The sequence below is a fragment of the Homo sapiens genome, chromosome 1, assembly GCF_000001405.40.
Source record: "Homo sapiens chromosome 1, GRCh38.p14 Primary Assembly".
Classification (NCBI taxonomy): Eukaryota; Metazoa; Chordata; class Mammalia; order Primates; family Hominidae; genus Homo; species Homo sapiens.
The window spans coordinates 247707814-247779902 of NC_000001.11; the positions used below are offsets into that span (position 1 = coordinate 247707814).

Here is a 72089-nt window from a genome sequence, read left to right on the forward strand (position 1 = left end):
CTGTCTCTCAAAAGGAGAGTAGTTATCTGCAGAAGATGGCAGGGCCTTGCTCCAAAATCCTAGAGGCGTCCACTGTGATTCACCTATGGAGGCCTGCCAAAGGCTCCCAAACAGCATCACTATCTGCCACTGACACCTCAAGCACTATTGGATCTGCTGGGTCATACGGCCCAAGTGGCAGAGCAGCTGGCACAGCAGCCTGGACCTGTTGCAGAGCCTTCTCCTGTTCTGGACCCCACTCAAAACTGGCAGCCTTTCAGGTCACTGGATAAATGGGCCACAGTAACCCACCCACATGAGGAATGTGTTGCCTCCAAAGTCCAAATAGGCTCACTAGGCGTTGTGCCTCTTTCTTGGTAGGAAGGGCCAAATGCAGCAAATTATCCTTCACCTTAGAAGGAATATCTCAACAGGCCCCATAACCACTGGAACCCTAGAAATTTTACTGAGGTAGAAGGTCCCTGAATTTTAGTCAGATTTATTTCCCATCCCATCCTTTGGCATGCAAATGTCTCACCAATAAGTCCAATGTGTTTGCTACTTCTTGCTCTTTTGATCCGTCAGCATAATGTCATCAATGTAGCCAATCAGTGTGATATCTTGTGGAAGCAAAAAGTGATCAAGATCTCTCTGAATAAGATTATAACACAAAGCTGGAGAGTTGATATATCCCTGAGGTAGGACAGTAAAGGTATATTTCTGGCCTTGCCAGCTGAAGGCAAATTTCTTCTGGTGTGCCTTATAGATAGGAATGGAGAAAAACGCATTTGCCAAGTCAATGGCTGCATGCCAAGTACCAGGAGATGTGTTAATTTGCTCAAGCAATAAAATTACATCTGGTACAGCAGCTGCAATTGGAGTCACCACTTGGTTAAGCTTAAAATAATCCACTGTCATTCTCCAAGATCCAAATGGGAGAGTTGAATGGGGATGTGGTGGGAATCACCACCCCTGCATCTTTCAAGTTCTTGATAGTGGCACTAATCTCCACAGTCCCTCAAGGGATGCAACATTGTTTTTGATTTACTATTTTTCTAGGTAGAGCAGCTCTAATTGCTTTCTTTTGGCCTTTTTCACCATAATAGCCCTCATCCTACCAGTCAGGGAGCCAATGTGAGGGTTCTGACAGCTGCTAAGTTCTGCTAAGTTCTGGCACTGGGGAAATGACCACAAGGTAAGTCTGGGGACCCACTGGACCCACTGTAAGTCAGACTGAGCTAAAATTCCATTAATTACCTGACCTCCCTAAGCCCCTACTTTAACTGGAGGTCCACAGTGATATTTTGGATCCCCTGGAATCAATGTCAGTTCAGAACCAGTGTCCAGTAGTCCCCACAATGTCTGATCATTTCCCTTTCCCCAATGTACAGTTACCCTGGTAAAAGGCCAGAGGTCTCCTTGAGGAAGGATGGGAGAAAGACTCACTGCATAAATTGTTGGTAATGTAGTGGGGTCCCTCCTCAAGGGGACCGAGCCTCCCCTTCAAGGTAGCTACGCCCACTTTGCCTTTTACAGTTGAGTGCTGCTGCTTGGCCCCTGACTCCTTGGGATCCAATTATTTTCATTGTATTTAAATTTTGTAGTTGAGTAACTGCAGTTCCCACAGTTAGATGTGACATACAGAGAAGAGCAATTACAGAGCTCTTCAAAGATGCAGGTGCTGTCCTCACAAATCTAATTCGCAAGGCATTGGTCAAGCGTATATCTTTTGGACCCTCCCAGCTGGGATGAGTAGGTCTAAAGTGACTAATCCACCCTACCATCCCAATCTCCCTAAGCCTTTGGATCTGTTCCTCTGCATTAAACCAACAGAGATCAGGCATTTCTAGCTCACTCACAGTGGGCCATATTTCAGCTAAACAAACAAATAAACTATTAGAACCTTTTTTAGCTCCCTGATCTGCAACATTAAAAGCAGGGTCCCTACTTAGTGGGCCCAAATCAATAAATTCAGCCTGATCCAACTTTATGTTCCTTCCACCATTATCCTATACCCTTAATATCCATTCCATGCCTGTTCTCCAAATTTCTGTTTATATAAATTACAGAACTCAAACAGTTCTTTTTGAGTGTAGCACACCTCCTCAAGGGTCACACTCTCAACCTCACCTCTAGGGGCCCACTGCGACTTTAGTCTAGTTATAGGTCTGGAAGTAAACAGAGGCATTGGGGGTGGCTCCTGAGGAGAATCAACATTATCTTGCCTGGCAACTGCATCAGGGGAGGCCATCACTATTGCCTCGGTCAGATGTTCAATGGCAGGAAGCATCCAGCACAGGAGAAAGATGTAGGCTGGGAGCCTAGGCCAATCTCTCCTTTTCACGTTTTTCTGCCTGCTTTATATTCCCTGGCAGCTGATTAGATTGTGCCCACCAGATTAAGGTTGGGTCTGCCTTTCCCAGTCCACTGACTCAAATGTTGATCTCTTTTGGCAATACCCTCACAGACACACCCAGGATCAATACTTTGTATCCTTCAATCCAATCAAGTTGACGCTCAGTATTAACCATCATAGGTACCTTAAGAGGTAGACTTTCGACATAGATACAACTTCTGAAAGTTAATATGCATCATTCTCACAATGAGATATCTTCCCCTATTTTCTTCAGACATATAGCTTTCTTGTTCTGTATTATACCACTTTACTTTTGAAACCAGAAGGGGTTTCAAATCATACAAACAAGCAAGGTCTGAAGAGTAGCTTCTTTTCTTTTTTTTTTTTTTGAGACAGAGTTTTCGCTCTTGTCGCCCAGGCTGGAGTGCAATGGCGCGATCTCGGCTCACTGCAACTTCCGCCTCCTGGGTTCAAGCGATTGTTCTGCCTCAGCCTCCCGAGTAACTGGGATTACAGGCGTGCGCCTCCACACCCGACTAATTTTGTATTTTTAGTAGAGACGGGGTTTCTCCATGTTGGTCAGGCTGGTCTCGAACTCCTGACCTCAGGTGATCTGCCCGCCTTGGCCTCCCGAAGTGCTAGGATTACAGGCGTAAGCCACTGCGCCCGGCCTGAAGAATAGCTTCTATTCAGCCCCTTAGGCATTTCTTTGAGAAGCAGACTACTTTGTCTACTTTGTACACATGTGAGTCAATATGAGTAAGACAAACAGAATATCCCTGTAGCCTATGTTAGCCTGCTGGAGCCCCCATTTTCCACAGCCATACAATAATGAGGAAAGGGAGGAGAAGGGACCTATCATGTGTTGATGGTTGAAAAGGAAAGTATTTTGCTTTCTGTGGAATGCAGTACTTTAGAGGAAAATCAGATAGTTATTACAATTATTGTTTCCTATGGTTATGTTTTCCCTGAAACCACTGGATGTTCTATACTTGCTGACTTGCCAATGGAATCTTTAGTATTTTTCCTTTTCTATGATCAATGTTGTTATGCAAGAAACTTCTGTTGCTTTGTTCAAACTCTCCTGCAGTCCCGTTTATCTACTTTTCATCCTCCACTTTTTGGATTGCTTTGTTCACTATCCTTGTGAAACAAATGTGGCACCTTGTAATGATCAAGTTCTAATTCCATATCTGTCTGTTTGACTATACCTTATCAAAAAATACTATGCTGCAATAACTGCACACACTCTAATTTCAGTTACATGTTTTAATTCATTTAACCTTTGCCTATTTCTCTTCCCTCGTGTTCCACAAATGTAGTTCTCAATATTTTATACTAAGACAATTTTGCTAATCTTTAAAAAGAAACAAGAATTTAGAGCTGATATACCAAAGCACTCTTTTTATTGCAGATGTCTCTAATTTATAAACCAAAGTCCAGAGCAAACCTAATTCAATGTATAATTATTTTTTGCTTAAAAATCCCATTTGCTTATGTCAAAAACTCCCATTTTTATCATACATGATAATGTATAGAAAATACAGTATTGCTTGTTTTGTTTGTTTGTTTTTTCTCTGTGTACCAAGAAAGATTTGCCCTATTCCTCCACATTCTTACTTGGAACCTCTGTATAGATGCAGAGACCATTTACAGGACATCTGTTGTGGTAGAGGAGATTTATTTTCCCTTCCATTTCTTCAGCAGAGTCTCTCTTACTTCCTTATTACGAAGCGTATAGATGAAGGGGTTTAAAACTGGAGTCACCACAGTGTTCAGGACGTGGACAGCTTTGATCAGATCCAAGGCATCTTTGATAGAGGTGCGGACGTGAAGGAAAACTGTGGACCCATACCAAATGAGCACCACGGTGAGATGCGAGGAGCACGTGGAGAAGGCTTTGCTCCGGCCACTGGCAGAGGGGATCCTGAGGATGGTGCTGATGATGTACACATAGGAGACAAAGGTGATGAGGCATGAACTCAGGATAACCACAACAGCAATCACAAAGGCCACAAGCTCTACTGCCTGTGTGTTGGTGCAGGCCAGGGCAATCCAGGGTGCAATGTCACAGAAGAAGTGGTTGATGGCACGGGGGCCACAGAAGGACAGGCCACTGATGAGGGCTGTGGGCACTGCAATGGCCACGAAACCACACACCCAGGAGCCCAGGGCCAGCTGCGCTGAGAGCAGGCTACTCATGATGGCTCCGTAGTGTAAAGGATAGCAGATGGCAAGACAGCGGTCATAAGCCATGGCTGCCAGGAGGAAGTACTCTGTGCAGCCTAATGAGAAAACAAAGTACATCTGCAAAAGACAGCTTGTAAATGATATGGTCTGACTTCTCCCCAGTAGGATGGCCAGTGCTTTGGGCACTGCTGCTGTGGTATACCAAATCTCCAGGAAGGAGAGGTTGCTCAGAAAGAAGTACATGGGGGTATGCAACTGATGGGAGGTGCTCACCAACATCAAGATAGCCACATTACCACTAACTGTGAGGATGTACATCACCAGAAAAAGCATAAAGAGAGAGAGCTGAAGAGTTTGAGAACCAGGAAAGCCCAGTAAGAGAAAGTCCTGGGGCAGAGTTTTGTTGCCTGTGTCCATTGTGGTACTGAAACCAGAAAACAGAGTCCCCGCACTGAGCCCTTTAACCCAATCACACAGTCCTAGAAAGATAAAAAGAATGGATTCATGAAAGAGCTCCAATAATTAAATGTAATTATTGGAGATATGATGTAACTTTCATTGAATGCCTGCTCTGTGTTTGGAGGCATAGTTAATATCAGTTATTTTAATGAAACAGTGAGATATGTATTATTATAACCAATTATCAGTTTAGAAAACAAATGTGCAAAAAACGTCAGCAATTCTGGAAAGACTGCACTAATAGCTACATTTCAGCTCCAAGATTCAACTCCAGTCTTTCTGCCTTCATCCCACTCTGAGCCACATTCCAGCTCAGTCCCAGATTACATCTAAACCCAGAAAGCGCTGACTGAATTTACTACATTTTAACTAGACTCTGCATGGCCCCTGGCTGAAACATGTAATTTTGTCTTTGTTTAGAAATTGGCCCAGTAAACCTAAGTTCTAGTCACATACGTATTTAGCAGTTGTAGCTTCTAAATTGATCTAATTCATAAGATTTGTCTTCAAAAATAATGTTCAAAAGTCACCAAAGGTAACTTTAAAATTAGTTTCAAAATGAGTTTTGTCTTCTCTTGATGATTTCATGTTTAAACATTATATGACAGATACTTCTCATCAAAAAAAATATATTTCCATATTGAACAATACACTGAAGCTAACAGTCTAGGAAATCCTGATGCCCACTTGGAAGTGAGTACACTGAAAGCAGGTGAAGGGCAAAAAATCATTGTGAAACCAGTTTTTAAAATTCTCATAGTTTATTTCTAAGCACTAGTTTTGAGAATAGAGTCTGTAAATTCGAAGGTCAATTGGGAAGCTATTACTGTCAAACGTACAGGTGACCAAAACCTATGTTTAGGAGACAGAGTTTTGAAGAAAGACAGTGAAGACTTTGGCGGCTTCATTCTAGGAATTCCCTTATAAATAGAAATGTTCTCTCTCCATCCTCATGTGTCCTACCCTCGCGTTCACCAACGCCGAATGTTGTTTCCCGCATAAACCCAAAGCTACTGCATGTATCCACTGTCGCTAAGGGCATTTAGACTATAAAATGGGTCTACAAAGTAAACGGTGCATACATTGGCTTTACCTCATTGATGGCAGAAGGGGCTTCCAAGCAGTGCTTCTCAAGCTCTAATGGGCACATGAATCACCTAAGGGTATTGCCAAAATGCAAATTTTGATTAATGCACCCTTGACATGCAGCCTATGGTTTTTCATTTCATATGTTTCCAAATGTCACTGGCCAGGACCATACACTGAGAAGCAAGGATCTAGCATCTTTCTCATTTTATAAAAAGGTAATAAATCTGCAGCTTTGCTTGACTGGGTAATGAAGAAGTACAGAGTATGCCACCATAAAATGTGCTCCTCTGGCACTGGATTATTTTGAACTGAAGACAATTGTGAAAGACAAAAAATAGAGAGACACAAGAAAAACTCTCTGGCCGCCCCCTTTCTACCAGGAAGGATTGGATGATTTTTAATCACCAAAGACAACTCTAGGGTCTTATCATCCTAGAGAAGGCAACAGAGGAATATACTCAACAGACCTTGCTTAAATAACCCTTATATTCCACTAATCTCCCCATATATCTACCTTCCCACAATTCATACCCCTGAGAACCCCTTCCTTTGTCTTGTCGCTTCTCTACAAATTTATTGTATTTTTGTTAAAATACTATATAAGACCAAGTTCTAACCAATTCTTTGAATTACTCATCCCTGAATTCTCCCGTGTGTATGTGCAACGCACTTGTCAATAAACTTCTGTTTTTTTGTTGCTTATATGTCTTTGGTGAGTCTAAATTGCAGGATTCCACCCACTGAACCTAAGATGGGAAGAAGGAAAATATTTTTTTCCTCCTTTACACTGGTAAAGGAGCCTAGATTATGAATTCATTACCCTAATACAGAAAAAAATGCCCTAGATACTGATGGGTGACATAGAATAAGAAACACAAAGAAAGGGTGTTCTTTAACAATAAATACTAAATAATATATTTGCAGATTTCTTAAAGCTAATATATTCCAACATATGTGTCATTCACGGCCAACCAGTACATGTAATAACTATTTTTGAATTCAAGTGCCAATGTCAACTGTTAATGTCTTTTGGTATAATCCATTTTTTTTTCTTTAAAGGTCATCAGGGAGCATTGTTAAGAACAGCAAAAAGTAGCTAACATAGTGAATGGTGAATTGCCAGTCACTAGACTGTTAGCTAATGTGATCTTTGTAAATCCTGTTAGCTTGCTTTTATCCTACTTGTTTCACAAATGAGAAAACCAAAACACAAAGAAGCTGAAGAAGTTATTCAAAGTGGAGCCATGACTGTCAATCCAAGACGTCTGATTCTGGAGCCAAAGCACTTTGAACTTGAGGCTTTCAGATATTTTTTATAGGTTCCTACGGCATCTGATTGGCAGATTTTAAAAATATTTTAATTTATGTTCCAATAGAAATCGCTGGGCAAAGCTATTTTGAAAAGCTAGTATGAAATAATTCTATCTTAATTCTTAACTTCTATGAGTAATGTGAATAAGGCAATTATACTCATAATTTTCTATATTCAAAATTCAAAAATCATTTTGATAACTAAAAATTATAAAATAAATATCCAGAACCATATTATGAAATGACATTTTTGTATTTTACTTTTACTTATGCTGCTGAATTTGTCAGATGCCATGACCTAATATTTACGTGAAGCACATGATGATCAACCCCACATGTGAAAACCTGTATATATTGCTCTAGACTCGAGTGTTTCTCGTTTTACTTCTAAGACAGCCTAAATGGAAATCTGTGGATGTGACTTAACAAGAGCTTAAAATAAAAATCAGAGAAAAATATAGTTTGATTTATTAGGTTGAAGTAAATTACCTTTTAATTTTTCAGATTAACTAACAGATTAATCTTTCTTATATAAGTCGATTGAATTTTTAATAATTTTTTTGTTTGAGTATAAGTAATTTTAATTTCTTACATCTGAAAAATAATTTTAAATACATAATATGACAGTTATTTTTTCATAGAAACATGCACTATCTTATTTAAAAACACCTACATTAAAATTGTTTCTTACTCTCAGGAGGTTTTCAGTATTGATTGAATACTATAATGGATCAATCATATACCACAATTTTGTGATTACAAATTTACCCATCTGGCGGACGTGGTGACTGACACCTCTAATCCTAGCACTTTGGGAGGTCAGGGCGGGGGGATCACTTGAGGACAGGAATTTGAGACCAGCCTGGGTGACATGGTGAAACCCCCTCTCTACTAAAAATACAAAAATTAGCCAGGTGTGGTGGTGCATGCCTGTAGTCCCAGCTACTCGGGAGCCTGAGGCAGGAGAATCATCTGAACCCAGGAGGCAGAGGTTGCAGTGAGCCAGGATCGCGCCACTGCACTCCAGCCTGGGCGACAGAGTGAGACCCTGTCTCAAAAAAAAAATTAGAAATTACCCATTGATGAAACACTGGACAGAACTTGTCGAATGCATAATCACCCTTTTCACTTACCCAGTTGAAATTCTTTCTGCCATAAACTCCAAAAGCTTTGTCTCTTGACCTTACTTTTACTCATTTTTTATTCCATGATTTTCTTTATTTAAAAATAATATATTTTGATTGCAATTATTCCCTCTATATCTCTGTTTTTCTTTGATTATCTTGCTGTTTAATAGTGTGCTTCCTTCGGTTGACATCCATTACTCCTTTATTAACTCAAACTTTCATAATCTTTGAAATTAGAGCTCAGTCTTTTTCTGTTTCCTTTTGTTCTTATGCTCTGACCCCATTCTGTCCTAGTTCCATTCCACTTCCCTTTTGTTGTTTTATATTTTCTCCATCTCTCTTCATCATAATTGGCACGACTCTGGAAACCACTTGTTTTTAAGTAATTGCTTATGTACGGATGAATCTTCTGGGAGATGAAGTCTCTCTCAGGTATCTAGGGCTAGTTCAAAAAGACATGATGCCCTTGCACTAAATCTTTCCAAATGGATGACTTCAGAATGTTTTCAGTTATTTAATTTAAACAACTAAATTGTAAAGTTATTGGAACAGGAAAAGGATATCTCTTTGGGCTTTATATATGCTAATCTAAGTATTTTGTCTTGCGGAGAGTTTTTAGCAAATACAGCCATTTAATAAGTTCAACAAGTTTGTGAAAAACTCTTTAAAACAGATCAAACAGAATAAAATTGGACAAATGACCTTAACTAAAAATATAATTAAGTACTATGAAGCATGATATAACTAGAAATTTAAAATTATCTCTGAATTAAAAAAAAAATCTGCCTGGCTGTTCATCAGACTAAAATAGCAAGGGAAGAAAAAGCCAGTTATAAATATATCAGAAGACAATTTTACCCAAGGACATGTTGGAGTTGTAAATTGTCATAATGATTCTCTTCTTTGAGTGATAACTGTTTTCTCACTGAGAAAATTTCTTATTTAAAAATCTTTCACATCAGAAATTTGTTGTTTTCAATCATATGGATAAGAAAAAAATATGGCACCCTTTCTAGGAGTACCTAATTCACGCTGACAGAGACATACAACCTCACATTCTATTCGAGGAGCAGAGCTTCAGATAAAAAGTTTCTGAACACAAAATTTCTCATGTATCTTAATTTTGTAGTTTCCAAGGAAAAAGAACATTTGTGTCCAGATCTGATGTTGACCTTCCATAAGGAGCTTTCTTTGCTTTCCGCCTATTAAATCACTTCTTTTAAATTTCACCTCAACTTCACCCTTCCCCAAATTTAAAATAATTGTCTTTTACATTGTTTAATGAGACGCCCTGTGATCCTTGTGATTTGCAGCCCCCTTTACGTCCATGGGTCAATAAAGCTGACTGCTGGACTATAAGGATGCCTCTAGAAGACTTAGGCTGATTGAGCTCAGGTAAAACTAGAAGAGTGAAAACACATGCCGTGATCCTTCTACAGAAATATTTCCTAAATTCTAGAAAATTCACTTGCAAACTTATAATTGTTCTACACAATTAAATTTTAGTTAAAGGTATATTATCATCTATGTGCTTGTAGGGTAGGGAAAATGGCTTTCCTTCACCCTTCTAAGTTCTTTGACAGGGCTACAAATTAAATTGCCACAAGACAGACTAACAGGAGAAAAATTACATTCAATAATGTTCATATACACAGGAGTCCCACAAAATATGAGATTCAAAGAAGGGCCACATGATTGAGGCTTATATAACACCCTTAGCTGTAGATAAGATTAAGGGGTAGGGATCTCTGGAGCATAGCGTTGACAGGTTATGGGAGCATGAGGGGGAAAAATGTATTGTGCATACACATTGTCTTGTTATGCAGATAAAAAGTATATCAGATAATGAAAGTTGCCCTAGAGCAGCCTTCTTCCTGATACAGATACATTTTCTATTGTAGATTTTCTCTAGAGATGTAGTTTTTTAAAAAATAAAAAAGTAGCCATGTCTGCAGTTTCTCAAAGTAACCTGCTGGAAATTTGCCCAAGAAGTATACTTTGAGGTGACGTATTCTGATCTCTTACAGTCATATTTTGGAGTTGTATCCTAAGCCCCAACACGTTGATAAGCATTTTTTTTTAAGTTATTGAGAAATAAATCACTATGCAAAACAACTTAAGAAATAGAAAAGAAACAATAGAATTTCTCTCCTTTGCTGTTTATATTTAATATTTTTAGTTTGTTTGTTCGTGTGAAACAATCTGAAAATATATTCTACAGTAACACCAGTAATGCTTATGTTTGGGCTCAGAAAATGATACCTCAAAGTATGACACTTTGGCATGCTGAGTACTTTGGAAAAACTGGATAGCTATATACAGAAGAATGAAATTGGACCCTGTCTCACACAATATGCAACAATCAATGCAAAATGAATTAAAATTCCATGACTTTGGTCTGAGCAATGATTTCTTGGATAAGACCCCCAAAACACTGGCAACAAAAGCATTAGACAAATGGGATTGCATCAAACTAAAAGGCTTCTGCATAGCAAAGGAAATAGTTAACAAGAGACAAACTGAATTAGGAGAAAACTTTTGCAAACCATATGTCTGATACAGAGTTAATATCTGAAATAAATAAGACACTAAACTCAATAGCAAGAAAACAAATAATCTAATTTAAAAATGGGCAAAGGACCTGAACAGTTATTTCTTAAAAGAAGGTATATAGTCAACAAATATATGAAAAAGTGCACAGCATCCCTAAAGATCAGGGAAATGCAAATTAAAACCACAGTGAGACATCACCTCACACCTGTTAGAGTGGCTATCATAAAAAAGATAAAAGTTAAGTGTCAGTGAGGATGTGAACTTCAGTATATTTAGGTTTGTAATTCATCTGAATTTTATTTTTTGTATGTGTAGTGTAAGGTGGATTTTAAAAATATTTAATTCTATTTTTTTCTACATTATTTTCCTTTCTAGTCATTCCTTTTCCAGTAATGTATGATTTATCCTCTGTCATATTCTGGTCACCATTCATGAATGGATTGAGTTTTCTTCCTTTGGTCCATTTTCTATCTCTAAACAACCATAATCTTTCAATTACTGTAATATTATAGACATGTTTATATCTGAAAAGCCATTACTCTACTTCTTACTTTTTCATCTTAAAAATTGTTTTAATTTTCATGGCTGTTAAGTTGTGTATATGAATGTTTTAAAAACTTAAGTTCCATTTTGAACTACTTTAAGACTTCAAATGAAAAGTTTATTGGTTACTTATGGAGAATCAACACCTTTATTGAATCTTCTCATCCCTGTACACAGTATATAATCCAACTACTTTCATTTTGTTCATACTCTTAGGTAACTTAAAAAATTATATTCTCCAAAAGTTATTTTTCCCCATTGATGAGTTATTCTCAGATACCATATACTTTTCAATGTTCTTGTGAATATGTAATCCATCTTTAGTTTCTTTTACTGTAGGACTCTCCTTGGTCATTTTGCCCCCAAATTTGACTTTTTGAGCAGTCTCATCAGTCTCTTACAGGATGTCTCATATTATTTGTTTGTTCAGTTGTTTCTCATGTGGTATTATTAAATTTGTATCTTCTGTTTTTCTGAAAACTGGAAGTTAGTTCTGAGGCTTGATTAAACTCCAGGTTAAATATTTTAAGAGAATATTTCAAGGATGATGTAGTCTACATATTGTAACATATCAGGAGGCACATAAGTTATTTTACTATTATTGTTACCAGTTTGATCAATTAGATTATGGAGGCTACCATCATTCTCTTTATTGTAAATATGGAATAGATAGTTTGAGGTTAAAAGCTTGTCATTATGAAGATATCTCATTTTCTTGCAACTCTTTTTCTAGTGGTTTCATCATCCATGGCTGATTCTTGCCTGAATCAATTCCAATATAGATGATTAATATTATGAATTTTTAAATTCTATTATTTCTTAAATATTTACTAGCTGTCAATCTTCTAAAAAATGGTTTTTTATCAATTTTTCCCTGGTAATTAAAACATATTATAGAAAAATAAGGCACTGATATAATTTGGACAGCTGTCATTAAGATGGCTAACTAGAAATGCCCAGCACTCACCTACTCCACAAAGAAGGACTGAGATAGCAAGTAAATAGCCAAATGTTGACGGCACTGTCTAGGAGAGAATGCTGGTATCCAGCAGGGAAGCAAAAGGAACCTTCTGAGGTATGGAAATTCAAAATGGCAGCATAGAGAAGGAAGTAAGGCAGCCAGTTGGATGGGCTAGGAGCCAGGAAGTACTTCCCTTCTCATATGGAAAAAAGGTAAATGAGAGATCCATGTAAGTACACATGTAGGCACCTGCACACACTGTCCAGAGGCTGAAGAGTGGTGTGTCCAGCCTACTGGAACCCACACACCCCACCCAGGAGCCTGAGGGCCAGCCTGTCCAGCCTGCTGTTTCTACAGCCAGCATCCTTGTTACACACTCAAAGGTCTAAAGACTGGCCTACTGAGGGTTTGCTGCCACTACAGCTAGCACTTGCACACACCACCAAAAGGCCTAAGCACCAGTCAACCTTGTGTCCTCATCTTCAGCAAAGGCTAGCCAAAGCATCTGCAAACAACTGCAACCTAAGCCACTAAGGAACGCACAGAAACTACTGACATTGATAACAGTAAAAGAAATCATACAGTGGCTACAGTATGGTGCATATCCAGAACCAAAGCCAAAGCAATCTGCCCAACCAAAATTGAAGCCACATATATAGTAAGAAAAAGTATTTCTTTACAGAAGCTACTCCATAAACCTGGAAGAAGTGACTGTTAAATGCGATGCACAGATATCAACATAGGGATGAAAGAAATACAAAACAGCAAGGAAATATGACACCTACAAAGGAAGACAATAATTCCCCAGTAAAAGACCCCAAAGAAAAGGCATATAAAATGCCTGAAGAAAAATTATTCTCTGAAAGAACCCGAGTGAGATACAAAAGAACACAGATAAATAATACAAAGAAATAAGAAAAAAAATCATGATCCGAATCAGAAATTCGACAAGAAATAGATACCGTAAAAAAGAACAAATAGAAATCCTGGAACTAAAGAATTTAATGAATGGAATAAAAATGTAATTGAGAGCTTCAACAAAATACTAGATGAAGTAGAAGAAAAAAATTTTGAACTTGAAGACAACTCTGTTGAAATAATTCAGGCAGACAAAGAAAAACACAAATACTCCAATTTGATTATTATACATTATATGCCTGAATCAATATATCATATGTACCCTATAAATATATACAATTATTGTGTATCAATAAAACTAATAAAGTATAAGAAAAAGAGGACTATAATTATAAAATATCAGATGCTACTAAAAAAACAAAAGGGAGGACACTGAAAAATCTCAACAGATTTTCCACAATGCACGTAATTTCTTAAATATTTAAACCAAAAATATTTCACCAATATAATTTAACTGAGGGTAGGGTAACAGTCTTTTCTCTTTTACAACTCTGCCTACTCAACTCTGACAATAGGTAGATGTACATGTCAACATAATTGATTCATGTTTAGCATACATTTTTTTCTTTAAAGGGAAAGAACAAATAATTGTGTGATTTTCCCTCTGGTAGAACTTAAAGGAAATTTTATGTGTAAGATATATCATGAAAGTTTAATTTAACCTTATTTATATTTTTAGCATCTTATTTTGGTATGGTAAAAATCAACATAGCTGTCAGAGGATATTTGGGACATGATTAAATAAGATAACATGTGACTCAGAATTATTACCTGGCCATCTAGTTAATTCAATGGTTAATAAAACATTAGTAACATGATTGAAAAAAGAGCATAATAATTGAGAACAATCTTAGGAATATTTGTATTTTTTCTTAGATAAATAAGAACATAACAAAGTCAATATAAAACCCAGAAAGTTATTGTAATAAGACACAGAATCTCTAGGGGGGTTATATAGAAGGTAAAGAAAAAGGTTTCACATTGTAGACACTCGTGGTTAAACCAAAGGAAGTCTATCACAACTGAATGACTTGGGAAATCATTTTAACACATTTCCAAGCTTCTCTTCAGAATCAGATTTAAAACATTATTCTTTATACAGGGAGAGGTGAAGGCCTTTCTGAACTATAGACATGCAGACACATAGAAACACACAGTTCTCAGACCTTCAGAACTCTGCCTGGTCTGTTTCTGGAAATACTATTTACTGGGTGACCACCACTTGCCTAGGAGACCTTGGCTCAGACATGTCTTCTCACCTCTGCTTTAGGTGTCCTGCAGATTGTTTACAGATCTGGGCACACCTCTAAAATGGCCTTAGCTCACTGTGTTATTTTTGCCTAGTATTGTTCTTGCTCAGCTCTAGCTAGATTCTCAGGGGAGTCATGTGAATTTTATCTGGGTAGTATAATGCAAATGCATTATACTGCACTCATTGAATCACCTCAGCATTTTTAATTTGTTCTCAGTGAATAAAATAGAGAAAATGGGTTATTAAGAGACCAAAGATGAAAGCATCATGTTAAACAGAACCAATTCTTTCAGAAAGTTATAATACAAAGGCAGAAATGCTTTGTCATAGAAGAATACCAAATGATTACTATAACACTATGTATTATCCTGATGTAATGCAATTAAGTGACTTAGAAATAGTCAGTTAGGCTCTTGAGTATTTATTTCTTCAGGGAAAAAATAATTTGAGTATATTGCTTTCTTTTCTCAGGTCTTTCCAAAGTTACAAATAAGGAAAGTTTCTTGTGATCTGTAAGGCACTGTATCACTGACAGAACTTGAAAGTGTTAAATGAAGTAAGCCTCCTGACCATATGTTTTCTGCAGCAACCTTATCAGAGCACATTTCATGTCATTGTTCCGCAGGCTGTAGGTTACAGGGTTAAATACTGGAGGCATCACAGTGTAGATCACAGAAAGCAGCCTGTCAATAACAGATGGTGAATTTGAAGGTGGCTTAAGATAAACAAAATAAGCAGTTATGATAAAAACAGTGAAAACAGTGAGATGGGGGAAGCATGTGGAAAAAGCTTTGGACTGACCTTTAGTGGTAGGGATCTTCAGTACAGTGGAGAAGATATAAATGTAAGAGATCACAATACAGATGAAACAAGAAATGCTTAAACATGCACCAACTCCAATACCTGCATAAATTACCATTAGTGTTTCAGAACAGGAAATCCTTAGTAATGAAGGAACATCACAGAAAAACTGTGGAATCACACTGGAGCCACAGAAAGGCATGGAAAATGTGCCAGCTGTGTACGCAGTACCAAAGAGCCCTCCAATGGCCCAGGAAACACTTGCCATTAACACACAGACTCCAGTATTCATGATTACCTCGTAGTTCAGGGGACAGCAGATGGCTACATAGCGGTCATAGGACATGGCAGTGAGGATAAATATCTCTCCTGCTGAGAAGGAAGTCATTAAAAGTAGCTGGAAGGCACATCCTAGAATGGAAATGGAATTGTTGTGGGTTAGGTTGTTGACAATGAATTTTGGGATTGGAACAGACACCAGGAAGACATCCAAAAAGGATAAGTTCTTCAGGAAGAAGTACATGGGTGTTTGGAGCTTTACGTCCAGGGTAATGAGAGTAATGATGAGAAGGTTACTCATTAGGGCTGCCAGGTAAATCAGTAGGAAGAGCACACCATATAAAATCCGCAGCTTCTGGATATTAGAAAACCCCATAAGAAGAAATCCTGTCACCAAGGTGACATTGGCCATACTAGATTCTCTTCAGTGCCTGTCAAGGTGAGAAAATATGCAAAAAAAGAATAAAGGAGAAAAAAATTAAAAAATTAGTCTATACAGACTAGCAAGAGTCATATTGATATACAAAAATATTCAGTGGAAAGGAGTCATGTACCTACCTAAAATGGCTCTCCATTTACTTAAAACTTCATTGTTCATTTTTTAAGATAAACTCCATGAGTAATGTGTAAATTCCATTAGACTTTATGAGTTTTACCTAATCCTATAGCCTCAAACTTAATTTGTTACAAGACACATGTAACTTGACTAAACACAGAAGCTTTTCCAACCCACTGAGAATTTGCATCAAATTATTATTATGCCATGCTTCATGATGAATCCTTTGCTTTCAGAAAAGCAATCCAAAGGCCCATGTCTTTAGATTGTGTTAGTATCCCTAATATCCTATACAGGTGCAAAATATCAATTATCATGTGATGTTGTAAACATGAAGTCACACTTACAGATGTATTGAATAATCTAACACAGGTAAATAACCTTCTCTATTCTAATGATAGTAAGCAAGGGAAAATAAACAAGGATTTGTTGTTCAATGTTTGTATTATCTTGAGGTCATGCAATTCTAACATAATGAATATCTCACTTAGTGTAGAAATAAAAAATGAATTATTTAGCAAAATTTCATGTTCTTTGAATGTGCATATGTGTACTAAAGCCACATCATTATAAGGGTGGTTGATTTGTTTATAAAGGAATTTTGACAGGGCACCATGATAAAATGGCTTTCCCATCCTAACTGAATAATTTTTCTTGATCATGGTCAGTTGTCGGTAATTTACTTTGTAAAACTATCAAATATCTTCTTTCAGTGTTTAAAATATTTCCCTCAATTATTAGTTACTGATGTAGAGTTATTTATTCTTTATTGAAAAGATCAAAAAAATGTTCCATATATATCAGACATCAAACTAGATGGTAGAGATTTAAAAAATAAACAACTTTGTTTTTTCCTAGGAGCTTTGTGTTGATGGGAGGAGGCAGAAAAAGAACAAATAAATTAGTAAACAAGATAAACTCAGATTGGGGGAGGCATTAAGATAATACAAAGGTGTTATTTTAGAGATTAACCAGATGAAAGGGCTTTCTATGTGGGTGACCTGAGGGCTGACAACAAAATGAAGAGAAGAAATACAGGACAAAGATCTGTAGAGAAGATGCTTTAGGAAAAGAAGCTTAAAAAATAAAGTAAAGGTTACGGACATTTGGATCACATGTGGAGAAGCAGTATATAGTGAACTTGGAAAATGTGGTAGAGTGATTAAATAATTCTGAAGACATTTATTAGCTTACTTCAATGGTCAGTCTGGAGAAATACACAAGGAAGGACAAAAGGGAGGAGGAAGATAATTAATTGTTTTTTTGTCTGCCCTAAATTTCCTTAATATCTACAAGATTTTATTTATTTATTTATTTATTTATTTATTTTTTATTTATTTATTTTTTTTATTTTTTATTATACTTTAAGTTTTAGGGTACATGTGCACATTGTGCAGGTTAGTTACATATGTATAAATGTGCCATGCTGGTGCGCTGCACCCACTAACTCGTCATCTAGCATTAGGTATATCTCCCAATGCTATCCCTCCCCCCTCCCCCCACCCCACCACAGTCCCCAGAGTGTGATATTCCCCTTCCTGTGTCCATGTGATCTCATTGTTCAGTTCCCACCTATGAGTGAGAATATGCGGTGTTTGGTTTTTTGTTCTTGCGATAGTTTACTGAGAATGATGATTTCCAATTTCATCCATGTCCCTACAAAGGACATGAACTCATCATTTTTTATGGCTGCATAGTATTCCATGGTGTATATGTGCCACATTTTCTTAATCCAGTCTATCATTGTTGGACATTTGGGTTGGTTCCAAGTCTTTGCTATTGTGAATAATGCCGCAGTAAACATACGTGTGCATGTGTCTTTATAGCAGCATGATTCATAGTCCTTTGGGTATATACCCAGTAATGGGATGGCTGGGTCAAATGGTATTTCCAGTTCTAGATCCCTGAGGAATCGCCACACTGACTTCCACAATGGTTGAACTAGTTTACAGTCCCACCAACAGTGGAAAAGTGTTCCTATTTCTCCACATCCTCTCCAGCACCTGTTGTTTCCTGACTTTTTAATGATTGCCATTCTAACTGGTGTGAGATGGTATCTCATAGTGGTTTTGATTTGCATTTCTCTGATGGCCAGTGATGATGAGCATTTTTTCATGTGTTTTTTGGCTGCATAAATGTCTTCTTTTGAGAAGTGTCTGTTCATGTCCTTTGCCCACTTTTTGATGGGGTTGTTTGTTTTTTTCTTATAAATTTGTTTGAGTTCATTGTAGATTCTGGATATTAGCCCTTTGTCAGATGAGTAGGTTGCGAAAATTTTCTCCCATTTTGTAGGTTGCCTGTTCACTCTGATGGTAGTTTCTTTTGCTGTGCAGAAGCTCTTTAGTTTAATTAGATCCCATTTGTCAATTTTGTCTTTTGTTGCCATTGCTTTTGGTGTTTTAGACATGAAGTCCTTGCCCATGCCTATGTCCTGAATGGTAATGCCTAGGTTTTCTTCTAGGGTTTTTATGGTTTTAGGTCTAATGTTTAGGTCTTTAATCCATCTTGAATTGATTTTTGTATAAGGTGTAAGGAAGGGATCCAGTTTCAGCTTTCTACATATGGCTAGCCAGTTTTCCCAGCACCATTTATTAAATAGGGAATCCTTTCCCCATTGCTTGTTTTTCTCAGGTTTGTCAAAGATCAGATAGTTGTAGATATGCGGCGTTATTTCTGAGGGCTCTGTTCTGTTCCATTGATCTATATCTCTGTTTTGGTACCAGTACCATGCTGTTTTGGTTACTGTAGCCTTGTAGTATAGCTTGAAGTCAGGTAGTGTGATGCCTCCAGCTTTGTTCTTTTGGCTTAGGATTGCCTTGGCGATGCGGGCTCTTTTTTGGTGCCATATGAACTTTAAAGTAGTTTTTTCCAATTCTGTGAAGAAAGTCATTGGTAGCTTGATGGGGATGGCATTGAATCCGTAAATTACCTTGGGCAGTATGGCCATTTTCACGATATTGATTCTTCCTACCCATGAGCATGGAATGTTCTTCCATTTGTTTGTATCCTCTTTTATTTCCTTGAGCAGTGGTTTGTAGTTCTCCTTGAAGAGGTCCTTCACATCCCTTGTAAGTTGGATTCCTAGGTATTTTATTCTCTTTGAAGCAATTGTGAATGGGAGTTCACTCATGATTTGGCTCTCTGTTTGTCTGTTGTTGGTATGTAAGAATGCTTGTGACTTTTGTACATTGATTTTGTATCCTGAGACTTTGCTGAAGTTGCTTATCAGCTTAAGGAGATTTTGGGCTGAGACAATGGGGTTAATGCCCACAAGAGAAAGCAGGAAAGATCCAAAATTGACACCCTAACATCACAATTAAAAGAACTAGAAAAGCAAGAGCAAACAAATTCAAAAGCTAGCAGAAGGTAAGAAATAACTAAAATCAGAGCAGAACTGAAGGAAATAGAGACACAAAAAACCCTTCAAAAAATTAATGAATCCAGGAGCTGGTTTTTTGAAAGGATCAACAAAATTGATAGACCGCTAGCAAGACTAATAAAGAAAAAAAGAGAGAAGAATCAAATAGACACAATAAAAAATGATAAAGGGGATATCACCACCGATCCCACAGAAATACAAACTACCATCAGAGAATACTATAAACACCTCTATGCAAATAAACTAGAAAATCTAGAAGAAATGGATAAATTCCTCGACACATACACTCTCCCAAGACTAAACCAGGAAGAAGTTGAATCTCTGAATAGACCAATAACAGGAGCTGAAATTGTGGCAATAATCGATAGTTTACCAACCAAAAAGAGTCCAGGACCAGATGGATTCACAGCCGAATTCTACCAGAGGTACAAGGAGGAACTGGTACCATTCCTTCTGAAACTATTCCAATCAATAGAAAAAGAGGGAATCCTCCCTAACTCATTTTATGAGGCCAGCATCATTCTGATACCAAAGCCTGGCAGAGACACAACCAAAAAAGAGAATTTTAGACCAATATCCTTGATGAACATTGATGCAAAAATCCTCAACAAAATTCTGGCAAACCGAATCCAGCAGCACATCAAAAAGCTTATCCACTATGATCAAGTGGGCTTCATCCCTGGGATGCAAGGCTCGTTCAATATACGCAAATCAATAAATGTAATCCAGCATATAAACAGAGCCAAAGACAAAAACCACATGATTATCTCAATAGATGCAGAAAAAGGCTTTGACAAAATTCAACAACCCTTCATGCTAAAAACTCTCAATAAATTAGGTATTGATGGGACGTATTTCAAAATAATAAGAGCTATCTATGACAAACCCACAGCCAATATCATACTGAATGGGCAATAACTGGAAGCATTCCCTTTGAAAACTGGCACAAGACAGGGATGCCCTCTCTCACCACTCCTATTCAACATAGTGTTGGAAGTTCTGGCCCGGGCATTTAGGCAGGAGAAGGAAATAAAGGGTATTCAATTAGGAAAAGAGGAAGTCAAATTGTCCCTGTTTGCAGATGACATGATTGTATATCTGGAATAGCTACAAGATTTTAAAAATTTTGCCTTGAAACAGAGAGTACTTTAACATTTTACCAACAGAAATTTGAAATTAATACCGTAAAATAATTCCAATTTTTCAACCACATGGACACAGGATTACTCATCAGATGTCCTTAAGGAGATAATTCCATCACATCTACACAAGGGTAGAAATATTCCTCCCAGAATAAAAAGTTTAATTTGTCAGTTGATTACCTGAAATTAAAACAAAACATCTAGCTTCCTTCATAAACTCCGTGTCAACATAGCACATGGTTCCATCTCTAGACTTTTGATAAAAGACTCAAAGAGCTCTGCAAAGCTGTGGTAGTTTCTTCACATGGAAGGATGCATACTACCACAATGAGGAAGACTATTTGCCTTTCTTTTATTTCAAATTTGACATAATTTGTAAACGTCTATAGTCAAGGGACTGCAACAAATTATTTTTAAGGCACTTGGCTAATACTTTAGAATTCCCCAAAGAAAAATGTTTTAAATATTTTCTGAATCACCTTGTTAAGTGATTATCTCTTAAGACCATTAGCAGTATAATCACATGTGTTTTCTGTAGGGAGGAAACAACTGTTTCCAACGTAGGTCCAGAACATTCTGAAATACACTGTTAAGGACATGACTCAGTCTTTTAGCAGAAAAATAATAAAGTACTCAAGTATTCCCTTAATTCTACTTATCATAGAGTTATAGGCTATAGGACAGTGATAACCAAGCTATGTAATATACTGTATAATAATCATCTGAGCACTTTGCTAAAAATGAAGACTCCTGAAACATACAACAAGCCAACATAACATAGTTGAAGATTTGCTTGTAGCTCTGTTCCCCTTTAGACTTAAGAGTTTATATTAAGCCTATGGTTAAGTTACTTAAAATGGTTTCTTTCTGTTTTCTTTTGAACATGGTTTTGTTTTTCATTCGAAGCATAGTTATTTCATTTGATTTGGTTTGCATTTAATTTTAAAGTTTTTTGTCCTTTACTTTTGTTGACAGTTTTTATATGTAAAAAATCAATATGCTTCTCCAAAGTAAAAATACACACAAAAACCCCACAGAATACTATTCTCAATGAAATGTCACTCTCTATCCTTTCCACCCCATTGCTCGAGATCTACAGAAAAGCAATTTCAGGGTTTACTGGTTTGTTGTTTGCAGGTTTCAATTTTACAAAAAAAGATTTGCTCATGTTTTCTTGTTACTTATAGCATACGAAGTATACTCCCTTACATTTGATTCTTTAATGTAATAAATGCTGGCAAACATTAGATACAGTTTATGGAAACTGCCTTCATTATCATTATTTTTTAATGGTTGAAGAATACTCCAATGTAAATATAGGTAATAGTTTATTCAATAATTACTATATGTTTTGGTATTTAGTTTTCAAAATTTTGTGGTTATAAACAAAGCTGCCAAATAGAAACCTTGTGAACATTTATTAAATTACAGGAGGTACACTTCAGGGTATTATATAAATGAGTCAAAGGTGGCTCCTGTAGATTGGCCCTCACGTAGTTTACTTCTTCACAGCAGGCTGTGACAGTTAGCTCAAACCCTGATGACACCAAACTCAAATCGTTACAAATCCAGTTGATTCAAACATAGCAAAAAAACCTCACATGTTTTAGTCATATATAACCTGCCTACCTCTACCCTGCATAACTGCACCCAACATCTGCTAGCTATAATGAAAATTAACCCTGGGGCTATAAAACACTTCAAACCACTTACCCTGCCAGATAATTTTTGTTTTTTACTGTTTTATTTCCTCTTTCTTTTCCTCCATTTCTTCTTTCCTGCCATTTTTCAGTGATTATTTGAATAATTTTTAAAATTTCTTTTAAAAATTTGTTGGTTTTCTAGCTGCTTTTTATTGTGTATAGCTGCCCCAGGAATGAGAAAATATACATACTTAACTTTTTCTAACTCTACTTATAATTGATAATGCACTCCTTCTTGTAAAATAATATCTTTGGCATTTACACATGTATTAGTCAGGGTTCTCCAGAGAAACAAAACTGACTGGATAAAAAAATATATATATTTGAAGGCCTGGAAATGGGAACTCTGATGTTGGAGGGCCAGGAGAAGGTTGCTATCCCAGCCCAAGAAGAGGGTGTGAATTCACCTTTCTTCTGCCTTTTTGTTCTATTTGTACTCTCATTGGATTGGATGATGCCTCTCCACCTTGGTGAGGGCGAGTTTCTTTACTCAGTCTACTATTTCAAATGCTAATTTCTTCTGGAAACACCTTGATAGACACACTCAGAAATAATGTTTTACCAGCTACTTGGGCACTGTTTAGTCCAATTGTATTGACACATAAAATTAACTATCATAGCCCATATATGACCATGTCTGATACTATTAACTTTTTTTAGTATTTCAGTATATTTCTTGTATTATTTATTTCATTCTAAAGATCTTACTTCAGTGTTTCTTACAGGCAGTTTTGCTGTCAACAAATTCCTCTTAGGCTTTTTTAATCTAGTGCTGTCTTTATTTTTCCTTCATTCTCAATTACATTTTTGCTGGACATGAAATTTTTGATTGATAGTTGCCCCTCCAAACCTTTCAACCTTTCAGTATGCTGAGGATGTTTTTCTGTTCTCTTTGTGTAATCATCATTTCTAGTGAGAAGTCATTATTCACAGTATTTTTTCCCTTTATGTAATATATTACTAATTTTTTCTTGCTGCTTTAAAGATTGGTGCTTATACTTTGCTTTCAATAGTTTTACTATTATTTATTTTTGTTTGAGTTATTTGTGTTTGTCTTCTGACTGGTGTTTTTTAGCACCTTGTACCTACAGATTTCTATTTCCCTCAGATTTCAAAAAATATTGGCCATTATATCTATAATTATTTTTTCTGGCATGTTCTTTTTTTTTCTCCTTCCAATTCATCAGCTTAGATAATTTATATGCTCTATCTTCAATGTACTTACTCCCTCAGTAAAATTTTAATTTCAGAAATAGAAATTTTCAATTTTGTAATTTCTGTTTGGTTATTTTAAAGTGTTTCTATTTCTTTGTGGAGAAATCCCATTTGTATACTGAGATTTCACATGTATTGAAAACATATTTTTTTTTCTTAATTGAGATAAATGACCAATATAAGTATCTTTGTCTGTTTGCTTCAACATCTGGTTCATCTTGAGTTTGGCCTAGATTTATTTTCTTTTCACATCTTAGTGGGTTTAATTTTTAGATCCCTCATATGATGGGTAGAATTTATCCTGAATATTATGAAAGCTGAATTGTAGAGATTCTACATTTTATTTTATTTTTAAGTGAGTATTATTTCTACATATTAACAAGCCATTTCTTCATTGGTCTTGAACTACAATTTTTATTTCATTTGCAGTAGCTTCCATTTCATTCAGATCTTGGTATGGCTGAATATCTTTCGGTCTTTCTGTGCATGTGTGATTCAGGGGTAAGCCAGAGATGTGGGTAGAAAGTGTTTGGCCTAACTTTTTTTTTGTATTTTACTTTAAAGATCTCTACACTCAGGATTTATAGTCCCCAGTCTTCTCTTTTCTGGCGCCCCAGTCCAGAAAAAAATAGGATCTATCTCTATCCATTTTGGCCAGCATCGTAAGCTCACCACTGTTGTGTTGCTGTATGAATTGCACATATCCCAACACTGAAAGCTGTGATGGAGGAAACTAAAATGGTCAAGCGCCCTTACAACACTTCTCCAAGTGAACAGAAACCTTTGGCCACAGTCCGCCAGCACTTATTCAGGTGTTTTTTATATTATGTTTAGGTTTCACATGTGCTTTCTGTTGGAGAAAAGGAGGGGTCTGAGGAGCTCTTTCCTAGTCCATCTTATTTGGAAGTAAAACCTCTCTTTTAGCAAAACCGAGCATGGCCTTACCAAATGACCTAGTGATTTGGTCCCTTGGTACTTACCCAACTGATTTGAAAAGTTATGTGCAAACAAATCCTGCATATAAGTGCTTATAGAAGTTTTATTTATAATCACCAAAACTGAAAGAAACTAAGTAGTCCTTCAGTAGGTGAGTGGATAAAGTATACTTCAACAATGCAGTAGAATACTAATCATCAGTAAAAAGGCATGAGATATCCACACAACAACATGGATGAATCTTGGATGCATTTTGCTAAGTGAAGAAGCAAGTCTGAAAGTCTGGCTTCTTTCAGACTCAGCACGCCCTTCCCCCAGGCAGGATATGTTTGTAGTAAAGTCTTTTTGCCTGGAGTGGTCCTTTGATCTGGGAAGGCTCTGGGCATGCTATGGTTACTTTTCCACCCTTTTGCCAATCCAGGAGAGATTCTTTCTTGGCTTTTTATTTGAAAGCCTTAGTGGGATTCCTAGATATAAAACCAATGAAAGTACGAGGTCCCCCTGAGACTGCGGCCCTCAGGAGTTTCTTACTCTTACACCATCCTGAGAGCATTCGGAAATTCATCAAACTTGTGACCCTTCCAGTTTATTATTTCTGTGGCTTTCGTTCCTAGTGAGCAGATCTTAGCTGTGACTCTCTATATTCACCTGTCTCTCTAGATTTAAGGATTAATTTCCATAATAGTGGACTAAAGACGAAAAGTGAATAGATACACTTACCTCATTATCAGAAAACTGATTTGAAAGATTTGAAGAAATTTGTGACAAAAATCCTCAGTAACCTGGTATTGAAGGTAACCTCTTAAACTGATAAAAGGCATCTGAAAAGAAACAAAAACCAAAGAAATGCATTGGACTATGGAACAATTCCTATTTTACAAACCTTCTGAAACTTAAGGAAAGACATTTCCTGTTTATCTGTTCAATCATGCTATCTGCTCATTCTACTCCCTCACTCCCTGTCCTTTCTAGCCTTCCTCACTCTCCCTATATAACAAAAGCCCTTTCTGCCTGACCATTTAGAGGACTACAGGTATCATGCTTGGGGAAATTCTTTCTATTGCAATACTCTTTTTGAATAAGTTATCTGCTAACTCAAAACCAAGAAGAACAAAAACAAAAGCCAACAAAATGAACAAAAGACAAAACCCTGCAACTAATATCATAGTTAATGCTGAAAGCCAGAATGTTTATTCTGTAGATCTGGATCAAAAAGGATTATTCTCTCACCACCTCTATTTAGCCCCAAGCAGTGAAAAAAGGTAAGAAAAAGAAAAAGAAAATTCATTAAAAATGAAGAAGTGCAACTTTTCCTCACAAAATGAGTATCTACGTAGACATTTTGAGAAATCTACAAAACAGCTACCAGAGCTACTATGCTAGTTAAGAAGGTTGCATGATAAAAATAAGGCTGTTACATGGTATTAAAAAACAAATGGAAATGGAAAGCAAAAACAATATCATTTATATTATGTTACAGGTTGAACTGTGTCTTTCCAAAATTCATCTTTTGAAGTTCTAACCTCCAAGACCTCTGAATCTGACTGTATTTGGAGAAAAATCCTTTAAAGAGCTTATTAAGATAAAGTGAGGCCATTAGGATGGTCCCCAATCTAAACTTACTGATGCCTTATTAGAACAGGGATTAGGGCACGCAGAGACCCTGGGGGCACGCATGCACAGAGACGACCAGAGGAAGAGGCAGCAAGACAGTGTCCATCTGCAGCCCGAGGAGAAGATTCAGAGGAAACCAAGGCAGCTGACGTCTTGATCTCAGATGTGCAGCCTCCAGAATCGTGAGAAACACCCACTCACAGACGACGTGTTTAAGCTACCCCATCTGTAGTATTTTGTCATGGCAGCCTAAACAAACAAATACAGATTTGGATCAAACTCATGAAGTATCTACTGATTAATTTAACAAAATGAGCTTGGGGGTTGTGTACTGATATGTACTGAAATAACAAAATGTTTCTGAGAATCTTTTAAAGACTTAAAAATGGAGGGATATACCATCTTTATTGCTCAAAATACTCAATGTTGCTAAAAATACAGTGTTTTCTACATTGATCTAGATTCAGTCCCTGTCAAAATCCCTAGGAATACCTTAAAAATCAATAAGCTAATTTTTAAAATGTAGATAATGAAGTCCTATGGGGCTGGATGTCATATGTCTCTTACGAAATGTCATAAAATGATGAAGAAGAAGGTCTAATCTAAACGTCAACTTCGCAATGAATGTGGGGTGTCCACAAGAGGTTGCTGGATGACAGAAACAAGCTCTAGGCAGCATAGAGGCTGTCCCCACCAGGATATCTAGAAAGTCAGTCATTCAAAGCAAACTAGCGAGCAAATAACTGGAAATTACGTGAATATAATAAGAATATTACAAGATCAAAATCTGAAAATAAACTGTACCTCATCCCAACCCTGGAGAAGACCCCACTGAGTTTCATTTTGTTGCTGCTTCCAAGGGAAGCCTGAACTCGTAGGATGCTCATGAGGATGCCCCTGGCATCACTTAAGAATGAAACAGATGTTGAAAATTCGGTGCTCTTGGGAACTTTCTATACAGGCATCTCTCGTCATTTGTGAGAATCTGAAGGGACGTCATCTTCCCTGGAGGCTTAAATCCAGAGTGAGAGGAGAAAAGAAAGATCCAAGGGAAGTGTGATGGCTCAAGGACTTAAACAAATCCATGTTTCAGACCCCAAAGTCAGAGCACTGCATCTCCCAGTGTCCTTCTCAGTTGAAACTGGACTGAGATTATTACACTCAATTTAAAGAGTCTGTGTACACACACCAAAATTTAAGGTGTCACATGCAAATGAATGTCTAGGATCCATTAGTCACATATTATGGATGCAATAAATAAAGGTTTATTCTCATGAGACCCAGAAAGATCTCCTTTTCTGACTCACTGGAGGAAAAGGTGTGGCATCACGTCTCAGATCTGAGGTGAGAGTGAAGAGCTGGGTCTCCAGGGCTTAAAACCTATGAAATAAAATATAAGTACAAGTAAAAGTGTGACCTCCCAGGAGAGTCCCATATAGTCAATGAAAGTCTGTTTAAAGCTGCTTTAAAAGCCTTGCTCCTTCTTGAAGAAGGAAGTGCCTAATACAGAGGACATCAAGCAGAGCTTGGAGACTGCACAAAAGAAATAAATACTGATACGTAGAGGACAGAAATGGTCAATCAAAATCGTCGTGAGTTTAACCCGGGGAGTTGGGGTCTTGAAGCAGGAATCGGTAAGCATATAGGAAACTGTTTGCAGCATTCACTAGATCTCCCTAAGAATTGAAAACTAGAGCTCTCTTTGAACAAAAACTGTGAAAAGAAGTCCTAAATTACTTAGACATTTCATTTTTATTTTCTTCTCTTCTGAAATTATTTTGAAATAAATATAGAACTGTTTGGGAAAGCATTCTCACCGGCCTTTGTTATGAATGTTGCTTCTATTGATCTTACTCGAGAATGGAAACATTTTCCGGGGCTGAAGATTCCATATAGCCTTTGTTATGAATGTTGCTTCTGTTGATCTTACTCGAGAATGGAAACATTTTCCGGAGCTGAAGACTCCATATAGGCCTCCCCTCCCCTCCCCTCCCCTCTCCTCTCCTCTCCTCTTCCCCTTTGCTCTCTCATTCTCTCCATTCCTCATATTCTTGACAAAAGTGATAAAATTTGTTGTTAATATGATATAGAAATGGTAAAGAAACATATAAACCTGAACTTACCCTATCTTCCCAGCCTTCTTAGATACCCCTTGATTTTAGGATTATTTTGTGTATTATATGTATTTTCCCAGTTTTAGATTGATTGAGACTCAGATTGCATATTTTTATTTAATCATGTGGAATTTCCCTGGACCAAATAAGTATATAAATATAATGAGGCAAAGCTTTATTGTTATTAATGTTATCTGTAAAGAAAAGCACACAGACTTTTAAACTAATGCTATCACTCATTTCATATGTAAGCATGTGAAATAAGGTGAAATATAAATCAAAAATGAGACTGAAGGGATAAAAATCTAGCATTGGAGTCAAACATCACTGGGGTGGAAGGAACTCAAAAGGACACTCACTCACTCACTGAGCTACCCTGGCTGTCTCTAAAACACACAGGCTAATGCAACAGAAACAAGGATGGATGGTTTGCTAGTTTGGAGGTAGCTCTTGGGGTATTTTGACACTGCTCCAGGTTTTATTCCCCAGCAGGTCAAACAAAGGAGGCTTTACTTTTGGGGCTTCCATGAATTAGCTCATGTTATGAGTCAGGCTCTCCATTATTGCTCTAAAGCTAGGGCCAGTGCTTTCTCCAACAAGAAAGCCCAAAGTTTGCAACATAGTAAGAAATTTCCATTTGCTCATGAGTCTTTTCAACTTAAAACATTATTTTATTTAATTTTTGTAGACATAGAGGGGTCTCATCTTGTTGTCCAGGCTTGTCTCGAATTCCTGGCCTTAAGAGATCCTCTGGCCTCAGCCTCCTAAAATGCTGTGATTACCGGCATGAGCCACCATGCCTGGTCCCTTTTCAACTTTAAATCACTTGTTAATTTAGTTCTCAGAAAATCACTTGTACTGAAATGGACATATTCTATGAAGGTTAGAGGTACGACTGCTCATCCTGGAAAAGCTCTGTTTATTCTTGCTCATCCTCTCGGCTGTGTGTGTGTGCATATGTGTGTATAGAGAAGGAGGAGAATGTATGTTGTAATGGTCTGCTACATTCTCTTTCAGTTGAAAAACTGCTGAACAACAAAGTGAGACTCTCTTGTGTCTACAAAAATAAAATATTTTTTAAGTTGAAAAGACTCAAGAGCAAATGGAAATCTCATGCTATGTTGCAAACTTTGGGTGTTCTTGTTGGAAAAAGCACTGGCAGTAGCTTTAGAGCAATAATGGAGAGCCTGACTTATAGCTCAACATGAGCAAGTTCATGGCTGCCCCAAACTTAAAGCCTCCTCTGTTTGACCTGCTGGGGAGAATAAAACCTAGAGCAGTGTCTACATACCCTAAGAGCTACTTCCAAACTAGCAAACCGTCCATCCTGTTTTCTGTTCTGTGTGTTTTAGAGATGGCCTGGAAACCAAAGGGGAAAGTGAAAAAATTGCCATTGAAGTGATACTAAAGTAAAATCAAGAGAGGTTCTAAAGACAAGATGATCTGAGGGAAAAACATGGCCAAAACTCTCCCTCACGTTGGGGTGTGCGAGGGATCTCAGATGACAATCTCTGAATGTCTATCACATAAGAGGACACACTGCATCTCTGGTTAGATGCAGTAGATATCCCTGTCTGTCGCTTCCTGTGTTTAATTAAATCCTTCCTAGAATATTATGTTAATCATCTGGCTAAGTCTCAGGTTTTTGTTCTTTTCATGAAAAATGACACTATATATTTGAAAACTGATTTGTGAAAATAACGAGTACTTTTTAATTTTTGTGCTATGCTATGTATATGGACTAAAGAAAGAAAAAAATGATACTATAATCACATTTTCACCAAAGGAGTAAACTTTAATGCAAAAATGGGAGAATAATCTTAACATCCTTCAGTGAGAAGGGGATAGTAAATTAGAGTATCACCTGAGGATAATGACTATTTTAAATATTGCAGTAAGTAGCAAGCAGAAATTTCATTCACAACATTTAATACACACAAAACTACATTAACCGGGATATTTATACATGAAAATGTATGCCCTATTGCAGTTTTATATATAATTGCATAGCCAACCCTGTAATTCCCAAAGGAAATAAAATCACTCAAAAGTCATTTCAAGTAATGAGGGAGAGAAGTGAAGTTCTTTGCTTCTTTCACAATAAATCTTAGTCCAGGACTACTAAGTGTTAGACTGATATACCCACAGTTGTTTTACACCTGAGTCCATGAGAAATATAAATTGCTTGATATTTTTAAACTTTTTGTCTAGGCCTTGATGCTACACATACCTTCATTCAACAAATGAAGAAACAAATGATACTTTTTAATATTAGTATGACACTTATTTTCCTTTACTCCATAGGGCGCTTATAATTTTGAACTATGACCAATCAGACACAGATGATGGAATTCTTGCTTGTGAGATTTACTGAGAATTGGGTGCTCCTGAGGCTGCATGCTTTGCTCTTCTCACTGATCTACCTCACGGCTGTGCTGATGAATTTAGTCATCATTCTCCTCATGATTCTGGACCATCGTCTCCACATGGCAATGTACTTTTTCCTCCGACATTTGTCCTTCTTAGACCTGTGTCTCATTTCTGCCACAGTCCCCAAATCCATCCTCAACTCTGTCGCCTCCACTGACTCCATCTCCTTCCTGGGGTGTGTGTTGCAGCTCTTCTTGGTGGTACTGCTGGCTGGATCAGAGATTGGCATCCTTACTGCCATGTCCTATGACCGCTATGCTGCCATCTGCTGCCCCCTACACTGTGAGGCTGTCATGAGCAGAGGGCTCTGTGTCCAGTTGATGGCTCTGTCCTGGCTCAACAGAGGGGCCTTGGGACTCTTGTACACAGCTGGAACATTCTCTCTGAATTTTTATGGCTCTGATGAGCTACATCAGTTCTTCTGCGATGTCCCTGCCCTACTAAAGCTCACTTGTTCTAAAGAACATGCCATCATTAGTGTCAGTGTGGCCATTGGGGTCTGTTATGCATTTTCATGTTTAGTTTGCATTGTAGTTTCCTATGTGTACATTTTCTCTGCTGTGTTAAGGATATCACAGAGACAGAGACAATCCAAAGCCTTTTCCAACTGTGTGCCTCACCTCATTGTTGTCACTGTGTTTCTTGTAACAGGTGCTGTTGCTTATTTAAAGCCAGGGTCTGATGCACCTTCTATTCTAGACTTGCTGGTGTCTGTGTTCTATTCTGTCGCACCTCCAACCTTGAACCCTGTTATCTACTGTCTGAAGAACAAGGACATTAAATCCGCTCTGAGTAAAGTCCTGTGGAATGTTAGAAGCAGTGGGGTAATGAAAAGATGACTAAAGTTGAAGATGGGAAGTAACTTTTTTTGTTGTTGTTGTTCTGCCATCCACTAGCTGTTTAAAATTATCTCTATTTTGGGATAAAAATGTCATGGAGTCTTGCTACTGATAATCTCAAGCAGTCAGTTTTAATAGAAATAGAAAGCAACTATTTTCCTACAATTTTTGCACTTTTTTTTTTTAAAATTTTGAGACGGAATCTCTCTCTGTCATCCAGGCTGGAGTGCAGGGGCGTGATCTTGGCTCAAGCAATTATCATGTCTCGGCTTCCCAAGTAGCTGGGATTACAGGTGTATGCAACCACGCCCAGCTATTTGTTTGTGTTTTTAGTAGAGACGGAGTTCCACCATGTTGGCCAGGCTGGTCTTGAATTCCTGACCTCAAGCAATCCGTTGGTCTCAGCCTCCAAAAGTGTTGGGATTACAGCGTAAGCCACCGTGCCCATCTCTTTTCCTATACTTCTTCACTTGACATCTGTTATTCATGTAGAAATAATTAAAGTTTTCCTATGACAACTTCAATGATTTTTACTCTTGTTCTGAAGATCCACATGCATTGCATGAGATTTGTATGAGGTTCTCATACCTCAAAAAGCTTTCATCTTTTCGGCATTCTCTTCAGTTAGTTTCTGCTTTATTGTCCTATCTTTTCCAGCATTCTCTTCAGTTAGTTTCTGCTTTATTGTCCTAGATTTTGCATTGCATCTCAGGTTTTATCGATTCAACGTTCTTTATAGCTTCTGATTTTCACTATTTGGTAAAAGTTGTAATTTTAACTTAAAGTTATGATTTCAACTTACTTTTACAGTTTAAAAAATGTACTCAATTTTATTGCATTTTACCTATTTGATTCATGTGTGCTTGGTAGATTTTATACAATTACCCAAACACTTAGGAAGGTGATTTTCTCATGTCTTTTTAAAAATAAATTATGTTTTTGGAGTAGAATATTTTTCTCTTCATTAAAACTTCTTTTTCTCTAATGTGTTGATTCCTGACTTGTGCAAATTGCTTTCATAATGTATTAGAATTAATGAAATAGCATTTAGCACTGTTTCTAACATTGTGATAAATTATACATTTTCTGGACCTTTAATATTATATAACATTTCAAGTACCCTAAATGTGTAGAATTGTTTTCTACTCCTTGCTGCAGGAGACAATCGTCGTATCACCCTATTTGTCCTCTTGCTGCTTCTTTCCTAGAGATGGAAATTAACATTTGTTGCCTAATTTCACTGTATCAGACACTTTTGTGTATACCACCTCTATTAATCCTCTGACTGATATGAGGCAGCATGTAATACTGTTAAGCAGATGGGACAGCTGAGACTGAGCATCTTTTTGTTTATGTTACTCATAACTTAAGAATGTAATAAAATATGTTTCTAGCCTTTGGCAATACCTTTCAAACTCTGTATGCTCACTACAGCATCTTTGAAACTTGGTCCATATTAGCTTCCTCATGAAATCTTCTATTTGCCCAAATTCTACCCAAATATTAAAATCTAGCTTAGATTTTTAGAGTCTAGCTATAAAATATTATGAAAGTGCTTAATTACATATTTCTCTGTCTCTAAACTCTTGTATGTCATTGTATGTATTGTATGTCAGAAAATAATTTAAATATCTTCTAGTGAGCTTTGCACAAATATTTGACAGAAAATAAATATATTTTTAAAATTTGTTTAACACAGAAACTGGATTATCTAATGCCTGCATGGAAAGTTCATGCATAAACTCTTTGATTTACTCTTACAGTGCAGTTCACAGTTGTGAGCATATAATGGTTTTGTCACTACTTCTTTAACACTGCCTGGATCCTAAGCCAATTCATTTCAATGCACCATAAATTTAGTTATGTGTGTTTAAGGAAAAATAAACATTGCATTAAATGAACTTATCAACTTTGAGTTGAATCCCTGTTATAGAAACATTGAATTGGAATATGAATAAAAAAGTGTGTTTGAGAACTGAAGGCACTGGATAATGACTATATTTTTAGAGAGCAACCATACAGAGTGAGTGATAAATCACACAAGTATGCATATGTTAAATATACATATAGATACAATCAAAGTTTCAATGGAAAAAAAGGGTAAGAAGTAGTAACAGGAAGTGAATTTTTGCTGTTTTACATTCAAACCAAAGAAAGCTGTAAATTGTCTTGAATCTATTGGTCATGTAGTTCTACATTTAAAGAGTACATTGCTGATGTTTGCTCTGATAGGTTGTGCTATGCAACTCTTTATTCACCATTGTGACACTTCTCTCCTTACTTTACGAAACGTTCATTGTACTATACCTACGTGCATCAGATGGAGACATACCACAATGATTGAGAACCCTGCAAGCTTACAGATCACTTCTGTGATACCCTCCCCGCCTTGTTTTCCAAAATTTTACCTTTACAGTGATGATACAGATGAAAGTAAATTGAAATAGTACTTCTATTTCAGTTCAAAGGAATTCCGAGTATCTGGAAAAACTAGCTTTGCTCAAATGTTGAAACAAAATGTGTATTGCACTTTTGGAAAGCTTCTTCACAGTAGTTTGTTATGGGTTTATGGAAAAGTCTGAACTTGGTATGGTGTGAAACAGATTGCTTTATTATTTTATTTCAAATACCATGTAATTTTTATTTTAATCATGTAATTTCCAGTCTGGTTTTCTTATACCTCAATATTGAAATTTTGTTGAGATAATACACACACACACGCACACACACACACCATGAAGTGGAGACTGTGTTCACCACTGTGGAATGTAATCTGACATCACAAGATTGAAATTTTGTTGATAATACACGCACACACACACACCATGAAGTGAAGACTGTGTTCACCACTGTGGAATGTAATCTGACATCACAAGATTGAAATTTTGTTGAGATAATACACACACACACGCACACACACACACCATGAAGTGGAGACTGTGTTCACCACTGTGGAATGTAATCTGACATCACAAGAAGCTTATTTAAAAGACCTCACCAGTAGCTAATTAAATCAAATGTCTAATACTAGCCACTTAACTGCTTGTTCTAGGAAAGTGGGCTTCTATTCTCTGTGGGGCTATATGACAGAGGATAATCAATCAATATGATAAAATAATAGGGAATTAAGAAGATTACAAATATTTGATTTTTCCATTTACAAATTTAGGAAACTAATATGTGGAAATAATGATTTGAGACAACAAAACAACAGGAGGATACAAAGATGGGGAAAGACACAAAAAGGGGCACAAAAGTTTTCAAAAATATGCCTTGGAAAGTAGATATAGGTTATTTAATTAGAGATAGGAATTCTACAATTAAAAGTAATTTTTCAAGTTAAATGTATCTAGAACTATGCTATCAAATATGGCACCACTAGACACACGTGACTACTGTGTACTTTGAAATATAATTCGTATAACTAAGGAGCTAAATTAGTACTTTTAATTAATTTGCATTTAAAAATTGATAGTCGATTCATTTATTGGAACATTTTTAAGTGTACTTGAAACAACCAGAGTATGGAAATCTATTTTTTTCCACTTCAAATTTCATAAAGTCTAAATACAAATTATTTCCAGTGAAAGTTTAATGTTCCACTTCCTGCCCACAGAGCCCTCCACTGGAGTGCTTCCTGACTGTGGTGTTCCCTACCAGAACTCCCCCTACCAGAGCACCCCCTACCCATGGCACTCCTCTCTGGAGTGACCCCACTTGCAGAGCACCATGCCAGAACACCTCCCACCTATGATGCCCCTGCTGCCTCCACTGGAGTGTCTATAATGGCAGCCCCCAATCATTTCCTATTGAGTGCTGTTGCCAGTGGTCTGGGAGCACCTTGGCCCCTCCAGCCCAACCAGAGATTGGCCTCAAGGGACAAAGTTTTGCACCAATTTTTATTTCCACCAATCATCTGTGACAATTTCTATGGTTCTGCAGTTTCAGGACTAATTGATATTTGGCAGGCCTTTTAATTTTAGGCATTCTGGTGGTCTGCAGGGATGTTTCATTATGTATTTAAGATGCATTTCATTCATAATTAATGATTTTGAACACATTTTCAAATGTTTGTTGGCATTGCCTTTTTTTGTGTGTTGCCTCTTCAAGTTTCTTCATTATTGATTTATAGGAGTTTTTAAAAAAGTATTTTGGGTATGAGATCTTTGTTGGTTATATGCATTTCCAGTGTCTTTTTGTACCTTAGAGTCTATCTTTTTAACTGTCTTCATGGAAACATAAGTCTTTAAGTGTGTTGTAATTGGTAAAAATTTTCCTTCATGGTTGGATCTTTTTCTGTTTCATTGAAGGTTTATTTTTCTAACCTCACGAGAAATATTGAATATATTCTGCTATATTATGTTTAAAAGCTTTATATTTTACCATTAAATTTTAGATCAATTATCTACCTGTAATTAATTTTTTGCACCCGGGGTAAAGTAGGCATCAAATTTTATTTTTAACCATATGGACATTTAAATGACCGCATCTTTTTCTCTGAAGTTCTACCTTGGCCACTGCTCATGTCATATATATGCATGGTATAGTTTTTGGCCCTTATGTTGCCTATGCCTGAACAAATACCGTAGTGTTCTAATGATTGTAATTCTGTAATATATTGATATCCACAGAGCAAATTATTTTTCCTTTATGATGAAAGTTTTAGCTCTTTTCATATAATTTATATATGTTTTAGAACAGACTACAAATTTTCACACATATACATGTGATAGCTGGGATCTTTTTGTTTTGTTTACTCTAATGTAATCACGTTAAATCTGTTGATTAAGGAAAATAGAAATATTAATCATTTGGATCTTCAAATACATAAATACCATGAATTTTTATTGGTCTTCATTCCTCAATATATCTCTGACCTTCCTACTTGGATAAATATTATCTAAGAAGAACACTAATTTTCTTTGGGACAAATTGGTTAGGGTCGAATTCTCTGAGGTTTCTTAATTTCTTCTATTTGTGGGGGTTAAGAGTTTTGGATGTATTATACCTCTTCAAAGCAGATGCCGAATCAAAATTTGACATGAAAGATATCTATTGGTGGAGGACACTGTCCATAGATCTAGATCTTTATTATTCCCATGTATCTTGATGGATATGCCAAAAATGTAAGCCTCTTCTTGTTCTTTTTAAATCTAACCTTAAGGGGTATACATGCAGTTCTGCTACATGGCTATATTGCATAGCCATGGGCCAAGGTTGAGCACAGCTGCCTGAGACATACTTTAAAGTTGCCTCAAGGAGTGCTTCAGAAAACAAAGGAGAACCTCCAGTTTTTAAAGAAAAAGGAACAAATCAGGAAAGGGGAGATTATGAAGTTATAAATTGGACATACATTGTGGAACTATAGGGTAATGGTTACTCTGTTCAGTGTATGGTATTTTATGGCTACTTGGTGTCAGTCTAGAGCCCATGCAGAGAGTGGCTTCAAGAGTTGATTATTTAGCTCAAGGGAAGGAGTAAGACATGACTGTTATTGCACTTCAATGCGTTTCTTGGCCTGAAAATTAAAGGGGCTATGACTCCTCACATAAAAATATATTCTCTTTCTTACCTGGAAAACTAAGAATAATAGTATATTGAAGTAATAAAATAATTCTATAATTACATTAATAAAGCCATTGTGATCTATAATTAGGTAATTATCACCTATGAAATGCAAAGGAAAATATATCCAAACGTGATTAATAAATTATTACCTAAATCATTTGGAAAAGGAGCTAAGAAAAATTCTACAGTGATGCTATGAAAACATACACATTTAAAATACTCCTGCTGAGTGAAGGGGTTAAAAAAAAAGATGGTAGCTTGGAAAAAAAAATAGAAAGATGTCTTTTGGCTTTTTTTTTGATAGTATGAACCATAATGTAGTAAAGGAGAGAAAAAAATCTTCCCTAAGCAAAACCCCAAAGCCAGAAGCCTTAAAGGAAAAGATCAGTAGATTTAACTAGATTGAATAAAATCTCATGGACAAAATGTAATCACAAAAAGAGTTTTAGAAAGAAGCTTTAATTTTTCTTTTTTTCTTTGTATTTAAGAAGCATGAGACCTACAGGACCTAAATTTTCTAATATATAGAAAACTTAAGCAAAGCAATAAAAATCAAAAATATAGGGAAAAGTTATAAAAAGACATCAGACAAAAAAATTAAAACAAATGGCTCATATACTTGGTAAAACTTGCCCAGACTGACTGACAAATATATGCACATCAGAACTAGGAGACATTTATTTCTCCTCTCGTAATGTTAAGGAAGGATGGACCTAGATTAAAAAGTTGAAATAATCTGTTTTTTTGAGACTTCCTTGCATTTCTAGGGGTAAAATGAGGCAGCTCCTGTAAAGTGTTGTTCTTTCCAAGGGCAGGATGGTCGTTAATTGGGTTCTACTCCCAGGATATTTACTTAACCAATTAGGAGAATCACCTTAAAACAGGGAAAAACCATGGGCACAGCCGTTCATGGTTCTTGCCCTGTCTGGACAAGATTGTGTACATGATCATCTCTGCAGCTAAAAGAATCCAATGAAATTCATGCCGTTATTGTTTTCCAAACTTTTTCTGTCCTTTTCTTTGCAACCCTAGTTGGATGTCTTAACTTCTGTAACTATTCATCTTTTGTCTTTAGATTGTGAATAATTGGTCTACTTTGAAGCTCAGAAGAGTCATTGTGAATAATATGGACAGAGTAAAAGAGTTATGACATTAGCTGTTAGTGACATTAGCTCGAAGCCCACAATAGTCATAGAAAGGGGGAGACTTCACAACACCATCTCCCTGGTATCCACTGGACTTTGATGGGTGGCATCCACTAGCGGAATTCAGAAAAATGAAGGTGTGAAATCGGTTTTTATAAAGAAGAGAACCATGCTATGGAGAAGGATTACTGTATCGCCTCTTCAGAAGCCTTGTATGATGCCATCCTGGGATACAGCTGAGTAAGCCTGCATTCTTAACATCGTATAGGACATTCTAGCATAGAAGCCTATGGAATGAGGCCACCTGTTTTCAAATCCAGCCCCCACCCTTGTGTGACCATGGGCTAATTGCTTAAGCTCCCCACAGTTCCAATTTCTCCATATAGTTGGCATACAAGGGTTTGTTTTGAGCATTGATGTAAGTTATATCCAGTAATATTTGCAAACATCTTAGAATGTGGCTGGTGTAGGTAAGTGCTCTTGATCTCACATTCCCAAAAGCACATTTCTCAGACCATGAGTCATTCCTGCCTCTGACCATCCTGCCAAAATGCATGCCTTCTCAGGTCCCCTTATTCTGAAGAAAATAAAACAACAACTTGTTGTTATTGAAGGACTAGAGTGTGGGAGGATGATCTGTATAGACTTCTTGATATATCCTCCTACACATAATCCATGGATCTGACCTCTTAGATACTTAAAAAAGGTAGACAGTTTACATCAAAATTATTTGTAAGCCTAGAAATATTTTCAGAGGCTTACCAAAATACAAGCTTTAATTTCATTTCAATTGAGATTTGAGTTCATTTGTTTATCTGAATCAATATAATTTAAAAAACATCTTCTAATATCTTGCCTTGGTCTAAGATGGTTAAGAGTTTGCCACTGTTTTGACATGTACAGTTGGGATCTTCCTTTCCATAGTAGTCCAAGGAAGGGAAGAGAGACAAATACCACTTCCACTCCAAGCCTAGGCATCAAAGCCAGGGTGAATCAGCCTATGGGAAGTCTGCTAGTATTTGAAGGGACAAAGACATTCTTTCCCCCCGTATAAACACTTCTAACCATGAACTGCTAATGCGAAGACTTTTTTTTTTTTTTTTTTCTGAGACGGAGTCTCGCTCTGTTGCCCAGGCTGGAGTGCAATGGCGTGACCTCAGCTCACTGCAAGCTCTGCCTCCCAGGTTCATGCGATTCTCCTGCCTCAGCCTCCCGAGTAGCTGGAACTACAGGCGCTCGCCACCACGCCCGGCTAATTTTTTTGTATTTTTGGTAGAGAGGGGGTTTCGCCGTGTTAGCCAGGATGGTCTCGATCTCCTGACCTCATGATCCGCCCGCCTCGGCCTCCCAAAGTGCTGGGATTACAGGCGTGAGGCACCGCGCCCGGGCCTGTTTTCCTATTTTGAAAATGAGTTTGGTCCCATTAGATTTGGTCTCAGTATTTACGTAAGTGCAGCAAGAATGATGATTCACCATGTAGGACTTTTTGAATTTTCTTTGCTGGAATTTTTTGTAAGGAATCTCACATTAGACTTTTAAGTCTCGAGACTAGAAAGCCAAACCATGGCTCACCACAAGATTTCATTTGTAGTACTTACAGAATTGAATGACTGCCTCTCTTCTTGAGGTCTCCAAAATATCCTATGGTTCCTGAGAGTACCGGAAAGTGACCTTCTATACTCACTGTAAGGCTAAGCATGCTATAAGCCAGGTACCAGGCTAATTTTTTCAAGAGGATTTTGTAAGCCTTGACCTCATAAAGTCAGCATAGTTCCTTAAAACTGTCTGATCATATCTGATTCTATGAATGTCATTTTCAAATATGACATTCCATTCAAAACCTGAGTAATATAACTGATATTTCTAATTACATCATGTTAGGAGGAAAGATTCTTATTGAACGTATGCAAGTAGTTATGTCACAATGGGAATTAGAATACTCAATAAGCATTTCTAAATTCTGGAGGGATAAGCAGGGATAAATATATAAAAGTTTTATATCTGTTTACAAAAGTATCATCTACAAAATTATTTATAATATAATGGCTTTAAAAGAGGTTTCTTACATCCATAATATAAAACATTAAAGAGCTAATGATGTTCCAAAATAGCACCATAAAAAACAACCACACTTCATTAGTTCATCTGCCGTATGTAATTGATTCTTGTTCTGCTTTAACTTCGGCTACCAGTTTGAAGAACCCATCAGCTTCTCCATTAAATTTCCGGAACTGTAGACTTAGACCAGGTGTACAGTCTCAAAGTTATTTAAGCAATGGCATCAGATGCTTGTACCCCGGATTACCTGTTATTGTTCTTTCCATGGGTCACAGAGATAGTCACATTTTGTTAAAGATGAAGCACTCTGGCTTGTAGCGGACTGCAAGAGCTTTCAGAAAAGCATCAGAGTAAAACAGACTATCTGTGGATGACAAAAGACTTAAAATGATTGTGATTTAAGAGCTAGTGAGAGGTCATTTAATGAGAAAATTCGGTTATTCCATGGCATAAAACATTTTAAATAGTAACTGGAATTATGACTGATCACATTATACCAGGACATATTATGGGGCAGCCAAAAATGACAAAATTCTATATACTTCATAAAATTTATGAAAAATTTATATGAAGAATATTTTCCTATTTACCTATACAAATACAGTCTAGGGAAGGTCACATTTTTTTCTTATGTGACAATACTTTTTATGCACTTGAGCATATCAAACAGACCTAATTTTTTTTAATCTCTATTTTTATGAAGTCAAAGAAGAAATCCTTTGAGATTTTCCAGAGCCCTATGGGAAATTTCAAAGTCAGTTCAAGTTTAAGATTACATTTATGATTTAATTTTCGGAAGGCAAAATATCAAAAAATTTGAATACTTAATTAAATGGAATCACAGATCAATGTGAAACAATACTTAGTTATCCATTTAGCCAAAGTGACAATAAAATATTTCAAAAGTGAATATGGAGTGGAGTGATGTTAGCAAGGTGGCCCTCATCTCCTCACATAGGCATCAATTTGAACAACTACCTACACATAAAATTACCTTCACGACAAGTAAAAATTATGTCACGTGGGTTTAGCACAGAAATAATAAAAGACTTACTGAATAGGATAGGAAGGACAGCTTGACATTCCTTACATCACCCCTACATCAAGCCCAGGCAGCACAGTGTGGAGGGAGATACCCTCTGTATGAAGGAAGGAAAGTGAAGTGAACATCCAACTTTGCAATCAGTACCAGCACCAGGCCCTTGAATAAACTCTAGTGCCAGGTCAGCCCCCTTGGCTTCATGCTTCAGACTATATCTGTGGACTAAGCCTTGAAGCCCGTCCAATTGGTACGTCAACTCCCACAGCTCAGACCAGCCCCTGTAGACTCAGCCTCCAGACCTGCCCTACCACCAGACCAGCTTCCATGGCACTAGACTACAGGCCAACTCCACAGACTAGGCTTCGGCCATCTTTAGCACTGGGCTAGCACCTGCAGATCCCAGCTCCAGGCTTGGCTCTGTGGATATAGGCTCCAGACCTACGCAGTTCCAGGACAACCATTGTAGCCCCAGGTACCAGGCTGGCCTCTGTGGCAATAGGGTCTAGGCCAACCACACAGACAAAGCCACTAGGCCAGCATCTGAGACCTTGTTTCCAGGCTGACTCTCATGGACTATGGTCTAGGCTAGCCCCTCATGGCCACAAGCAACAGGCCAGCACACATGGACCCAGATCCTAGACCTCTGTGGACTAAGGCCCCAGGCTTGCCCCAGTGCCATGCTTAACCCAGACCCTGGGGTGGTCCCCATGGCCCTAGGTTCAGAGGACTCAAGACCAGGCCCACCCCTGCAGACCTAGGCTATGAGCCTATAAGCCTATCCCTGTAGACGCAGCCTCCAGGCCTGTCCCAGTACCAGGATGACTCCTGTGTACTCAGGCTCTAGGCCTATATGAACCCAGGCACCAGGCCCATCCTAGCACCAGGCTAGCCCTCACAGACTCAGTCTCAAAGCTCATCCCAGCACAAGGTAAGTTCATGTGGACCCAGGATTCAGGTTGGTTCTTATGGACACAGGTACCAGGACCACCACTGAGGACCCAAGCACTAGGTCTTCCCTAATGTATGTAGTCAGAAAGTTCACCCAAGTGGACCTCTGTGCCAGGTCAGTTCCCATGGACCCAGAAACCAGACGCCCAAGTGGACATTAGCCTGAGGTTTTCCCCAGTGGATCTAGGTCCAGGCCAGCTCCTGTAGAACCAATAGCCAGGCCCACTCACCTGCTGACCAAAGCACCAAGCCACCCTGCTCAAGGACTCCAACAGCAAGTCTGCCTATGGATCCAGTCATATAGTTCTCCCAGAATCTCTGGGCAAGCTGATTTGTGAAGGGCTCTTCCTACATATGCCGGTCTGTAAAGATAGAAAAGGTGAAAAACTACTCAAATATGCAGGCATAAAAACGTGGCCACAGAGGTCGTAAAGAATCGGGGAAACATGAGAGCACCAAAGGAAAAAAAGGACCGGTAACCAACCCTAAAGAAATAGGATATACAAACTTTCTAACTAATAATTAAAAGTAATCTTTTTAAAGTAGCTCAGTGAGTGACAGAAAAATACAAATAAACAACTAAACAATATCAGGAAAACAATAAAAGATGAGAAATTTGACAACGAGATGGAAATCATAAAAAAAATGTTGGAGATAAAGAACATAATGTCTGAACTGAAAAATTCCATCAAGAACTTCAGCATCAAACTCAATCAAGCAGAAGAAAGAATCAATGAGTTCAAAGACAGTTCACTTGAGATTACCCAATCATTGGAATGAAAAGCAAAAAGAATAAACCATGGAAATTCTGGGACACTATCAAGAAAACTAATGCACACATTATGGAAACTGCAGAAGAGTTAGAAAAACGGAAATAATGTTTAAAGAAATAATGACAGAAAATAATATTTAAAGAAATAATGACAGAAAACTTACGAGATCTAGAGAGGACAATGAACATACAGATCCATGAAGCATAAAGAACCCCTAATAGATGAATAAAAAGTCATCTGTACACTGAACTATAAAACACTGAAGGAAATTGAGAAGAAACAAATAAATGGAAAGATATCTCATGTTCATGGGTTTTAAAAATTAATACTGTTAAAATGTGCATAGCGCCGAAAGCATTTATGTATTCAGTGCATTTCTTACCATAATTCCAATGTTGTTTTTCATAGAAATAGGAAAAAATCCAAAAACTTGTATGGAACCACAAAAGACTGCAAATAGCCAAAGCAATCTTGAGCAAATAAATAAATAATAAAAGAAGAAAACAAACAACAAAAAAATGAAAACAAACCTGCCAAAGCTGCAGGTATCATGCTACCTGATCTAAAAATATAATACAGATATATTTGACCATTTTAAAATAAGATTGTTTGTTATTTTGCTATTTGAGGTGATTGCATTCCTTGTATACTCTGGATATTAATTATCTTTCAGATAAATGGTTTGTAAATATTTTCTCTTTTTCTGTAGGCTGTCTTTTCACTCTTTTGTTTCCTTTGTTTTGCACAAGCTTTTTTAGTTTGATGTGATCCCATTTGTTTATTTTTGCTTTTGTTGCCTGTGCTTTTGAGATCTTATTGATAAAGTGATTTCACAGACCAACTCTTGAAGTATTTTGCCTATTTTGTCTTTTAGAAGTTTTATTGTTTCTGGTCTTATATTTAAGTCTTTAATCCATTTTGAATTTTGTAAAGGGAAAGAGGTGGGGATCTAGTTTCATTCACCTGCATATGGATATTCAGTTTTCCCAGCACCATTTACTGAAGAGACTGGCCTTTCCCCAGTAAGTGCTCTTGGTGCCTTTGTCAAAAACCAGTTGACTGTAGATACATGAATGAATTTATGGGTTTTTGTATTCTGTTTTATTTGTCTATGTTTCTATTTTTATGCCAGTACCATGCTGTTTGGTAACTATAGTATTATATTGTTTTTAACTTTTAGGTTCAGGAGTACATGTGTAGATTTGTTATATAGGTAAATTGCGTGTCGTGGGGGTTTGGTGTACAGATTATTTTGCTACTCAGGTAATAGGCATAGTACTCAATTTGTGAAGGGCTTTTCCTACACAAATTTCCTACACCTAGTTTTTTGATTCTCATGTTCCTTCCCCTACCCTCAGGTAGGCCCTTGTATCTGCTGTTCTGTATTTTGAAGTTTGGTAGTGTGATGCCTCCAGCTTTATTTTTGCCCAGGATTGCATGAGCTATTTGGGGCCTTTTGTGATTCTATGCAAATTTTAAGATTTTTCTTTCTATTTCTGTGAAGAATGTCATTGGTATTTTGCTAGAGATTGCATTGAATCTGTAGATTACCTTGGGTAGTATGGCAATCTTAAATTAACATGGAATGAATTTAAATAATCTTTCCATTTGTGTGTGTCCTCTTCAATTTCTTTTATCAGAATTTACTAGGGTTCCTTGTAGAGATCCTTCACCTCCTTGGATAAATTTATTCCTATTTCCTATATTTCCTGTATTTTAATAAATATATATTTATATATTTATTTTAATAATAAAATAAAATAAAATCTTTTTAAATTAATGCCATAATTTTATTAAAAATAATTTATAAAAATAACAAATTCGTGACATGAGAAGCATTGTTGTACAACTTTGCAAATTTCTTTAATGTCTGGCTTGACAGAATGCAGTGAATCTCAGATATAATTCATTTATTCTGTTGTAATTGTTTTAGTTGAAATATGTAATACAAATGCACAATTAGAAAAGGTTAAAGGAGCACCTTCACTGCACATTAGAATAGTTCATACTATACAAATTGATCTCTTACAAAACAGTTGCAGTTTGCAATCTGAAACCATTAGCATTCTTTTTTTTAAATTTTATTATTATTATACTTTAAGTTTTAGGGTACATGTGCACAATGTGCAGGTTTGTTACATATATATACATGTGCTATGTTGGTGTACTGCACCCATTAACTCGTCATTTAACAGGTATATCACCTAATGCTATCCCTCCCCCTCCCCCCACCCCACAACAGTCCCTGGTGTGTGATGTTCCCCTTCCTGTGTCCAAGTGTTCTCATTGTTCAGTTCCCACCTATGACTGAGAACATGCGGTGTTTGGTTTTTTGTCCTTGCGATACTTTGCTGAGAATGATGGTTTCCAGCTTCATCCATGTCCCTACAAAGGACATGAACTCATCATTTTTTATGGCTGCATAGTATTCCATGGTGTATATGTGCCACATTTTCTTAATCCAGCCTATAGTTGTTGGACATTTGGGTTGGTTCCAAGTCTTTGCTATTGTGAATAATGCTGCAATAAACATACGTGTGCATGTGTCTTTATAGCAACATGATTTATAATCCTTTGGGTATATACCCAGTAATGGGATGGCTGGGTCAAATGGTATTTCTAGTTCTAGATCCCTGAGGAATCGCCACACTGACTTCCACAATGGTTGAACTAGTTTACAGTGCCACCAACAGTGTAAAAGTGTTCCTATTTCTCCACATCCTCTCCAGCACCTGTTGTCTCCTGACTTTTTAATGATTGCCATTCTAACTGGTGTGAGTTGGTATCTCATTGTGGTTTTGATTTGCATTTCTCTGATGGCCAGTGATGATGAGCATTTTTTCATATGTTTTTTTGGCTGCATAAATGTCTTCTTTTGAGAAGTGTCTGTTCATATCCTTTGCCCACTTTTTGATGGGGTTGTTTGTTTTTTTCTTGTAAATTTGTTTGAGTTCATTGTAGATTCTGACAAAAACAAGCAACGGGGAAAGGATTCCCTATTTAATAAATTGTGCTGGGAAAACTGGCTAGCCATATGTAGAAAGCTGAAACTGGATCCCTTCCTTACACCTTATACAAAAATTAATTCAAGATGGATTAAAGACTTAAATGTTAGACCTAAAACCATAAAAACCCTAGAAGAAAAACCTAGGCAATACCATTCAGAACATAGGCATGGGCAAGGACTTCATGTCTAAAACACCAAAAGCAATGGCAACAAAAGCCAAAATTGACAAATGGGATCTAATTAAACTAAAGAGCTTCTGCACAGCAAAAGAAACTACCATCAGAGTGAATAGGCAACCTACAGAATGGGAGAAAATTTTTGCAACCTACTCATCTGACAAAGGGCTAATATCCAGAATATACCGTTAGCATTCTTAATGAATCACTCACTATTGCATGATTTTGTAACATCATGTATTGGTCATCTAGCAAATACTGGCTCACAGAATGATGCAGACCTTCTTAATATACTTCATTATACAATGACAAAGTCAATTATGTGTATTAACAACACTTCTAATCTCATCAGAAAGATCTATAATTATTGAGAAAACATCAAGCTCATGTGAATAACACAAGTTTCCAAAATTCAAATTTTGATTTGAAACTCAAATTTTATTATGAGCAACTCATATATACATATCTATATTTAATAATATATAGTTGCAAATACCTGGAAGGATAATATTTAATGTTCTCAACATAAACAAGTAATAAGTGTTTGAGATGATGGATATGTCAATTACCTTGATCTGATACCTGTACATTATATTTATCAAAACATCCCTGTGTACTCCATAAGTGTGTATGATTATTTTATGCCAATTAAATTTTAAAATGCAATAAAAAGATACAGTAATCAAAAATGGCATGGTACTGGCATAAAAATAGACACATAGAAATAAATTGATACATTCATGGTCAATTGATCTTTGACAAAGGTGGTAGGGACACACAATATGGAATGGACCATCTCTTCAATAAGTGGTTTTAGAACAACTGAATATCCATATGGAGATGAATGGAATTGGACCCTTATCTGACACCATATACAAAAATCAACACAAAATATATTAAACACATAAACAGAAGACCAGAAACTATAAAACTAATAGAAGAAAGCACAGGGGGAAAGCTCTATGACATTGGTATGCATGATAATCTTTTAGATATGACTCCCACAATTGACAAAACTAAAATTAACAAGCGCTAGTAAATTAAACTAAAAGTCTTTTACAGCAAAGGTAACAACCAACAGAATGAAGAGATGACCTACAAAATGGGAGAAAATATTTGCAAATCATACATCTGATAAGGAGTTAATATTCAAAGTATATAAGGAGTTCAAATAACTCAGTAGCAAAAAACTGCCAAATAACACAATTTTTAAAAAGAGCAAAGTACTTGAATAGACATTTCTCACAAGAAGACATTCAAATTGCCAACAGATATGAAAAAATGCTCAAAATCGTTATTCATAAGGGAAATGCCAATTAAAACCACCGTGAGATGCACCTCACACTTGTCTGAGTGGCTATGAAAAAAGTCAAAAGATAAAAAAGTTTGATGAGGGTATGGAGGAAAAAGAATCTTTCTTCACTATCGGTGGGAATGTAGATTAGTATAGCCCTTATGGAAAACAGTATGACGTTTACTCAAAAAATTAAAAATAGAACTACTGTACGATCCAGCAATCACTATTGGGTATACATCCAAGAGAAATGAAATCAGTATGTCAATATAATATTGGATGTCATGGGGTAGTAGGCTGCCCAACCTGAAACTGGCCTGGGGGATATTTGAAAGCCTAACATGGATGGTCTCTAAACCCTAGCAGTGTCCTGCACCGAAACTTCTAAGCTTAAACAGTTTTCTACACCTACACTCTAGTGAAGGATTGAATTCACTTTTGTGACATAATCTTTTAACTACAGACACGTCTTACCCATTTTTATTGGGTAAAACTGAAGTTACAATTTACTTCACCAATGCTTTTATTTATTTATTTATATTCTGAGAATCTACATTTTTAAACTGTTATTTTAGATTCAGGGGTACATGTGCAGATTTGCACAGGTAAATTGCATGTCACAGGAGTTTGGTATACATATTATTTCATCACCTATGTAATAAACATAGCTCCTAATAGGTATTTTTTAAACCCTATTTGGTATTATAAATTAGGTATACATGTTAGAAGAGCTAAAATATCTATATCAACATTGTTGCTTTTTTGAAGAAACTTTTTTTCCCTGAATGGATTTAAATTTTCTTATGTATGTATGTATTTGGTCTTCCTTGAGAAAGGGTGCACGTGTGTGTTTATAAGGTTTTAAATATTATACATGTGTTCGTTCAAGAAATTACAGAGGTCTGTGAGCAGACATTTTAATTCTAGAAAAGGACAAGCAGAAATGATCTTAGTTCATTCTCAGATGTAAAATTGTAGAAAGGAACCGGAATAGGTTGAATAAACAATTAGATTGGATTGGATGGTTAATATCTTAAATGGAGTCTATTTAATTGAATGACCTCAAATATAATTATTTTTGCATACAGTATGTTAATTTTTTGTTAGGAAAGCAAGATAAAATAAAACCCAAGGGATTGGGCATGAGGCTTTGTTTTGAAAGAAGTTAATGTATTCCCCATATGAAAAATGCAGCTGAGAACCTGATCTCTTCTCTAAAGATATTGTATACCCAAAGCACTCCTAGTTGTTGGGGGAGATCAGTTAGCCTCTGCCCTATAAAGATGGCTGGGAGATTCTGAGTTCCTCCATGCCTGAGATCAGTTAGGGACACACATGACAAGGACATGTGTCAATAGAATAAAATCATTGACTGTATTTGAAGTGAGAGGGGATTGGAGGAAAGCATACATACTTTAAAACTTGAATAAATTATTTTAGTGATTTTTAAGAAGACTCACTATTTAAAATGTGTTCTACCACATTGTCGAATTAACATTAGAATTTATGCCCCTTTAATTCTAAATCTGAACTCACAGACAAGAAGTTTAGGAAAATTTATCTTAATATGTAGCATTTGGGAACTATATCACAGAGATTCTCATCACTAAGGTATATTTGTACTGGAGTCAGAAACTATTTATCAGCTATGGGTTGTATGCAGACTATTTAACTTCCCTAAGATTCACTTTCTGTATAAAGAATGCTATATGGTTTTTATATATTTACTCAGAGGATTTAATGTGATAATTCATATAAAGTGCTTAACACGATTTCCAGCATAAGGGAGACATTTAATAGCAGTTGGTTTCTCTTCTCACTGTTATTGTGAGCATCTAGTCACACTTTCTTATCACCACATTAGTATTATTTAATTCAGTCACTGAGGTCATTATTGCTGCTGAAAGACTGTGCACTTGAGAAGCATTTTCTGAAGTCCCCTCTTCATATCCCTGTTCCTTAGGGTATAGATGAAAGGATTCAGCATCGGAGCCACCATTGAATACATGATGGTTGACAGAGTGTCGCTCTCAGGCATATGGGGGGATGAAGGGCTGAAATAGACGGCGATGGCTGTGCCGTAAAACAACACCACCACTGACAGGTGGCAGCTGCAGGTGGAAACAGCTCTCTGCTTGCCCTGAGTAGAGGTGATCTTCAGAACAGTGGAGAAGATAAGTCCATAAGATACGAGGATACAGACAAGGGGCGTGAGAGCCAATAGACCTCCTACTGCAAAAATGATCATTACATTGAAGGAGACGTCAGAGCAAGAGAGCTGCAGGAGAGGATTGAGATCACAGAAGAAATGATGGATGATATTGGAGGCACAGAAGGACAGCTGTGCTATTAGGACAGTATGCAGGAGGGCGTGGAGGTAAGTAACAAGCCACAGTCCAGCCACTAGCTGGACACAAAGGCACAGGTTCATTCTGGCGGTGTAATGTAAGGGGTGGCAAATCGCCACATATCTATCATACGCCATCACACACAGAAGGAGGCTGTCCATATTCACAAAAGAAACGAAGAAGAAGAGCTGGGTGAGGCAGCCTGCAAAAGAGATAGTCTTGGTGCCAGTCAAGATATTCACTACCATTTGGGGGACTGTAGTCGACGTAAAGCAGATGTCAACAAAGGCCAAGTTACTAAGGAAGAAGTACATAGGGGAATGGAGGTGAGAGTCAAAGCCAATCGTCGCAATGATGAGCATGTTCCCCAAGGTGGTGGCTAAATACATACAGAGAAAGAGCACAGACAGGAGGTGCTGCTGCTCTGCTGAGCTAGGAAGTCCCAGAAGGACGAATTCCCTGACAACTGTTAGATTTCTTTTTTCCATATTCCCAACAAATCTAGAAAAATAAGTTATTAAATTGTAAAAGCCAGCAGTGTTAAGTCTCTTATTCATGAGAGAGAGACAGTGTGTGTGTGTGTGTGTGTGTGTGTGTGTGCATGCGTGCGCAGGTAAGTAGCATCCAAACTTGCTTGCTTGAATGCTTTCCAATGACATCTTGTGTTCATGATATTCTGTCTTCATAGTCACATAGACATGCTGGACATGTCAGTATCAACTTCTTTCAAGACTGACTTCTTCCCCCAAAAGAAAATGCAAATTATGTGAATAATAACCATTTTAATTGGGTTATTTTGCCTTGCCTACAGTAACCACAAAATTCATATCGACTTTATATATAAGGTTATTTGTTATTTTTTTAGTAGTCAAGCTATTTATGCTTACCCAGTAGAAATATTTACCTCTAATAAATAATTTTCCTCCCAATCTGATGCTTATACTTATGATGGAAGATATCCTCATGTTAGCTTTCTTTTCTTTTAACGTATTTGGTCACTGATAACTGCAAGCTCACCTCTGTTCCTTGGGTTGACCATTGCTGTTTTGGTCTCTGCTCATCATTTGGTGGAGCCTCTGACTTGTGTAGTAAGTCATTGAGAGCCCAGTGTTTGTGGCCTGTGCTTTCAGGACCCTTCCTTGTAGCATCTTGGTCATACTACCTTCTCTAGAAGGTGCCAGTATTCTCCCATACCTATCAACATTTTTCATAGAGTGTCTTACTTCTTGACGTCCCTCACTGTACTCTCCAACTTCTCACTTCTGTATCAATCCAATTTATACCTTCTTTTTAATTATAAAAATTATCAAATTATACAAAGTGTTGTATAACAATAAGCAAGCAAACATACATCATTCATGTAATCCGTACTTTCCTTCAGCAAACATTTATTGAGCAATTTCTATGATCCAGGTGCTGTGCACAATTTAGGACCAAAGTTTTTTTCTGACTGAAGCAAAATTTGTGATACCTTCCCAAACGTTCTCCTTGACATCTGAGGCCTTTCTAGTCTTTTCAAACCTATATTATTTCAGTTATGTTATTTAAGCCATATGGCTATCAAGTAAAGGACATGTTGTAGAAGTGGGAAGAGATTTGGAATTTTTAGTCCAAGTATCATTATTTTCTCACAATATTCCAAGAGTTATCTAGGACTTCTATTTTATTGATTTGTATGACAAGGATCCTAATGAAAATAACATAATGTAGCACTAGATAATATACATGTTCTGGTTTTATGCTAAGACAGCTGATTAACCCTAGAGAACACAATGCAGTGTATTTGTTTCTATTACAATGTTTTGAATTCCAACTTAATCAGAAACCTCACTAACACTAATTATTACATTCATCTTCCTCTGATTCCTGTCAACTTTAATTAAGTTCCATGCACCCCCTTTTACCCAACTTGAAGCATGTCAGGATAAAATCTGTACGGAAAAGAAACTATGCATGTATTTGCATGCCTTTGAGGGAGAAGCACTCTTTCAAAGACAGTCTCCTTCCCCTGTAGGCACTATCAGTTACATCATTTTTATTAATCTCATACTCACTATACAATATTCCTTTCATGACAAGCATAACAATTCCCCTTTTTCTTGGTCTACTTCATTGTAGTTAGTGAAATTTTAAGGAAAGAATTGCGATTTATTATATTGAATCCTTAGGATATAACACATATATGCACGTAGTTTGCACAGAGTTGGTGCAAAAGAGTGCTTATGGAAACAACAAATGAATGAAAAATTCTGGAGAAATCATTTGATTATATAATGAATATATGAGTTTTGCAAGATATCTTTTAATTCTATATTCTCATTTGCAGCACATCATCTTAATTTCAAAATTTTCTCAACTAGGATTTGGAAAAAGTTAGTCCACCATTGAAATGCTTAACAGCTTCGTCAAAAAACTTCCATGCATTACAACTCAAAGGATTATACATTAGGTATGTCTTCACTAAAACAAAGAAAAAAATGTATGAATACATACCCTTTTCTGAGACCTTTGCCACCTATGACTTTTCTCTTTCCTGAATATCCAATCACAAAAGCATAGATGGACCTATGCATTGATTCAGATTTCTAGTCAAGAGTGAAAAAGAGAAGAATGAGATATAGACAAGTGTGTTTCTTTCGACAGAGAATAACAGTATCTCACGGGGTGAGTATTTGGTTAGATTCATTTATTTTGATAATACAAAGGGGGGCAGGCCTTTAACATGGCACAGTTTTGTCCCTTGAGATCAGCACCCAAGAGGCTTCATGAAGTTCTAAATTTAGCTTCTAATGACTTTAGTTTATAAATTGGTTTTTCTCTTATTTTGAAGAGAAGGCAAACACAGGGGGAAATATTGTATGCGGGAAGAAAGCATGAAAGCTCATGAAGGTTCCAAGATACATTCTTGTTTTCTTTACAGGGTGCTTGGGTGAATGAATGATACAAAAAGATGGGAAACTGAAGCCACAATTTTACAAACCTATCTATTCCATCTCCATAAAACTTGCAGCTTATCCTGTCTCCCTAGTGCTAAAGAGAGATACAGTGATATAAACAACCACTTTTGGAGTAAGACACATTTTGGTTCAAATCTTCATTTGTAAATTAATTAATAGTTGCTTGACCTTGCACAAGGTATTATATTTTGTATGTTTTAGTTTTTCATCTATAAAAATACAAATACTACTTATCTCATTTAGTTGCTATAAAAACTATAATATTTATATAAAAACCTTGAATTGTGCATAGACCCAGAGGTTATCCTGAAGCTTCTGATCATCTAATGAATTAATGGCTGGGATAATCAAATATGTGCCAATAAAAATGAAAACCAAAAGAGAGTGTGTTTGGAAATGAGATTTTTCACTGTACATTAGATAAAGATTATGTGTGCGGGTGGTTGCAGATATATACATAGATAAATAGTTTTAACTCATACCATGAGCTACACCGTTACTCCACAGTATATAACTTAGTCTGAAGACTACAGCTAAACCAACCAGTATTCAAAACATTTGAAACACAGGCCCATTTATCTGAATCCAAAGATGCATTTATTCTTCTTTATTGAAATCAATATTTTATTAAACACATAGTTTTTGGTTTAATGTATTTAGGTAAATATAAGAACAGACTACAATGACAAACATTCAAATAACCTTAATGTATACTATACGTGTGTATATATATATGTATACTATACATGTGTGTGTATATATATGTATACAGACACACACACATATATATAGTGAAAGGTATACGTTGTATATTATATACATAAACAATTTGTGTATGTCTGTATAAGTGTACATATATATTTACAAACACATTTATACATTTTTTTCTAATATGGGGAAGACCTCTATATTATCAATTGAAAGGAGATTTATTTACATTTATGTTTAGTGATAATGTATGTCTCAGAGTTCATACAATGTGGATAACTTAATAGCTTTTGTAAATTCTTTTAGAACATAAGTATTAAGCATTAGACTCTTGCAGAAGATCCATGAGCTACTGAAAACACTTTGGAATTAGAAACCTGGAAAGGAGCAAAACAGGGATGCTCTGTTAATAATTACCATGTGTGGTGCACTATGAAGTGGCTTTTCATGCATCCTCTCAGGTAATACCTAAAACAGCTTTGAGACAGTTAATTTTCCTTTTAGAGAGAAAGAAACAACACTTAGAGAAGTTATGAAGCTCCTGGGTGTGGTGGCTCACGCCTGTAATCCCAGCACTTTGGGAGGCCGAGGTGGGCAAATTACAAGGTCAGGAGATCGAGACCGTCCCGGCCGACACGGTGAAACATAGACCTACGTTTGCGTGCTCTATTTGTGCATGTTAAACCTTATAAAAATACCCAGGTAATAGTTGCTTACATTCAAGAAGACAAAATATATTTGTGTCACTGCCAAACAAAATTTGATTTACTTTAACTCGTGCCTATGAAGAGATGGGGTGAATGGTAAGCTTCATGTTAATAATTTGACATCCAAGCAAAACTCCACTTTTGACTAATTTCTATCTAATAGATGTGTGTGTGTGTGTGTGTGTGTGTGTGTAATGGCAAAGGTCAGAGGGGGACCGAAGGAGACAATGTGTGGTGGGTCTGGTGATAGAATCACAATTAATAACTGTTTATGGATGGGGAATGCCTGGGGTAGCCATGAGCTGTCCACAGGCACTGCAGTAAGGATGTTGGAATAGCACACCTATACTATATTAAATTTATACCATAATAATAGACAAATTCAGTAAAGTTATAGAATACAAAATCAACAAACAAATATCAGTAGTATTTTTATACATAAATAATGACCTGTCCGGGAGCAGTGGCTCACACCTGTAATCCCAGCACTTTGGGAGGCCGAGGTGGGCGGATCACGAGGTCAGGAGTTCAAGACCAGCCTGACCAATATGGTGAAACCCCGTCTCTGCTAAAAATACAAAAATTAGTCAGTCATGGTAGCACACACCTGTAATCCCAGCTACTCACGAGGCTGAGGCAGGAGAATCACTTGAACTCGGGAGGCGGAGGTTGCAGCAAGCTGAGATCGCACCACTGCACTCCAGCCTGGGTGACAGAGCAAGACTCCATCTCAGAATAAATAAATAAATAAATAAATAAATAAATAAATAAATAAAACCTAGCTGTCAACAAAATTAAGAAAACAATCCCATTTATGATAACATTAAAAAACCTTAGCAAAAAATTTAACTAAGGGAGTAAAAGATCTGTACAATGAAAACTAAAAAACATTGATTAAAGAAACTGAAAAAGACACAAATAAATGGAAAGGTATCCATCTTGGATAAATCGCATGGAGCAAAATAAATTTACTAAAACAGGAATTGACTTTGAATTTTTACAAAAGGATCGTCATGTTTCATTGATATAAATGTGGAATTTGGGAAAGTTGAGAGGACCATAGAATCATCTGGGTTATCAGATCACCAAAAGAAGGAAAATGTTGAGCTCTGATGGCTCAGAGTTTCAGGATCTAAGCCTGCTCTGTGAGGAACTGATCAAACCTCAGGATCACAGACAAAATCTGACTTCAATAGGACAATCTTTTCTGCACCAGGTCTTCCTTCATAAGAGAAAAATAGTTTCTGTTTCTCCTCACGTTGCCAGTTCTTCTGAATTTGCAGATGTCTGGAGTTTTAATATGTCTTGAATTTATTAAGTGGGTTAATGCATCTTAGAAATGAAGTTCAGTAGAAATGATGTGAAGATTCCCTTAATGCGTTCAAAGCAGCTCATTCTTCTCTCCAGTCTGTGGGGGATGCAGCTGGCCAAGCTTCGTTCTTGCATGTATTCACAGTCAGAGATCCACACTCTAAATTGGTCTCAGGATCATTCCATGAGAAGACCACCTTTTGCTTCCCCTTCTTTGGAAATGTATTTCTGGATCTCCTCAAATTGTGTTATTTCTTCCAATTAATTAAACTGATTATCTTCTAAACTCTGAATTTTTTCTTGTTGTCAACCTTGAATGTAGATATGAATCACCTCATTGTTAATTCAGCCTTTGAATGAGTCTACCTTTGAAAATGTAGAAACGTAGGAAAGCATTTGGTGTCTTGATAAAATCATCTTAATTATGTTTATGTAAGTGTAATTATTTTCAGTTAAGTAATTATAAAATTACTTAGATGGTGCTTAATATAATTTTTTGACCTTGTGGATTAAATGTTTCAAAATACAACATTTCAGTAATCTACCATGCCTAAAAAATATTTAGTAGAAATTTATCAGCATTTGAATGTCTGCACGAGGTAACTCTTCTCAAATGCTATTGTTTTCCCAAAGATCAGGTCAGTATCTAGAGTACAGTAGGTACTAAATAAATATTAATCAAAGAAGTCATTTCTGAATACGCTTTGGAAATACTTAAACTTATGAATATATCAGGTCTGATTCTGTCCACAAATGAAATATTTTACAGTTCCTGCCCTTTCAAAGTCCAGGTTGTGGACAAATAATTGTAGCATTTTTACGTTTCCAAGTTAAGATTGTATGAAGATCAATTCTACACAATCTCTCATTTTTTGTTTATAAAAAATATTTTATTATATATTATTGTTTTGTTGAGGTGTCAGTTAAATACAATAAAATGTATGGATCTCAAATGTACAGTTTAATTGGTTTTAACAAATGCATTCAGTTAACTTGTGTAACCCACACTCCTATCAAATCACAGGACTTTTCCACCACCCCAGAAAGTTATCTTGGCCCCTTGAAACTCAGGCTTCTCCTTTGAAAGCAGTCACAGATCTGATTTCTACCTCTATGGGTTAGTTTTACTTATTCTAGGAATTCTTATATTTAGAGTAATATAGTATGCTGATTTTTCTGTCTGTTCCCTTTCATTGAGATTTTTAAATTGTGTGTGTGATTCATCATGGGGCCTTGAGATTCAGTAGTTTGTTCCTTTTTTGTTGATGATTGATATCCCTTTTTATGGGTATCTTACAGTTTATCCATTCTCAGAACACTTGACACCAGAGCAGTTTTTAGATTTTGCCTAAATCTAAAATATAGTTGTTGATAAAGATTTTTGAAAATTCTCATGCATAGCTTCCTGTGGACATATATTTTCATTTCTTTTTGGTATATATATACAATTGAAATTGCTGGTCATAGAGTAGAAGTACATTTAACTTTTTAAGAAACAGTCAAATAGTTTTCCAAAGTTGTTGAATTTTACATTTTTACCAGCAACAGAAGAGAAATGTGGAGGTACTCTACATCCTTTGTGACATTTGATGCTGTTGAACTTTTAAAATTTTAGATATTCTAATGGATAGTGGTCAATTATCATGGCTTTAGTTTGGATTTCCCTGATTACAGATGATATTAAGCTTTATTTCATTGCTTATTGGACATTTGTATATTATGTTGTGTTAAGTGTCTTTCAAGTCTGTTTTTTCGTGTTTTAACTTGATTCTTTGTCATTACTATTGTATTGCAGGAGTTCAATATACATTTAGAACACAAATCCATGATTAAATACACGTGTGTTAATACTTTCCCACAGTGGCTTGCCTTTTTGTTTTCTTCAATACGTCTATTGATATGCATATATATTTAATATCCTGTCAATTTTATCATTTTGGTTAAGATTAGTGCTTTCTGTGTCTTTAAAAGAAGTTTTTGCGTACCCCACTGCTTTCTTCTAAAACCTTAGAATTTTACATTTTATGCTCAACTCTATGATTTCTCTCAAATTAAATGTGTACAGTATGAGGTAGTAGTTAATAGTTTTTTTCCAATATGGATATACAGTTTTTCCAACATAATATTTTGAAGAGATTTTCCAATAGCTTTGATGTCTTTCTTGACAATATTTTGATCATAAATGTATCAGCCTCTTTCTGGATGCTCTATGCTGTTTCATTGATCTTTCAAGAAAATGTTTTTAATTAGGCAAGCTTATGTGAAAAGTTGATATTACCTTCTGTTACTCCAGAAGTTCACATATAAGTTACCCACCTCTTAAGCCTGGTTAAGAAAAATTTAAAAAGTATTAAGTACAGTCAAACCCAGTTTGCTTGTTTTCCTTTCTAAAAGGATTAGGTAGAAATTATGTAAGCATACATTTCTTTTCACCATAAATCAATTTTCTGTCTCCTCCTAACAGATTTCCTAAACCCTGTGTATTTTCTGCCTTTAAAACTTCTGTTGCTGTCTATCATTACACACCTCCTTTGCTGTGTTTTTTTAAAATCTTTGTGTCAATTTTATTACTCAATCGCAAACACATGCAGACATGAAGGTATTTATTTACTTTGTTGTTTGTCCACATTTTCCCCCACAACATGCACAACATTTTATACATCATGGATGACATTTTTGCATTCCTTATACTTTTTTTCAATCATAGTGCTAGATTTCTAAATAAGAGAGATCATTTCGTTTTATCAAGTTTCCCAAAATGCATACTAGAATTTAATCCTTATGGAATAGAAACAATTTCAATAAGTCTTCAGGGAATATGAGGGCAAACTGCATAATCCATGAAGTTAGTTTGCATTTTATTCAAATTCTAACTCCATCAGTTTACTCTGTAAATAATGTTTCAATGCTTTCTTTTTTTTTACATGTCATATGATTCTATTAAATATTTGCATAACGTTCTTAAAATGACAATTATAAAAATAAAGTACAGGTTAGTTGTTGCAGGGGTAGGGAATGGAAGACGGAAGAGAAGTGGAAGGTAAGGAGGTGTAGTTAAAAATGGGCTATATGAGGGATCCTTTGGTGATGGAAATGTTCTGTTTTTTGTGTGTGTTTTTTGGTTTATTTGTTTTTTGAGACAGTGTCTTGCTCCATTGCCCAGGCTGGAGTGGAGTGGTCTGATTTCGGCTCACTGCAACCTCTGCCTCCTGGGTTCAAGCGATTCTCCTGCCTCAGCCACCGAGTAGCTGAGACTACATGTGCGTACCACCGCGCCTGGCTAATTTTTGTAATTTTAGTAGAGATGGGGTTTCACTATGTTGGCCAGGCTGGTCTCGAACTCCTGACCTCAAGTGATCTGCCTGCCTTGGCCTCCCAAAGTGCTGGGATTACAGGTGTGAGCCACCGCACCTGACCTGTTATGTATCTTTTTTTTAAAAAAAATTATTTCTATAGGTTTTTGGGGAACAGGTGTTATTTGGTTAAATGAGTAAGCTCTTTAGTAGTAATTTGTGAGATTTTGGTGCACTCATCCCCCGAGCAGTATACACTGAACCCAATTTGTAGTCTTTTATCCCTCAACCCCCTTCCCACCCTTTCCTCCCGAGTCCTCAAAGTCCCTGTATCATTCTTATGCCTTTGTATCCTTATGGCTTAGTTCCCACTTATGGTTAGAATGGTGGCCTCCAGCTCCACCATGTTGTGGCAAAGAACATGATCTCCTTCTTTTCTATGGCTGCACAGTATTCCATGGTGTATATGTACCACATTTTCTTTATCCAGTCTATCACTGATGAGCATTTGGGTTGATTCCATGTCTTTGCTATCATGAATAGTGCTGCAGTGAACATGCACGTGCATGAATTCTTCGTGTTACTAATTTTCCCTGACTTAGAAACCTAAATATTAGTGTTATAATGCCAATTTCCAGCCGGGTGTGGTGGCTCATGCCTGTAATCCCAGCACTTTGGGAGGCTAAGGCAGGCGGATCACCTGAGCTAGGGAGTTTGAGATCAGCCTCAACATGGAGAAACCCTGTCTCTACTAAAAATACAAAACTAGCCAGGCAAGGTGGTGCATGCCTATAATCCTAGCTACTCGGGAGGCTGAGGCAGGAGAATCACTTGAACCTGGGAGGTGGAGGTTGCGGTGAGCCAAGGTTGCGGTGAGCCGAGGTTACAGCGAGCCGAGGTTGCACCGTTGCACCCCAGCCTGGGCAACAAGAGGGAAACTCCATCTCAAAAAAAAAATGCCAGTTTCCAAAGATGGTGCCTCAATAGTTAGTTTGGCACCTTAGAAGAAATAGGTAGCAGAATTTCCCTCTGTCCTATATTAGGCATATGCTGTAATAGAAAAATAAAGTTTCATTAAGTCTTAGAAATTTGAGGCTTAAATTTCCATCACAGAATATTGCATTGGATGAATGAAGGATAGTATAGGAGTTAAGCATGAAGGTTGCAGAGCAGTACTCCCCAGTAGAACTTGCTGTATTAATAAGAATGGTCTGTGTTGGTATTGTTTCTTATGTGGAACAACATGTGGCAAATGAGCGCTTGAAAAGTAGCTAGTTTAATAAAAAAGTGGCACTTTAAATTATAGTTAATTTTATTTTATTTAAATTGAGATATAATTGTCCAATATGGCCAGTAGCCACATACTGTAAACTGCAGTTCTATTGTCCAACAATTTGAAACAATCACTGCCCCACAATTATTTGCTTTCAAGCCTTGAGGACATTACCTGAATCTTAAGTGACTCCATTTCTACTTCTGTAAAAAGTATATAAAATATATTATAAAATTTTTATATTGATTAAATAAGTATATGAGTGTGAAAATTATAAAAGATAACCTTGAGGGAACTCTTTAAAATTTTTTTCTATAGTGCTGGTGATACTGTTTCTTGAGATGGGTGCTGTGTATATGGATGCCATCAGTTAATGAAAAACTAATGAATTATATTATTAATATACAAATTCTATAGGCTTTTTTATTAGGTTTAAATATTCTTATTTATTTGATCTAGAAGATGACGATGGAAAAACCTTTCTAGACATTGGTTTAGGCAAAGACTTCATGACCAAGAACCCAAAAGCAAATGCAACAAAAACAGAGATAAATAGATGGGACTTAATTAAGCTAAAAAGGTTCTACACAGCAAAATATATAATTAGCAGAGTTAACAGACAACACACAGAGTGGCAGAAAATCTTCACAATCTATACATCCAATAAAGGACTAATATCCAGAATCTACAATGAACTCAAACAAAAAGCAAAAAAAAACAACCCCATCAAAAAGTGGGCTAAGGACATGAATAGACAATTCTCAAGAAAGGATATACAAATAGCCAAAAAACATGAAAAAATTATCAACACCACTAATTATCGGGGAAATGCAAATAAAAACCACAATGCGATACCACCTTACTCCTGCAAGAATAGCCATAATCAAAAAATCAAAAAGTGATAAATGTAGGCACAGATGCAGTGAAAAGGGAACACTTCTACACTGCTGGTGGCAATGTAAACTAGTACAACCACTAAGGAAAACAGTGTGGAGATTCCTTAAAGAACTAAAGGTAGATCTTCTATTTGATACAGCAATTCCACTACTGGATATCTACCCAGAGGAAAAGAAGTCATTATACGAAAAAGATACTTGGACACACATGTTTATAGCAGCACAATATACAATTGCCAAAATGTGGAACCAGCCCAAATGCCCATCAATCAATGAATGGATAAAGAAACTGTGGTATATATGTATGAAGAAATACTACTAAAGCTATAAAAAGGAATGAATAAATGGCATTCGCAGCAACCTGGATGCAACTGGAGACTATTATTCTAAGTGAAGTAACTCAGGAACGGAAAATCAATGCTTTCTTGATGTTTCAGTCCCTTAATTTTTTAATACACAATTCAGGAAATAATACGCTGTGTATAAATATTTCAAAGATAATATAAGCAATCACTTTCTTGTGTTATATGGGTTAATACCTAACATATATTAACAGCAATTATTATAAGTGCTTTGGATATTCATTGTCATTATAATCAGAAACACATAAAGCAAAGTCCTTACTTCTTGTTCACTACCTATTTTCTATTAAAATCACAGTAACCCAAATATAACTTTAAATGTATTAAGAAATATATCTAAATAATGTATTTTTATCCTTGAATTTGCTTAGGTCATCAGAAATTTAGGCACCTGACAGATGTTATATAGATTTGATCATATGTGTTTATACTGTTCTAGATCTGTGGTCATGGGGCCTAAAGTAAAAGCAGATCAAATTCTATTAAAGTTTTCATCCTCAAAACTGACAAGTATGGTATACTTATTATTGTTTAAAAGATAGGCATCATGATTGGCATCATGTTTTGCTCTCAAATCTTTACTCTGGGACTTCATTCTGCCTTCTTGCCAAGTTATAGCACTTGAGTGAGTCAAACCATTCTTGTTACAATAAAACCTTGGGGAATAAATCTCAAATGACCAACACTGAGGAAAACAATATTATAATTCTCACTCTTATTCCTGGAAAAACAGTGCTGTGGACATTTTGTGTGGACTTCACTAACTGCAGAGTTGATGAGGCACCCGAGAGTCAGCGAGAAAGAGAAAGAAGTCACGCATGAAATTTAGGTGAGATTTGTTTTACTGAGAATGTAACATGATTATACAAAGACCCTGTAACCAATTCAATTAAATGGATATAAATTCTAGTAAATTAGATGAGAAATACAAGTCAATCACAGTTTACTGATGAACGCCAATTAATCTATGAAAATGGCAGACCTCAATTAAAACAATATTGGCAGCACTTTGGCAGGCCAGGGCCGAGGAGTTCGAGACCAGCCTGGCCAACATGGTAAAACACTGTCTCTACTAAAAGCACAAAAATTAGCCAGCGTGGTGGCAGGTGCCTTTAATCCCCACTACTCAGGAGGCTGAGGCAGGAGAATCGCTTGAGCCAAGGAGGCAGAGGTTGCAGTGAGCCGAGATCACACCACTGCACTGCAGCCTGGGTGACAGAGTGAGACCCCATCTCTAAACAAAACAAAACAAGACAAAACAAATAGTATTGGTCAATAATGGACTCAATAATAATATTAATACTGACTTAGATTTTATTTACTATACTAAAAACAATAATGACAATATGTGCATTGCACTTACATTGTACTAAACATAATATTATTAATAATGGAAATACTTACATTGTGCTTCTTATTTACCAAGAGATCTCCAAAGTACTTTCATCTATGAAATGCTTTAGCCCTCACAATGAAGCACATGCTTTTAATACTTACATTTGACGGGTCAGACTAATAAAATATAAAAAGAATGAGGCATTTGTCCAAGCGAGTACAAGTGTTTGAACCCAGGGCTTCTGGCCCCAGAGTTCTTGATGTTAACCACTGTATTCCATTGACTCTTTGTAGTATAGTGCCCATATCACTGTGTTTCTTTCACACGAGTAAAATGTATTTCTACAACATCATGTATCATCGTTATTTAAAAGCACGTAGACCAATATTTAGATCTTTTAAGTTGAGGATCACTGATACAAATTTAAAATACAAGTGTATCATAAAAATAATAATGCTTTGATTTCATTTTGTATATGTAAAAAGACAAAATTTAAAATTATGAACAGTTTATTCCTGTCTCTAATAAATAGGCATAGTGGTGTGGGTTCTGGAGCCAAATTGTCTGAGCTCACAGTGTGACTTCCCTGTTTATTAGTAGTATGAACTTGGATAAAGCCTCTGACTTTCTCAATCTTGTTTTTCCTCTCTGTACAATGAGAGTAATTACAGTAAAACCTCATATGGTTTTCAGAAGAATCAAATGACCCAGTGTTTCTATAATGGTTAGGCCCCTGCCTCGGATGGGAAATCTGCTCAATCCATCTTACTACCGAACATCACAAAGCACATTGCTCAACTTTTTCATCGGGCTATTGGCTGATTAGGAGCTAGAAATGCATTTCCTGATTTAGCGTTCAGGGAACACTCTAACATTACATTGATTTTTCACACCATCATATCCTCAAATATTCTTTCACTTATAAGTTGGTATTTTTTATAATATTAATCCAAAGAAACACCGAAGTATTGTGACATCATGGTTAATGTTTCATTAGATTTTCCACCTTATTTCCACAGATATAACAAACAGATAGAGTAAGATATAATACAATGAAGAAAAAGTAATAGTATTAACAATGAATGAATCTTGGCAATCAGCTATTTCAAGGCTTCTGTCTCAGAAGGTTTTATGCATATATTTCTCATCACAAAACTCATTATTGACCTAATCAGAATTAGATACCATGCTTGATGACTTGCATTGTGCTACCTCTTAAGATAGTGGGATTCTAGTGAGTACAATGAATGTTTTGCACCAAGGGATAATGATCCAGCAAAAAATCCGAAACACATTAGCACACAGCATTGCCAGAGACACTGATCCTGACATGTGGGCTTGGATTAAAACAATGGCAAGTCAATGAGAGGGCAAGAGAATAGGCCCTGGAGTCAGGCAGAAAAACTCGGTTATTTTCTAGAAGGAAAACTTGGAACATTTCTTAATTTCCCCTGTAGAACTTACTAATATTAGCATGTGGCACATAGGGCTTCTGTGAACATTAAATAAAATAACACCATTTAAACATTTTTTAGATTGATTAGCCTATAGCAATTGTCCAATAAATGTTAGCTTTTTATCTCAGAATTAAGTTTGTGCTCTTTTATTTTCTATATCAGTTTATTAGATTGGTGCAAAAGTAATTGTGGTTTTTGCCAATGTAATATTAATTAATAATTAATCACCACTAATATTACAGTGCAACCATGAATACTCATATCAAAGCACCCAAAACTGGGACCTTCGGTTAAATGAATGTTAAGTCCTCCAGTGTTCAAAAAAGCAAAAATCAGGTACATAATTTTTCTGTGGTTGTTGCTGATACTTCCTTTTGTTTGTGAGATTCTGTTGCACTGATTTTTCTAGGAAAATGAATGGCCTTTGGTGAGATGAGAACATGCATTGCTTCTCTGGGAGTCATTTAGTTTACACCACTCTAGAATTTGCCTCCTTCTAAGATAAAATAATACTATCCACACCTTGTTTATTGGATCCCAAAAGTGCAGCAGCATGCACTTATGACCATAAGCTGTAACTACTGTTTAACATAAAAATGACTTGCTTTGCTTTCCTTAAGCATGGAATGGCTTTGTGATTTGTTTGTTTCTACTTAGACTTTACTTTAGATCTTGGACTCTAGACTTCCAACAACATAAACTCTAATACTCAAAGTAACAAATTGTATTATACTCTGCCCATTATGAAAAGCATGTGAAATCAGTTCCACTCATGAAATCAATTCCATTCATTGAGGAATCATTTATTCATTCACTCAATACATTTATTTGAGTCTTGAATCTCAGCCAAGTGTTATTCTAGTTGCTCAAGTTTGATCAGTGAAGTAAACAGCACAATCTTCTCTTGGAGCCTGAAGCTTACATAGAAACAGTGTGCTCTCATATTAGTTAGGCTAAATTATCAGAACACAAGGAAAAGTCAAAAAATCATAGAAGTATGATTACAGTTTCATGAAATCCCAAAGATCTGGAGAATTGAAAGTTGTAATGAATTTTTAAAAAAAGTTTCTGATACCTTCTCACTGAGAAATAAATTAATTAAGAGTTATTTAATTAATGGTACAAATTTTATGAACCATGGTACAGTTCATAAGAAAAGAGAGCAAATTCATCTCCATTTTGCATTTATTCTGAATAAAAATGTCCATTTACTCTGTCTTTGAATCTTCCCAGGGTATGTTTATTTCCATTTTGTATAGAGTAAGAAACAGTATCAGGAAATTTCCAAATGACAAATTACCACACACATGCAAACACACACACGTATACATGCACACTTACACACATATGCATTGCTCTATCCCATGCTTCCTATTCCACAGATGGAAGTCACTCCCCACAATGGAATTCCAACTTATTATAGTTCAAGTAGTCCTAAGGTAAACTGCCTAAATATATTATTGTTTTGTATATAATATTTAATAAATAATGGAATGTACGAGAGAGAGAGCTATTATAGGTAAAAAGAAATAAAAATAGGTTGATAATCACTGATTTAGAAAGAAGCCACATCAATGATTACAATAAAAAGGTCTAATTTGTATCACAAACCTAGCACATATTGTTAGATTTCTTTCACCTTATAATATAACCAAAATGTCATAAATCGATTCAAAATATATCAAACAGATAGTATGGTAGGATAAAGAGTGCCCTTCCAAGATGTCCATATGGTAAATTATGAAGCCTGTGGATATATTACCTTACATGGTAAAAGGAAATTTGCAGATGTGAATATTAAAAATGTTGAGATGAGATACCATCCTGGTTTATCTGGAAGGATCCAATGTCATCACTAAGGTCCTTCTAAGAGGGAAGTAGGATGGTCAGGTACAGGAGATGTAAGACCAGAGGCAGAGGTTGGAGAGAAGATGCTGTGCTGCTGGCTTTAAAAGCAGAAAAAGGGGCCATAGACCATTGGATACAGGTGGACTTCAGAGGCTGGCAAAGGAAAGCAAACACATTCTTCTCTGGAGCCTCCAAAAGAAACATGAGCCTGCTAACATATTATAGGCCTTTAAAGCTTACTCTGCACTTTTGTCCTCTGGAACTGTAAATTAAATAATTCCTATTGCTTAAAACTATTAAATCTAAGATAATTTGTTTTAATAGTACCAGGAAACTAATAGAAATGTGACCAAAAACTCTAAGTTAATTGATTTTACAAACATAATCAACTCCACTTGCCAGCATCTCCCTCAGCCCAGATAACAATTCTTGTAAAGAAAAACTAACTAAATAGTTGAGTCTCAGGTGTCATCATGTCTTTCTGCTCTGATTTTGAGACCTCTTTAGATTAAAAAAAAAGCTAATGATGTGGAGTGAAAAAAATTACTCAAAATACATGAGTATTTTGAGATTAGAGTTGAATTATATGGAGCCATATTTATAGAGGCAGACTATTTCTACATAAATGATTTATTTCCCATTTCTTTCTCTTACAGCTGAACTTTTCTCTTTACATGAAATACCAAACACAGCAGACCAAGACATTATTGCATTAAATAATTTTTGCGTTGGCTTATAAGTGTTTTCCTTCTTCCTCCTCCTCCTCTCCCATCTCTCTCTCTCTTTTTCTCTTTCTCTCTCCCTCCCTCTCTCTCTCATTCTCTTTCTCTCAGCACTTACACAATGGTGAATTTTACACATGTCTCAGAATTTGTTCTACTTGGGTTCCAAGGGGGTCCCGGGATGCAGGCTATGCTATTTCTGATTTTTCTGATCCTGTATGGCATAGCTGTGGTGGGAAACCTTGGCATGATTGTAATTATCTGGGTAGATGCACACCTCCACACCCCAATGTATGCCTTCCTGCAAAGCCTTTCATTGTTGGACATCTGCTATTCCTCCACAATTGCACCCAGGGCTCTGGCGAACTCCATGCAAGAGGACCACACAATTTCCTTTGGCGGATGTGCTGCTCAGTTCTTTTTCTTGTCTCTCTTTGGTATCACAGAGGCTTTCCTCCTGGCTGCCATGGCCTATGACCGCTTCATCGCCATCTGCAACCCTCTTCTGTACTCTGTGAGCATGTCTCACCAGGTCTGTGTGCTGTTAATATCAGGATCCTACTTGTGGGGTGTAGTCAATGCCATTGCTCAAACAACCATGACCTTCAGGTTGCCTTTCTGTGGGTCCAATGAGATCAACGACTTTTTCTGTGATGTTCCCCCACTCTTGTCCCTCTCATGTTCAGATACCTTTATAAACCAACTGGTTCTTCTTGGTTTATGTGGCTCCATTATTGTCAGTACCTTTTTGATTGTCCTGGTCTCATACATTTACATCATCTCAACAATTCTGAGGATCCCGACCATGCAGGGACGCTAGAAAGCCTTCTCCACGTGCGCTTCCCACCTAACAGGAGTGTGCTTGTTTTTTGGTACTGTTTTCTTCATGTATGCACAACCCAGTGCCATCTTCTTCATGGAGCAAAGTAAAATAGTGTCCATATTCTACACTATGGTCATCCCCATGCTGAATCCCCTGATATACAGCCTGAGGAACAAAGAGGTCAAGCAGGCTCTGAGACGGAGCATGCAGAAGCTGTCTTTGTGATCACCGTCTCCATGGATCTCCTCAGTCATCCTGGACCTCGCCCCAAAGCGCTGCTACCCATGGAGGTTATGTCTTAGGAATATGGCATTCCAGGGCTTCTTAGTTTCTTTCTTGAAGTCTGTGATCCAGAAGACCAAGGGTATTTTAATTGTCTTTATATGTTTAACGATAAACAAAATCAAGGCTTATGAGGAATAAAATGCAGACTGGCGGCGACTGAATAGACGGATATATATGGCTTTTTTGTCTCACATATTACATAGTATCTTGGTCCAACTCCGTCAGAAAACAATTATGTAAAAATTGTATATTTTATTTAGAAAATAAATAAAATGTTTATCTTGAATGTAGCTTACCAAGTACAAATATGGATCCTACACAAAGGAAAAGAAAAATAAAATGCTTTAATATTTTACCTAAAACATTTAGAAATATATAAATTAGTAATTCGTATTTTTCATGTTAAAAATAAATAACAAATTAGAAAAAATATTATTAAATTCTATTTTAAATAGCTTTTATGGAGGTATAATTGACACACAAGAAATTCGCATGAAGTGTATAATTTGTTATGTTTTGACTTATGTAAACACTGGTGTGACCATTCCCACAATCAAGATAATGAACATATTATTATGCCAAATCACACCAACTGGTTCCTTGGTTCCTTCCTAATGCTTCCCTCACTTTAGCCATAAACAACCCTCCTCCCAGGAAACAACTGATCTGCTTTCTGCCACTATAGATTAGTGCACATTTCACTTAAATTGAACTATAAGCCATGTAATCTTTTTGAGGGGGTGGAATTAGACTTGGAACGGTGTAACTTATTTTACTTAGTATAATTAGTCTGAGATTTATACAACTTGTTTCATACCTCAATTGTTTGTCATGTTTATTACTGGAAAATATTCCATTGTAAGAATATACTACAATTTGTTTATCGATTTATGTGTTCATAAACATTTGAGTTGTTTCTAGTTTTCGGCTATAACAAATACAGTTGTTGGGCCGAGAGTGGTGGCTCACATCTGTAATTCCAGGTGTGATATAAAGGAAAATCTGCAGAAGCAAATGCAGAAATAAGTATCATGACATCTTTCTGCCTTTATCCAATATTAACTTATTAAGCATCTACTGGGCATGCTATTTGAGGAGAAGCACGAATGAATAAAACTCATATTTCACTTTAAGAATATCACAGTACAGTTGGAGAATTTACTTTCATAAACACAACATCTCAAGATTTACACTTGGAAGTCATCACAGTAAAATCAGAGTAATAAACATACATTGAAACATTAATGCATCAAGGTCTTAACTGCCTGGATGCAGACATAATATTTTAATTATGAAAATTTCACTTTCAGTAGAGGAATGAAAAACATGGAAACTGTAAAAAAAAACAATAATGAATTAATTTATTTAATTAAGAGTTTGAGCAAATATAATTTTCTAAGCTCTAAACTGTTGGGATACCAAATTGAATAAACTTTTTTCCTCAGAAAGCTCAAGTATAGTAAATCATTGTTAGAAATTTAGTATTATTAGTGCTGACATAGGATAAGTTTATATGTATAGTACCATGCAAATTCAAATTGTGTTCAAGTATTGAAAACAGGGGGCCAAGGTGGCTTCCCAGAAGAGATGGCACCTCTGTCATAGTTTATTAACATCTGTATGTTCCCACTCCTTACAGATTTCTTTATCTTTTGAAGGGTTCATAGTCTAGTAACTCTCATTCCTCGCACAGCATTTTAGAAATTAAAAGCTTCCAATTACCTTGAATATAAAAATATGTGCTTCTGCCATCATAGATATATACTGCTTAATGCTTTCTTGTACTGAAACCAATTCAAAGAAATACGAGAGAAGAAAAAAAGAAAAACACAGGGAGAGAGAGTGAAATTTCAGCTTCCACTGAGAAGTGAGATTCTAAAAGATGGAATCTTTGAGTCTCAAGCTATGACTCAGTATTCTCAAACACAATTAGATAGTTGGTACGTCCTTTTCTTCTTGGATAGGATATATTAATAAGATATCTTTATCCTGACTTATCCATGAAGGAAGAATTAATAAGTAAGATGGGGGTGCTCGTATTAACTTATTGGACTCAGTAACCAACTATGAGATGTGAGTGCTGTTGCCCACTATAGAATCATAATTAGCATTTCTCTGACACAAGTGATCAAATTTTATATTTTGAATTAATCATTTGGGTGTCCTCTTTTGTGAAGTGATTGTTTAAACCATTTGCCCATTTTAGCTGGATTGACAATCTTTTCCACTTTTTTAAAGATATACTTTATATATGCTGGATATAGGTTTGTTTGCCAGATGTATACACGACAAATATCTTCTTACAGTTTTATGCCATGCTTTTTCTTTTTTTTTCTAATAAGAATTTTTATTTTATTTTATTTTTTTATTATACTTTAAGTTCTAGGGTACATGTGCACAACGTGCAGGTTTATTACATATGTATACATGTGACATATTGGTGTGCTGCACCCATTAACTCGTCATTTACATTAGGTATATCTCCTAATGCTATCCCTCCCTGCTCCCCGCACCCCACGACGGGCTCCGGTGTGTGATGTTCCCCTTCTTGTGTCCAAGTGTTCTCATTGTTCAGTTCCCACCTATGAGTAAGAACATGCAGTGTTTGGTTTTTTGTCTTTGTGATAGTTTGCTGAGAATGATGGTTTCCAGCTTCATCCATGTCCCTACAAAGGACATGAACTCATCTTTTTTATGGCTGCATAGTATTCCATGGTGTATATGTGCCACATTTTCTTAATCCAGTCTATCATTGATGGACATTTGTGTTGGTTCCAGGTCTTTGCTACTGTGAATAGTGCTGCAATAAACATATGTGTGCATGTGTCGTTATAGCAGCATGATTTATAATCCTTTGGGTATATACCCAGTAATGGGATGGCTGGGTCAAGTGGTATTTCTAGTTCTAGATCCTAGTTCTAGATCCACAATGGTTGAACTAGTTTACAGTCCCACCAACAGTGAAAAAGTGTTCCTATTTCTCCACATCCTCTCCAGTACCTGTTGTTTCCTGATTTTTTAATGATCGCCATTCTAACTGGTGTGAGATGATATCTCATTGTGGTTTTGATTTGCATTTCTCTGATGGCCAGTGATGATGAGCAAAACAAGAAATGGGGAAAGGATTCCCTATTTAATAAATGGTGCTGGGAAAACTGGCTAGCCATATGTAGAAAGCTGAAACTGGATCCCTTCCTTACACCTTATACAAAAAATTAATTCAAGATGGATCAAAGACTTAAATGTTAGACCTAAAACCATAAAAACCCTAGAAGAAAACCTAGGCATTACCATTCAGGACATAGGCATAGGCAAAGCCTTCATGACTAAAACACCAAAAGCAATGGCAAAACAGCCACAATTGACAAATGGGATCTAATTAAACTAAAGAGCTTCTTCTGCACAGCAAAAGAAACTATCATCAGAGTGAACAGGCAACCTACAGAATGGGAGAAAATTTTTGCAATCTACTCATCTGACAAAGGGCTAATATGCAGAATCTACAAAGAACTCAAACAAATTTACAAGAAACAAACAAACAACCCCATCAAAAAGTAGGTGAAGGATATGAACAGACACTTCTCAAAAGAAGACATTTATGCAGCCAACAGACACATGAAAAAATGTGGCATGCTTTTTCAAAATTCTTTCAATAAAATTATTAATTCTTCTGATGAATTCTGTAAGTTTAAGAGGTTATTAAATTTAATACAATGCTTATTTCTTGATTTATTCCTTTTATCTATTTTATTATCCCAGTACATGTAACTTACGGTCATGATTTAGCTTACTACAATTAAAAAGAATTTCAAAAAAAAAGTATTCACACTTTTTTTTCATTACAAATATCTTGCTTGTCTGGCCAATTAGTATTCTACAGACACATAATATTTGCTTCTTGAACTCATAAACCTCATCAATATCATTGACTGGTATTTTCGTGCAAATTTTGGATAACTGATAATAGCTTTATGACATTGAAAAATTCTATTCATGAACACAGTAT

The 72089-nt window shown here is 36.4% G+C and overlaps 4 protein-coding genes and 1 pseudogene across 6 annotated transcripts; 2 read left to right on the top strand and 3 right to left on the bottom strand.

Moving 5' to 3' along the window:
* Window positions 1-3622: 3622 nt before the first annotated feature.
* On the bottom strand, window positions 3623-8833 carry OR6F1 (olfactory receptor family 6 subfamily F member 1). The gene is made up of 3 exons (NM_001005286.2): window positions 8518-8833; window positions 6078-6141; window positions 3623-5004 (listed from the first exon to the last, which is right to left on the bottom strand). Exon 3 carries the CDS (start codon window positions 4940-4942, stop codon window positions 4016-4018), a length of 927 nt encoding a protein of 308 aa, NP_001005286.1. The 5' UTR covers window positions 4943-5004; window positions 6078-6141; window positions 8518-8833; the 3' UTR covers window positions 3623-4015.
* Window positions 8834-15143: 6310 nt separating this feature from the next.
* On the bottom strand, window positions 15144-40345 carry OR14A2 (olfactory receptor family 14 subfamily A member 2). Of its 2 annotated transcripts, NM_001355292.3 has the most exons (5): window positions 40058-40328; window positions 27671-27743; window positions 26373-26612; window positions 25470-25570; window positions 15144-16249 (listed from the first exon to the last, which is right to left on the bottom strand). In NM_001355292.3, exon 5 carries the CDS (start codon window positions 16228-16230, stop codon window positions 15286-15288), a length of 945 nt encoding a protein of 314 aa, NP_001342221.1. In that variant the 5' UTR covers window positions 16231-16249; window positions 25470-25570; window positions 26373-26612; window positions 27671-27743; window positions 40058-40328; the 3' UTR covers window positions 15144-15285. The 2 variants fall into 2 exon arrangements, with proteins under 2 accessions (NP_001342221.1, XP_047276149.1); XM_047420193.1 differs by lacking the exon at window positions 27671-27743 and having other exon boundaries at window positions 40058-40345.
* Window positions 30802-31746, top strand: OR14K1 (olfactory receptor family 14 subfamily K member 1). The gene has a single exon (NM_001004732.2). The coding sequence runs from the start codon at window positions 30802-30804 to the stop codon at window positions 31744-31746; it is 945 nt and encodes a 314-aa protein (NP_001004732.2).
* A 6687-nt stretch (window positions 40346-47032) lies between the features above and the next one.
* OR1C1 (olfactory receptor family 1 subfamily C member 1) lies at window positions 47033-52743 on the bottom strand. The gene is made up of 2 exons (NM_012353.3): window positions 52599-52743; window positions 47033-50606 (listed from the first exon to the last, which is right to left on the bottom strand). Exon 2 carries the CDS (start codon window positions 50591-50593, stop codon window positions 49649-49651), a length of 945 nt encoding a protein of 314 aa, NP_036485.2. The 5' UTR covers window positions 50594-50606; window positions 52599-52743; the 3' UTR covers window positions 47033-49648.
* Window positions 52744-62355: 9612 nt separating this feature from the next.
* OR9H1 (olfactory receptor family 9 subfamily H member 1 pseudogene (gene/pseudogene)) lies at window positions 62356-71711 on the top strand (annotated as a pseudogene). Its single transcript, NR_172917.1, has 2 exons — window positions 62356-62441; window positions 66910-71711. The product of NR_172917.1 is annotated as an olfactory receptor family 9 subfamily H member 1 pseudogene (gene/pseudogene) (transcript).
* Window positions 71712-72089: the final 378 nt, after the last annotated feature.

What these genes read in the sequence shown, in the direction of transcription:
- OR1C1 (NM_012353.3), bottom strand. Translation starts at nt 50,593, where the DNA reads ATGGAAAAAAGAAATCTAACAGTTGTCAGGGAATTCGTCCTTCTGGGA.
- OR14K1 (NM_001004732.2), top strand. Translation starts at nt 30,802, where the DNA reads ATGACCAATCAGACACAGATGATGGAATTCTTGCTTGTGAGATTTACT.
- OR6F1 (NM_001005286.2), bottom strand. Translation starts at nt 4,942, where the DNA reads ATGGACACAGGCAACAAAACTCTGCCCCAGGACTTTCTCTTACTGGGC.
- OR14A2 (XM_047420193.1), bottom strand. Translation starts at nt 16,230, where the DNA reads ATGGCCAATGTCACCTTGGTGACAGGATTTCTTCTTATGGGGTTTTCT.